Source organism: Hordeum vulgare, chromosome 6H, assembly GCF_904849725.1.
Source record: "Hordeum vulgare subsp. vulgare chromosome 6H, MorexV3_pseudomolecules_assembly, whole genome shotgun sequence".
NCBI classification, from domain to species: domain Eukaryota; kingdom Viridiplantae; phylum Streptophyta; class Magnoliopsida; order Poales; family Poaceae; genus Hordeum; species Hordeum vulgare.
Window position 1 is genome coordinate 523,412,454 of NC_058523.1, and position 70,965 is coordinate 523,483,418.

A 70,965-nucleotide genomic window follows, 5' to 3' on the forward strand; every position below is an offset into this window, starting at 1 on the left:
CAAGTAGCTGATGAGTTGGCAAAACTCGGATCCACTTGGAGACCGTTCCCGAGTGACGTCTGCCTCGAGCACCTTCACCTCCCTTCAGTCAAAGAAGATCCTTTTAAAGAAGAACCAGTACAACCAAAGAGTTCAACAGATCCGACTGAAGTCGATGTACCTGCTGTGGTTGATCTGGTCATGGAGATTCTTACTGTCATCCCCGATTGGACTGTGCCGATCATTGCATATATCCTGAGACAGGAACTACCAGAATACGAAGTCCAGGCCAGGCAGATAGTCCGCAGGTCGAAGTCATTCACTGTCATTGATGGCCAATTGTACAAGCAGAGCGTTTCAGGTGTTCTCCAACGATGCATCTTCCCAGAGGAGGGGCAGCTGATCCTAGAAGATATTCACTCGGGGACCTGCGGTCATCACGCCTCTTCGAGAGCAATCGTCGCCAAGGCATTCAGGGCTGGATTTTCTGGTTGCAGGCAAACGAGATGGCTAAAGATATGGTCGACCGATGTGAGGGCTGTCAGTTCTACTCCAACAAGTCCCACAAGCCGATGTCTGCGTTGAAGACGATCCCTCTTGTGTGGCCGTTTGCAGTGTGGGGATTAGATACAGTCGGTCCATTCAAGACAGGCCAAGGTGGATACACACATCTGTTGGTGGCAGTCGACAAGTTCACGAAATGGATCGAAGCCAAGCCCATCAAGAAGCTCGACGCCTCAACAGCCATCAAGTTTGTCAGGGACATCATCTTCAGATTCGGTGTACCTCACAGCATAATCACGGACAACGGGACAAACTTTGATTCGGATAGATTCAAAGGTTTCTGTACAAGCCAAAGTATCCGAGTGGACTTTGCTTCCATGGCGCACCCGCAGTCCAACGGACAAGCAGAGCGGGCGAACGGACTTATTTTGCAAGGTTTGAAGCCCCGACTCCTGCGAGAGATAGGACATGCCGCTGGCGCTTGGGTCGCCGAGCTACCTTCAGTACTTTGGGGTCTCCGCACAACCCCGAATAGATCTACATGGCGATCACCATTCTTCCTCATTTATGGAGCAGAAGCGGTCCTTCCGAGTGACTTGCTTCACAATGCACCACGAGTCGAACTCTTCTCCGAAGCTGAAGCAAAACAAGCAAGGCAAGACGGAGTGGACCTTCTAGAGGAGGAGCACGAGATGGCACTGACTCGCTCAACCATTTATCAACAAGATCTGCGGCATTTTCACGCACGACACGTCAGGAGTCGTACCTTCCAAGCAGGCGACCTGGTGCTCCGAGTGGATCAGCAAAGACCTCACAAGTTGGCTCCTGCCTGGGAAGGACCCTTCATCATCTCAAAGGTGTTGAACAATGGAGCATACAGACTCTACAACGTCGACGGGGAGATAGACGAGCCGCGAGCATGGAACGGAGATCTCCTGAAGCGCTTCTACACGTGACCGTCGACTGAAGCAATGTAAAGAACAAGTATTGGTGAAATAATATAAAGCAGATTGAGTTTTTTTGGCAGGTTCAAAGTTCTTCCGCGGTCGCAGACTCCGGTCTAAAAAAAACTTAGCTGCGATCCTCCGAGTGTGCACTTAACGTCACACTAGGGGACTTAGCTCCGATCCAGAATCGCCTAAGTATGAACTTTCTCCGAGTGTGCACTTAACGTCACACTCGGGGACTTAGCTGCGATCCAGAATCGCCTAAGTATGAACTTTCTCCGAGTGTGCACTCAACGTCACACTCGGGGACTTAGCTGCGATCCAGCATCGCCTAAGTATGAACTTTCTCCGAGTGTGCACTTAACGTCACACTTGGGGCTTAGCTGCGATCCTGAATCGCCTAAGTATGAACTTTCTCCGAGTGTGCACTTAACGTCACACTCGGGGACTTAGCTGCGATCCAGAATCGCCTAAGTATGAACTTTCTCCGAGTGTGCACTTAACGTCACACTCGGGGACTTAGCTGCGATCCAGAATCGCCTAAGTATGAACTTTCTCCGAGTGTGCACTTAACGTCCCACTCGGAGACTTAGCTGCAATCCAGAATCGCCTAAGTATGAACTTTCTCCGAGTGTGCACTTAACGTCACACTCGGGGACTTAGCCGCGATCCAGAATCGCCTAAGTATGAACTTTCTCCGAGTGTGCACTTAACGTCACACTCGGAGACTTAGCTGCGATCCAGAATCGCCTAAGTATGAACTTTCTCCGAGTGTGCACTTAACGTCACACTCGGAGACTTAGCTGCGATCACGAATTGCCTAAGTATTAGCTTTCTTCGAGTGTGCACTTAACACCACACTCGGGGACTTAGATGCGATGCACAATCGCCTAAGCACCCACGTGCCTTCGATTGTATCCTATAGGTACACTCGGGTAAACAACTGACATCTACATGAGTTGCAGACCCTCATTGAGGCTCATATGGATGTCAAAACAATTGACAACTACATGAGTTGCAGACCCTCATTGAGGCTCATGTGGAGGTCAAAACAACTGACATCTACATGAGTTGCAGACCCTCATTGAGGTTCATGTGGATGTCAAAACAACTGACAACTACATCAGTACCAACTCGCCCCGAGTGCGACCTGATAGTCGCACTCGACAACCTAGCGGCGATCCTACCGATCCACTCGGTGACAATACAGATCCAATCGGAAATTCCACGGACCCTCAATAAGGCTCATGCAGATGTCAAGACAACTGACATGTTCCGAATGTTTGCCTTTGGCTTCACCAAGAAACGCCAAACAAAAAACTTGAGTCAAAATTGCAACAGAAGAGCAAAAGATTCGATTCATAGTTCAACCAAAGATAGTGCCTCGGTGTGGATCAAGCTTACCCACACCGAAACAAGAATGTGACGGCCAACAGCAGTGGCCAAAGTTTCTTACAAAGCAACACTCGGCATACCGAGGATAATGTTTTCTTACGCGTCGTTTGGATCGACGCCAGGACTGGAGGGCTCTACGAACGTGTCCAGATCAATACCGTCGGCGATGCGGGTAGCACTCTCAAGGAAAGTTTCCATGAAGTCTTCGAATTGAAGTTTCTTCGTGTTGGCCACCTTCAATGTCTTCAGCTTCTCCTCGCGCACCTCCTTGCAATGGACTCGGACCAGGGACAGAGCAACATCTGCACCATAACGAGCTGCAGATTTCTTCCACGACTGCACTCGGTTCGGAATCTCCTCCAGTCGAGCCATCAGGTTCTCCATCTCCTGCCGCGACTCATCTTCTGGCCAAAGCTCCTTGTCGATTCGGCCAACAACTTCTTTCAGTCGACCGATGAAAGGGCCAACTTTGCCCACGCGGATGTGCGCCCGGAGCAGATCCTGATTGGCGTCCTCGCTGAGTGGCACGTTATCGCGAATCGACCGCTCCACGTCAGCCGCTTCAATTTCAGCATCAATGCAAAAATCTGCAACAGAAGGACAAGCAAACAATAAACGCCGAGTGTGACGCACATAGGACAAGCACTCGGCAAAACACATGACTTACCAGCCAGACGCGTCATCATCTGCCGAGCCCAGTCACTGACGTATTCCTCCTGAGCTATGCATCGTTTGTTCAGCACGTCCATCTGCCCCATCAGAGCACTCCTCTGTTTCCCCATCTTTTCAACTTCCTCGGTCAACACTTTGTTCGCTTCACGAGCTTCCTCCAACGACTTCTCTCGCTCCGACAGAACCACCTTCATACCATCCATTGCAAGCAGTGCCGCATCCCGCTAACCGGCAAACTGAATCTTCTCCGCCCTCAGAGTCTCATATGTTGTCCCCATTTCACAAGTTTTCTGCCAGCCAGCACCAAGAGACAATCAGATAATTCAGCAATAAAAGTCTAAATTCTTCAGACCCCTGCCGACGCAAGCAGTCGACAGCGGTCTCGGGGACTACACCCGGTGGGTTCACTGAGAGTGACCCCACTGGCATGCAACTCAAGCAGGCCCACCCTATTGAGATACATGTTACTACCCACGCCTACGAGGCTAATACTACCCGACCTGAGTATAATTACTCTCGGGGACTCTTACAGTAAGTGCACCCCGACTGCCACAACTGTTTGCAGTCGACCATACTATTTCAAGATCTGACCAAGGCAAAAACAATATGTATAAAGACAACTGCCGGTGCAAGCACTCGACAGAAGTCTCGGGGACTACATGTTGGAATTATGCCATAGAGGCAATAATAAATGTATAGTTATTATTATAATTCCTGTATCAAGATAATGGTTTATTATCCATGCTATAATTGTATTGAATGAAGACTCATTTACATGTGTGGATACATAGACAAAACACCGTCCCTAGCATGCCTCTAGTTGGCTAGCCAGTTGATCGATGATAGTCAGTGTCTTCTGATTATGAACAAGGTGTTGTTGCTTGATAATTGGATCACGTCATTGGGAGAATCACGTGATGGACTAGACCCAAACTAATAGACGTAGCATGTTGATCGTGTCATTTTGTTGCTACTGTTTTCTGCGTGTCAAGTATTTATTCCTATGACCATGAGATCATATAACTCACTGACACCGGAGGAATACTTTGTGTGTGTCAAACGTCGCAACGTAACTGGGTGACTATAAAGATGCTCTACAGGTATCTCCGAAGGTGTTAGTTGAGTTAGTATGGATCAAGACTGGGATTTGTCACTCCGTGTGACGGAAAGGTATCTCGGGGCCCACTCGGTAATACAACATCACACACAAGCCTTGCAAGCAATGTAACTTAGTGTAAGTTGTGGGATCTTGTATTACAGAACGAGTAAAGAGACTTGTCGGTAAACGAGATTGAAATAGGTATGCGGATACTGACGATCGAATCTCGGGAAAGTAACATACCGAAGGACAAAGGGAATGACATACGGGATTATACGAATCCTTGGCACTGAGGTTCAAACGATAAGATCTTCGTAGAATATGTAGGATCCAATATGGGCATCCAGGTCCCGCTATTGGATATTGACCGAGGAGTCTCTCGGGTCATGTCTACATAGTTCTCGAACCCGCAGGGTCTGCACACTTAAGGTTCGACGTTGTTTTATGCGTATTTGAGTTATATGGTTGGTTACCGAATGTTGTTCGGAGTCCCGGATGAGATCACGGACGTCACGAGAGTTTCCGGAATGGTCCGAAACGAAGATTGATATATAGGATGACCTCATTTGATTACCGGAAGGTTTTCGGAGTTACCGGGAATGACGAATGGGTTCCGGGAGTTCACCGGGGGGGGCAACCCACCCCGAGGAAGCCCATAGGCTTTGGGGAGACACACCAGCCCTTAGTGGGCTGGTGGGACAGCCCCAAGGGGACCTATGCGCCAAGAATAAAGAATCAAAGGAAAAGAAAAAAAAGAGGGAGGAAGTGGGAAGGGAGGGGGACTCCTCCCACCAAACAAAGTCCAACTCGGTTTGGGGGGGGGGGGAGTCCTCCCCCCCTTGGCTCGGCCGACCCCTTGAGGGTCCCTTGGACCCCAAGGCAAGGTCCCCCTCCCTCCTCCTATATATATGGAGCAATTAGGGCTGATTTGAGACGACTTTCTCACGGCTGCCCGACCACATACCTCCATAGTTTTTCCTCTAGATCGCGTTTCTGCGGAGCTCGGGCGGAGCCCTGCTGAGACAAGATCATCACCAACCTCCGGAGCGCCGTCACGCTGCCGGAGAACTCTCCTACCTCTCCGTCTCTCTTGCTGGATCAAGAAGGCCGAGATCATCGTCGAGCTGTACGTGTGCTGAACGCGGAGGTGTCGTCCGTTCGGTACTAGATCGTGGGACTGATCGCGGGATTGTTCGCGGGGCGGATCGAGGGACGTGAGGACGTTCCACTACATCAACCGCGTTCTCTAACGCTTCTGCTGTACGATCTACAAGGGTACGTAGATCACTCATCCCCTCTCGTAGATGAACATCACCATGATAGGTCTTCGTGCGCGTAGGAAATTTTTTGTTTCCCATGCGACGTTTCCCAACAGTGGCATCATGAGCTAGGTTCATGCGTAGATGTCTTCTCGAGTAGAACACAAAAGTTTTTGTGGGCGGTGATGTGCGTTTTTCTGCCCTCCTTAGTCTTTTCTTGATTCCGCGGTATTGTTGGATTGAAGCGGCTTGGACCGACATTACTCGTACGCTTAAGAGAGACTGGTTTCATCGTTACGAGTAACCCCCTTTGCTCAAAGATGACTGGCAAGTGACGGTTTCTCCAACTTTAGTTGAATCGGATTTGACCGAGGAGGTCCTTGGATGAGGTTAAATAGCAACTCATATATCTCCGTTGTGGTGTTTGCATAAGTAAGATGCGATCCTACTAGATACCCTTGGTCACCACGTAAAACATGCAACAACAAAATTAGAGGACGTCTAACTTGTTTTTGCAGGGTATGATTGTGATGTGATATGGCCAATGATGTGATGTGATATATTGGATGTATGAGATGATCATGTTGTAATAGAAATATCGACTTGCACGTCGATGGTACGGCAACCGGCAGGAGCCATAGGGTTGTCTTTATACTAACGTTTGTGCTTGCAGATGCGTTTACTATTTTGCTAGGATGTAGCTTTAGTAGTAATAGCATAAGTAGCACGACAACCCCGATGTAAACACGTTGATGGATGATCATGGTGTGGCGCCGGTGACAAGAAGATCGTGCCGGTGCTTTGGTGATGGAGATCAAGAAGCACGTGATGATGGCCATATCATGTCACTTATGAATTGCATGTGATGTTAATCCTTTTATGCACCTTATTTTGCTTAGAACGACGGTAGCATTATGAGGTGATCTCTCACTAAAATTTCAGGACGAAATTGTGTTCTCCCCGACTGTGCACCGTTGCTACAGTTCGTTGTTTCGAGACACCACGTGATGATCGGGTGTGATAGACTCAACGTTCACATACAACGGGTGCAAAACAGTTGCGCACGCGGAACACTCGGGTTAAGCTTGACGAGCCTAGCATGTGCAGACATGGCCTCGGAACACATGAGACCGAAAGGTCGATCATGAATCATATAGTTGATATGATTAGCATAGGGATGCTTACCACTGAAACTATACTCAACTCACGTGATGATCGGACTTGGGATAGTGTAAGTGGATCATGAACCACTCAAATGACTAGAGAGATGTACTTTTTGAGTGGGAATTTAGCATATAATTTGATTAAGTTGAACTCTAATTATCTTGAACATAGTCTAAGTCCACTTTGAATATATTTGTGTTGAAGATCATGGCTCACGCAAGTGTCATCCTGAACTTTAATACGTTCCTAGAGAAAGCTAAGTTGAAAGATGATGGAAGCAACTTTGTAGACTGGGCTCGTAACCTTAAGCTAATCTTACAAGCTGGGAAGAAGGATTATGTCCTTAATGCTGCGCTAGGAGATGAACCACCCGCTACGGCTGATCAGGATGTTAAGAACGCTTGGTTAGCGCGTAAGGAGGACTACTCAATAGTTCAATGTGCAGTCTTGTATGGCTTAGAACCGGGACTTCAACGTCGCTTTGAGCATCATGGAGCATTTGAGATGTTCCAGGAGTTGAAGTTTATCTTTCAGAAGAACGCCCGGATCGAGAGGTATGAGACCTCCAATAAATTCTATGCTTGCAAGATGGAGGAAAACTCGTCTGTCAGTGAACATGTGCTCAAAATGTCTGGGTACTCAAACCGTCTAGCTGAACTGGGGATTGAACTCCCGCAAGAAGCTATCACTGACAGAATCCTCCAATCACTGCCGCCAAGCTATAAAGGCTTTGTGTTGAACTACAACATGCAAGGGATGAACAAGTCTCCCGGCGAGTTGTTTACGATGCTGAAAGTCGCAGAGTCTGAACTCCGTAAAGAGCATCAAGTGTTGATGGTGAGCAAGACCACTAGTTTCAAGAGAAACGGCAAAGGCAAGAAGGGCAATTCGAAGAAGAGCGGCAAGCCTGTTGCCAATCCGCCGAAGAAACCCAAGGCTGGACCTAAGCCTGAAACAGAGTGCTTCTATTGCAAGGGTATGGGTCACTGGAAGCGCAATTGCCCCAAGTATCTGGCAGATAAGAAGGCGGGCAAAGAAAAATCAGGTATATTTGATATACATGTTATTGATGTGTACTTAACCGGCTCTCGTAGTAGTGCCTGGGTATTTGATACCGGTTCTGTTGCTCATATTTGCAACTCAAAACAGGAACTGCGGAATAGACGAAGGCTGGCGAAAGACGAAGTGACGATGCGCGTAGGAAACGGTTCCAAGGTTGATGCAATTGCCGTCGGCACAGTGTCACTTCAGCTACCATCGGGATTAGTGATGAACTTAAATCATTGTTATTTAGTGCCTGCGTTGAGCATGAACATTATATCTGGATCTTGTTTATTGCGAGACGGTTACTCTTTTAAGTCTGAGAATAATGGTTGTTCTATTTCTATGAGTAACATCTTTTATGGTCATGCACCGAATGTGAGAGGATTGTTCATATTGAATCTTGATAGCGATACGCATATACATAACATTGAGACCAAAAGGGTTAGAGTAAACAATGATAGCGCCATATTTTTGTGGCACTGCCGCTTAGGTCATATTGGTGTAAAACGCATGAAGAAACTCCATGCTGATGGACTTTTGGAGTCACTTGACTTTGATTCACTTGACACGTGCGAACCATGCCTCATGGGCAAGATGACTAAGACTCCGTTCTCCGGAACAATGGAGCGTGCTAGTGACTTGTTGGAAATCATACATACCGATGTGTGTGGTCCAATGAGCGTGGAGGCACGCGGCGGATATCGTTATTTTCTCACCTTCACTGACGATTTAAGTAGATATGGTTATGTCTACTTGATGAAGCACAAGTCTGAAACATTTGAAAAGTTCAAGCAATTTTAGAGTGAAGTGGAAAATCATCGTAACAAGAAGATCAAGTTCCTACGGTCTGATCGTGGGGGTGAATATCTGAGTTTCGAGTTTGGTGCTCACTTAAGACAATGTGGAATTATTTCGCAGTTAACACCGCCTGGAACACCACAGCGTAATGGTGTGTCCGAATGTCGTAATCGTACTTTGTTAGAGATGGTGCGATCTATGATGTCTCTTACTGATTTGCCGTTATCCTTTTGGGGTTATGCATTAGAAACAGCTGCATTCACTTTAAATAGGGCACCATCAAAATCCGTTGAGACGACACCATACGAACTGTAGTATGGCAAAAGGCCAAAGTTGTCGTTTCTTAAAGTTTGGGGATGTGATGCTTATGTCAAAAAGCTTCAGCCTGAAAAGCTGGAACCCAAAGCGGAAAAGTGCGTCTTCATAGGTTACCCAAAAGAGACAGTTGGGTACACCTTCTATCTCAAATCCGAGGGCAAAGTGTTTGTTGCTAAAAACGGAGCTTTTCTCGAGACGGAGTTTCTCTCGAGAGAATTGAGTGGGAGGAAGATAGAACTTGACGAGGTTGTCGAACCTCTCATCCCTCTGGATGGTGGCGCAGGGCAAGGGGAAACCTCTGTCATTGCGACGCCGGTTGAGGAGGAAGTTAATGATGATGATCATGAAACTCCAGTTCAAGTTTCTGTTGAACCACGCAGGTCGACGAGATCACGTGCTGCTCCAAAGTGGTACGGTAATCCCGTCTTGTCAATCATGTTGTTAGACAACAATGAACCTGCGAATTATGAAGAAGCAATGGTGGGCCCAGATTCCAACAAATGGCTAGAAGCCATGAAATCTGAGATAGGATCCATGTATGAGAACAAAGTGTGGACTTTGGAGATACTACCTGAGGGCCGCAAGGCTATTCAGAACAAATGGATCTTTAAGAAGAAGACGGACGCTGACGGTAATGTGACCGTTTATAAAGCTCGACTTGTGGCAAAGGGTTTTTCACAAGTTCCAGGGATTGACTACAATGAGACTTTCTCTCCCGTGGCAATGCTTAAGTCCGTCAGAATCATGTTAGCAATAGCTGCATTTTTCGATTATGAAATCTGGCAGATGGATGTCAAAACGGCGTTCCTTAACGGTTTCCTTAAGGAAGAGTTGTATATGATGCGACCCGAAGGTTTTGTCGATCCTAAAAATGCTGACAAGGTGTGCAAACTCCAGCGATCCATTTATGGACTGGTGCAAGCATCTCGGAGTTGGAACAAACGCTTTGATGAGGTGATCAAAGCATTTGGGTTTATACAAGTGGTTGGAGAATCTTGTATTTACAAGAAAGTGAGTGGGAGCTCTGTGGCGTTTCTAATATTATATGTGGATGACATATTACTGATTGGAAACAACGTAGAGCTTTTGGAGAGCATAAAAGGTTACTTGAATAAAAGTTTCTCTATGAAGGACCTAGGAGAAGCTGCTTACATTCTAGGCAGTAAGATCTATAGGGATAGATCAAAACGCCTGATAGGACTTTCACAAATCGCATACCTTGATAAAGTTTTGAAAAGGTTCAAAATGGAACAGTCCAAGAAAGGGTTCTTGCCAGTGTTACAAGGTACGAGATTGAGGAAGACTCAGTGCCCAGCAACTGATGAAGATAGAGAGCATATGCGCTCCGTCCCCTATGCTTCAGCCATAGGTTCTATCATGTATGCGATGCTGTGCACTAGACCGGATGTCAGCCTGGCCATAAGTATGGCAGGTAGGTTCCAGAGTAATCCAGGAGTGGATCACTGGACAGCGGTCAAGAATATCCTGAAGTACCTGAAAAGGACTAAGGAGATGTTTCTCGTGTATGGAGGTGACGAAGAGCTCGCCGTAAAAGGTTACGTCGATGCAAGCTTTGACACAGATCCGGACGACTCTAAGTCGCAAACCGGATACGTATTTATTCTTAATGGGGGTGCAGTAAGCTGGTGCAGTTCCAAGCAAAGCGTCGTAGCAGATTCTACATGTGAAGCGGAGTACATGGCTGCCTCGGAGGCAGCTAAGGAGGGTGTCTGGATGAAGCAGTTCATGACGGATCTTGGAGTGGTGCCAAGTGCACTGGATCCAATAACCTTGTTCTGTGACAACACTGGTGCCATTGCCTTAGCAAAGGAGCCAAGGTTTCACAAGAAGACCAGACACATCAAACGACGCTTCAACCTCATCCGCGACTACGTCGAGGAGGAGGACGTAAATATATGCAAAGTGCACACGGATCTGAATGTAGCAGACCCGCTGACTAAACCTCTTCCACGGCCAAAACATGATCGACACCAGAACTGTATGGATGTTAGATTTATTACAATGTAATTCACATGGTGATGTGAGGGCTAGATTATTGACTCTAGTGCAAGTGGGAGACTGTTGGAATTATGCCCTAGAGGCAATAATAAATGTATAGTTATTATTATAATTCCTGTATCAAGATAATGGTTTATTATCCATGCTATAATTGTATTGAATGAAGACTCATTTACATGTGTGGATACATAGACAAAACACCGTCCCTAGCATGCCTCTAGTTGGCTAGCCAGTTGATCGATGATAGTCAGTGTCTTCTGATTATGAACAAGGTGTTGTTGCTTGATAACTGGATCACGTCATTGAGAGAATCACGTGATGGACTAGACCCAAACTAATAGACGTAGCATGTTGATCGTGTCATTTTGTTGCTACTGTTTTCTGCGTGTCAAGTATTTATTCCTATGACCATGAGATCATATAACTCACTGACACCGGAGGAATACTTTGTGTGTATCAAACGTCGCAACGTAACTGGGTGACTATAAAGATGCTCTACAGGTATCTCCGAAGGTGTTAGTTGAGTTAGTATGGATCAAGACTGGGATTTGTCAATCCGTGTGACGGAAAGGTATCTCGGGGCCCACTCGGTAATACAACATCACACACAAGCCTTGCAAGCAATGTAACTTAGTGTAAGTTGCGGGATCTTGTATTACAGAACGAGTAAAGAGACTTGTCGGTAAACGAGATTGAAATAGGTATGCGGATACTGACGATCGAATCTCGGGCAAGTAACATACCGAAGGACAAAGGGAATGACATACGGGATTATACGAATCCTTGGCACTGAGGTTCAAATGATAAGATCTTCGTAGAATATGTAGGATCCAATATGGGCATCCAGGTCCCGCTACTGGATATTGACCGAGGAGTCTCTCGGGTCATGTCTACATAGTTCTCGAACCCGCAGGGTCTGCACACTTAAGGTTCGACGTTTTTTATGCGTATTTGAGTTATATGGTTGGTTACCGAATGTTGTTCGGAGTCCCGGCTGAGATCACGGACGTCATGAGGGTTTCCGGAATGGTCCGGAAACGAAGATTGATATATAGGATGACCTCATTTGATTACCGGAAGGTTTTCGGAGTTACCGGGAATGTACCGGGAATGACGAATGGGTTCCGGGAGTTCACCGGGGGGGGCAACCCACCCCGGGGAAGCCCATAGGCTTTAGGGAGACACACCAGCCCTTAGTGGGCTGGTGGGACAGCCCCAAGGGGGCCTATGAGCCAAGAATAAAGAATCAAAGGAAAAGAAAAAAAAAGAGGGAGGAAGTGGGAAGGGAGGGGGACTCCTCCCACCAAACCAAGTCCAACTCGGTTTGGGGGGGGGGGAGTCCTCCCCCCCTTGGCTCGGCCGACCCCTTGAGGGTCCCTTGGACCCCAAGGCAAGGTCCCCCTCCCTCCTCCTATATATATGGAGCAATTAGGGCTGATTTGAGATGACTTTCTCACGGCTGCCCGACCACATACCTCCATAGTTTTTCCTCTAGATCGCGTTTCTGCGAAGCTCGTGCGGAGCCCTGCTGAGACAAGATCATCACCAACCTCCGGAGCGCCATCACGCTGCCGGAGAACTCTCCTACCTCTCCGTCTCTCTTGCTGGATCAAGAAGGCCGAGATCATCGTCGAGCTGTACGTGTGCTGAACGCGGAGGTGCCGTCCGTTCGGTACTAGATCGTGGGACTGATCGCGGGATTGTTCGCGGGGCGGATCGAGGGACGTGAGGACGTTCCACTACATCAACCGCGTTCTCTAACGCTTCTGCTGTACGATCTACAAGGGTACGTAGATCACTCATCCCCTCTCGTAGATGGACATCACCATGATAGGTCTTCGTGCGCGTAGGAAAATTTTTGTTTCCCATGCGACGTTTCCCAACACTACACCCACTGGGTTCACTCAGAGTGAACCCATTGCAAACATCATCCAATATCCGAGAACACCCAGTGGGTTACAAGAGTAAAGTAATTACTTACTAGCCCACTTACTCGGATATCTTCCCGCAGCTCCAAACTCCGCTGGTACAAGGATGCGACGGAGTCGTAGGCCCTCTTGGCTTCCCCAGCCATCAGCTCCGCCTGCACCATGGCTCCCTTGGCCGATCCCACCTGCTCCTCCGGGAGACGCTGGATGTTGAACTCGACATTTGACGAGCCTGGCATCGTCGGAAGTTCCTGAGGCATCCCAAGGTCCGCTCCAGTCGGCTCTTCAACCACCAGCGCCGGTTCAGTCGGCGGCAGCGCCTCAGTCGGCAGCACGTCGGTGACGAGAGCAGCAACAGGCGGAGCAGCCTCAACAACAGGCTCCGCACCTTGTTCAGCTCTCCCCTGATCACCCTCGTCCACGCAAATCGCCCCTGATAGACCGAACGGCGCGAGATCTCAGAAAAAGAAAGAGGCAGAACCTATGATAGAATTCGAGACGCGATAGTATAAAACACTCGGAGTCACTATAACGCACCTGGCTGGGACGAGACGACGTTGTCCGTGTCCATGGGGTCATCCTCCTGGCGCGCCGGAGAGGTGGCAGAAGTAGCGACTCTGTCGAGTGAAATCCATTCGACCAATAAACAGGAGTTCACTCAGATATCAGAAGAAATTAGAAGATCGATACACTTACGTGGAGGTGACGGGGACAGCCACCCTCATCCACGGCAGAGCCTTCCGAGGTTTGAGCCCACTCGGTTTGGCCGCCTTGGAAGACTGACCCGCAGGCTCAGCAGCAGCATCCCTGGCCCTCTTGGTGCTCCGAGCACTCGAGACCGCTGGGGCAGTGGGCGGAGCACTCGAAGATGCCGGAGGGACCGAGGGAGCGGCAGGCTCGTGTCGGCGCTTGGTCCGATGCTCTAATTGAGGAGGCGGCGAGTCCTGCTCTTCGTCTTCCTCCTCTTCTTTGCTAGTCTCTTCCTCCGACTCCCCGCTGTCGGAGACATACTCAGCGCTCTCCACGCTACCTTCCTGGCTGCCTTCCTCCTCATCCTTGGCCGGGTTCCCGTTCGAGACAGGAGAAAACCAGTTGGTCCACTTTCGCGTGAAATACAGTCGGCGACATCAAGCGACAAGTAGAGATTCAAGAAAGCGATGAAACTAAAACAGATACGTGCACTCGACACGTGGTACTCACCTGATTCGGAGGAGGATTGTCCGCGCTGAAAGCCCTCACTCGCCGAGACCCTCTGGGGTTCTCGCATGCGCCTGTGATCTGGAGCACCCACGACGCCACCTTCTCCTCGGTCACGCTCAAGACGTTAGTCCGAGTGGAGTCCTCGGTCCCCGAGTAGTGCCACATGGCGTGGTCGCGAGCCTGCAGTGGTTGTATGCGCCGACCAAGGAAAGTCTCCAGCAAATCCATGCCGGTGACTCCCCTCCTGACGACGTCTACGAGTGCGTCGACCAAGGGCTGGATGTCGAGCTTCTCCGCCTTCATGAGCGCGAGCTGCTTAGGTGGAGCGGGACGATCAAGGCTAAAAGAGGGCAACCCTGAAGAGGCGTTCGGATAGGCAACGTCTTGGCAGTAGAACCACGTCGACTGCCAGTTCCTGACCGACTCGCTCAGCTGAAGAGCAGGATAACTACTGCGACTCTTTTTCTGGAAACCTAAGCCCCCGCAGAGCTGGAGAAGATGTGTCTTATCATCCAACTGGCTGAGTCGTTTGATGGTTTGGGATCTAGCAGAAAATATGTGCTTGAACAACCCCCAATGGGGGGGCAGCCGATGAAACACTCGCACATAAGGATGAAAGCAGAGAGATGGGCAATAGCATTCGGAGGAAAGTGGTGAAGTTGTGCCCCGAAGTGGTTCATGATGCCCTTAAAGAAAGGATGCGGGGGCAGGGAGAAACCTCGGTAGACATGGCTGAGCAGCAAGACGCGCTCCCCCTCCCGGGGTGCCGGCTCGACCTCGTTCTCAGCCGGCAGCCTCCAAGACTTGTGGACGATCATCCCGTCCTCCACCAGCTGCAGCAGATCCCCCTCCGTCACCGTGGAGGGGAGGAAGTCGCCTTGAATCCACCCTGCCGGCAACGGCCGCTGCCGCCGCTGAGCAGGAGCCGCCGCCTTCCCCTTCTTCTTCCTCGCCTCCATCTTGCTGGTTTGACCCTTGGTCATGGTGGAAGTTGCGAGTTCGCGGAGAGAGAGGAGGAGTGGGGAGGTTAGGTGCGCTGAAGGAGGCGAGGAGGACGAAGCAATGGCAAAAGATCCGGCGGGCGTAACGAAAAACCCTTGCCGCCGGGATTTAAGTAAGGTTCCGACTGGGTCGCTGGCAGGTGGCCCCGAAACCTTATCCCCCGACCGGCCGCAGCGATATCGGTGGAGGAGTTGAAGGCACGAGAATCGAGGCGTCAGGCGCTAATCAAGCGCGCTGGCGTCATCCCCGCTGAGCATGCAGAAACCAAAATTGGAAGATCCCGGAAAATCCGCTGCTGTCAGTTGACGGGTCGCATCAAGAGATACCCTGAATACACTCGGTTTCCGACAGTTTGTTCCACGGAGATTTCCACTCGGATCATTGGTCAGAAAAGATAAAATGGATCGAGGCAAGCAATGCCCAAGCCAAGTCCGTTCCAGTCGGATCCAAACTTCAAGCATCGCTTCGTCATTCCAACCCCAATCCATTCGAGGACTAATGATGGGGTTATAGTCCTAGGGTAGGGTCATAGGCCTGCCCTGTAGGTCCTACCCAAGGACTACCCCTCGCAAAGGACAAGGCCCTTAGTCAGCTCCGACTGAATTAAGGAGTCCCCATCATCCAGTCGGTAACAGGTCCTCGATCATCCAGTCGGAGACTAGCATTCGGAGGATATCAAGCTAACCGACTGGATACCACTCAGTACATCGTAACCCCCCTGGAGGGAAACGGTCGTACGTTTCCAGGTGCACTTATTAGCATTTAGGGCATACGTTACCTGTAACGTACGCATTCAATCGCCACTACTCCACCCCTGTACCGGAACCGTTGTAGAGGGCAGCGCACTCTATATAAGCCACCCTCCCCCGCTGGTAGAGGGGTTAGCAACTCACTGTATTCCATATTTCCACTCGACAACAAGCTCCCTGAGCACTGAGACGTAGGGCTATTACCTCCACCGCAGAGGGGCCTGAACTCATACAACCTCACCGTAGCTAAGGCTCTATCCATCCTTTTCATACCCTACACATCTACCGTCAGGCTTATACCCACGACATGCCCCAAGTATCTGGCTGATAAGAAGGCGGCCAAAGAAAAATCAGGTATATTTGATATACATGTTATTTATGTGTACTTAACCGGCTCTTGTAGTAGTGCCTGGGTATTCGATACCGGTTCTGTTGCTCATATTTGCAACGCGAAACAGGAACTGCGGAATAGACGAAGGCTCGCGAAAGATGAAGTGACGATGCGCGTAGGAAATGGTTCCAAGGTTGATGCAATCGCCGTCGGCACAGTTTCACTTCAGTTACCATCAGGATTAGTTATGAACTTGAATCATTGTTATTTAGTGCCTGCGTTGAGCATGAACATTATATCTGGATCTTGTTTATTGCGAGACGGTTACTCTTTTAAGTCAGAGAATAATGGTTGTTCTATTTCTATGAGTAACATCTTTTATGGTCATGCACCCAATGTGAGAGGATTGTTCATATTGAATCTTGATAGTGATACACACATACATAACACTGAGACCAAAAGAGTTAGAGTTAACAATGATAGCGCCATATTTTTATGGCACTGCCGCTTAGGTCATATTGGTGTAAAGCGCATGAAGAAACTCCATGCCGATGGACTTTTGGAGTCACTTGACTTTGATTCACTTGACACGTGCGAACCATGCCTCATGTGCAAGATGACTAAAACTCCGTTCTCCGGAACAATGGAGCGTGCAAGTGACTTGTTGGAAATCATACATACCGATGTGTGTGGTCCGATGAGCGTAGAGGCACGCGGCGGATATCGTTATTTTCTCACCTTCATTGACGATTTGAGTAGATATGGTTATGTCTACTTAATGAAGCACAAGTCTGAAACATTTGAAAAGTTCAAGCAATTTCAGAGTGAAGTTGAAAATCATCGTAACAAGAAGATCAAGTTCCTACGGTCTGATCGTGGGGGCGAATATCTGAGTTTCGAGTTTGGTGCTCACTTAAGACAATGTGGAATTGTTTCACAGTTGACACCGCCTGGAACACCACAGCATAATGGTGTGTCCGAACGTCGTAATCGTACTTTATTAGAGATGGTGCGATCTATGATGTCTCTTACCGATTTGCCGTTATCGTTTTGGGGTTATGCATTAGAAACAGCTGCATTCACTTTAAATAGGGCACCATCAAAATCCGTTGAGACGACACCATACAAACTGTGGTATGGCAAAAGGCCAAAGTTGTCGTTTCTTAAAGTTTGGGGATGTGATGCTTATGTCATAAAGCTTCAGCCTGAAAAGCTGGAACCCAAAGCGGAAAATTGCATCTTCATAGGTTACCCAAAAGAGACAGTTGAGTACACCTTCTATCTCAAATCCGAGGGCAAAGTGTTTGTTGCTAAAAATGGAGCTTTTCTCAAGAAGGAGTTTCTCTCGAGAGAATTGAGTGGGAGGAAGATAGAACTTGATGAGGTTGTCGAACCTCTCATCCCTCTAGATGGTGGCGCAGGGCAAGGGGAAACCTCTGTCATTGCGATGCCGGTTGAGGAGGAAGTTAATGATGATGATCATGAAACTCCGGTTCAAGTTCCTGTCGAACCACGCAGGTCGACGAGACCACGTGCTGCTCCAGAGTGGTACGGTAATCCCGTTTTGTCAATCATGTTGTTAGACAACAATGAACCTGCAAGTTATGAAGAAGCAATGGTGGGCCCAGATTCCAACAAATGGCTATAAGCCATGAAGTCCGAGATAGGATCCATGTATGAGAACAAAGTGTGGACTTTGGAAGTACTGCCTGAGGGCCGCAAGGCTATTCATAACAAATGGATCTTTAAGAGGAAGACGGACGCTGACGGCAATGTGACCGTTTATAAAGCTCGACTTGTGGCAAAGGGTTTTTCACAAGTTCAAGGATTTGACTACGATGAGACATTCTCACCCGTAGCGATGCTTAAGTCCGTCAGAATCATGTTAGCAATAGCTGCATTTTCCGATTATGAAATCTGGCAGATGGATGTCAAAACGGCGTTCCTTAACGGTTTCCTTAAGGAAGAGTTGTATATGATGCAACCCGAAGGTTTTGTCGATCCTAAGAATGCTAACAAGGTGTGCAAGCTCCAGCGATCCATTTATGGACTGGTGCAAGCATCTCGGAGTTGGAACAAACGCTTTGATGAGGTGATCAAAGCATTTGGGTTTATACAAGTGGTTGGAGAATATTGTATTTACAAGAAAGTGAGTGGGAGCTCTGTTGCGTTTCTAATATTATATGTGGATGACATATTGCTGATTGGAAACAACGTAGAGTTTTTGGAGAGCATAAAGGATTACTTGAATAAAAGTTTCTCCACGAAGGACCTAGGAGAAGCTACTTACATTCTAGGCATTAAGATCTACAGGGATAGATCAAAACACCTGATAGGACTTTCACAAAGCACATACCTTGATAAAGTTTTGAAGAGGTTCAAAATGGAACAGTCCAAGAAAGGGTTCTTGCCAGTTTTACAAGGTACGAGATTGAGTAAGACTCAGTGCCCAGCAACTGATGAGGATAGAGAGCATATGAGCACCGTCCCCTATGCTTCAGCCATAGGTTCTATCATGTATGCAATGCTGTGCACTAGACCGGACGTTAGCCTGGCCATAAGTATGGCAGGTAGGTTCCAGAGTAATCCACGAGTGGATCACTGGACGGCGGTCAAGAATATCCTGAAGTACCTGAAAAGGACTAAGTTGATGTTTCTCGTGTATGGAGGTGACGAAGAGCTCGCCGTAAAGGGTTACGTCGATGCAAGCTTTGACACAGATCCGGACGACTCTAAGTCGCAGACCGGATACGTATTTATTCTTAATGGCGGTGCAGTAAGCTGGTGCAGTTCCAAGCAAAGCGTCGTAGCAGATTCTACATGTGAAGCGGAGTACATGGCTGCCTCGGAGGCGGCTAAGGAGGGTGTCTGGATGAAGCAGTTCATGACGGATCTTGGAATGGTGCCAAGCGCACTGAATCCAATAACCTTGTTCTGTGACAACACGGGTGCCATTGCCCTAGCAAAGGAACCACGGTTTCACAAGAAGTCCAGACACATCAAACGACGCTTCAACCTCATCCGCGACTACGTCGAAGGGGAGGACGTAAATATATGCAAAGTGCACACGGATCTGAATGTAGCAGACCCGCTGACTAAACCTCTTCCACGGACAAAGCATGATCAACACCAGAACTGTATGGGTGTTAGATTTATTACAATGTAATTCGCATGATGATGTGAGGGCTAGATTATTGACTCTAGTGCAAGTGGGAGACTGTTGGAATTATGCCCAAGAGGCAATAATAAATATAGTTATTATTATAATTCCTGTATCAAGATAATCGTTTATTATCCATGCTATAATTGTATTGAATGAAGACTTATATACATGTGTGGATACATAGACAAAACACTGTCCCTAGCAAGCCTCTAGTTGGCTAGCCAGTTGATCAAAGATAGTCAGGGTCTTCTGATTATGAACAAGGTGTTGTTGCTTGATAACTGGATCACGTCATTAGGAGAATCACGTGATGGACTAGACCCAAACTAATAGACGTGGCATATTGATCGTGTCATTTTGTTGCTACTGTTTTCTGCGTGTCAAGTATTTGTTCCTATGACCATGAGATCATATAACTCACTGACACCGGAGGAATGCTTTGTGTGTATCAAACGTCGCAACGTAACTGGGTGACTATAAAGATGCTCTACAGGTATCTCCGAAGGTGTTCGTTGAGTTAGTATGGATCGAGACTGGGATTTGTCACTCCGTGTGACGGAGAGGTATCTCGGGGCCCACTCGGTAATACAACATCACACACAAGCCTTGCAAGCAATGTGACGTAGTGTAAGTTGCGGGATCTTGTATTACGGAACGAGTAAAGAGACTTGCCGGTAAAGGAGATTGAAATAGGTATGCGGATACTGACGATCGAATCTCGGGCAAGTAACATACCGAAGGACAAAGGGAATGACATACGGGATTATATGAATCCTTGGCACTGAGGTTCAAACGATAAGATCTTCATAGAATATGTAGGATCCAATATGGGCATCCAGGTCCCGCTATTGGATATTGACCGAGGAGTCTCTCGGGTCATGTCTACATAGTTCTCGAACCCGCAGGGTCTGCACACTTAAGGTTCGACGTTGTTTTATGCGTATTTGAGTTATATGGTTGGTTACTGAATGTTGTTCGGAGTCCCGGATGAGATCACGGACGTCACGAGGGTTTCCAGAATGGTCCGGAAACGAAGATTGATATATAGGATGACCTCATTTGATTACCGGAAGGTTTTCGGAGTTACCGGGAATGTATCGGGAATGACGAATGGGTTCCGGGTGTTCACCGGGGGGGGGGGGCAACCCACCCCAGGGAAGCCCATAGGCCTTGGGGGTGGCGCACCAGCCCTTAGTGGGCTGGTGGGACAGCCCAAGAAGGCCCTATGCGCCATAGGAAGAAAATCAAAGAGAAAAAAAAGAGGAGGTGGGAAAAGGGGGAAGGACTCCTCCTTCCAAACCTAGTTGGACTCGGTTTGGAAGGGGAGGGTTGCCCCCCTTGGCTCGGCCGAACCCCTTGGGGGTCCTTGGACCCCAAGGCAAGGCTCCCCCTCTTCCCCCTATATATACGGAGGTTTTAGGGCTGATTTGAGACAACTTTGCCACGGCAGCCCGACCACATATCTCCACGGTTTTACCTCTAGATCGCGTTTCTGCGGAGCTCGGGCGGAGCCCTGCTGAGATAAGATCATCACCAACCTCCGGAGCACCATCACGCTGCCAGAGAACTCATCTACCTCTCCGTCTCTCTTGCTGGATCAAGAAGGCCGAGATCATCGTCGAGCTGTACGTGTGCTGAACGCGGAGGTGCCGTCCGTTCGGCACTAGATCGTGGGACTGATCGCGGGACGATTCGCGGGGCGGATCGAGGGACGTGAAGATGTTCCACTACATCAACCGCGTTTCTTAACGCTTCTGCTGTGCGGTCTACAAGGGTACGTAGATCGAATATCCCCTCTCGTAGATGGACATCACCATGATAGGTCTTCGTGCGCGTAGGAATTTTTTTTGTTTCCCATGCGACGTTCACCAACAGAGAGCACCGAAGAGGATCTCGTGACCCATGCTCAAATCTCCACTGGATGACATGATGAAAAGATGTAGTCGCAAACTCGCCGGAAGTCGCTTAGACGCCTGCCCCAAGGTGGGCGCCAACTGTCGTGGGTATAAGCCTGACAATAGATGTGTAGGGTACGAAAGGATGGGCAGAGTCTTAGCTACGACGAGGTTGTATGAGTTCAGGCCCCTCTACGGTGGAGGTAATAGCCCTACGTCTCAGTGCTCTTGGAGCTTGTTGTCGAGTGGAATATGGATTACAGTGAATTGCTAAACCTTGCACCAGTGGGGAAGGGTGGCTTATATAGAGTGTGCTACCCTTCACAACGGTTCGGTGCACAGGGGTGGAGTAATGGCGAATAAATGCCTACGTTACAGGTAACGTATGTCTTAAATGCTAATAAAGGCACAGGGAAACGTATGACCGTTTCCCTCCAGGGGGTTACGATGCACAGAGTGGAATCCAGTCGGTTAGTTTGATATACTCCGAATGCTCATCTCCGACTGGATGGTGGAGGATTCGTTACCGACTGAATGATGGGAAGTCCTTAATTCAGTCGGAACTGACTAAGGGCCTTATCCCTTATGAAGGGTAGTCCTTGGATAGGACTTATAGGGCAGGCCTATGACCCTACCCTAGGACTATAACCCCATCAGGAGTACTATACAGTCGAATGAAAAGGTGTAATCGATGGGCGATGACAAATCTTAGCCAAAGTGAGCAGCACGCTTAGGCCTTGTATAGTGTTGGATGCTTATGCACTCGTGCTTGAAGAGAGAGCATATTACTATTATTTTTGCGGGGTTGAGAGAGAATATTATCACATTTCAAAATAAATTTTCAGAGTTCTTCATAAGTTCACATTGATGCTTAAGGCCTTGTACAATTGGGCTGTTTTTAAAAATATATCTATTTTTTAGCACCGGTGTTTGTTTATAACGGATAGTTGCTTAATTAGGCACCCATTGTTATAAAGATAAACACCATTTCTTGAGAAAAATATCAATTTATTTTACTAAGCACTTGTCCTAAACACCTTGCATTTTACAAGTCTAATAATGACTGATTGTAGCACCCGTGAAATTAGGATAACAATTATCTTTTGTAAGTGCGGGTTAGCATCGAAAGCCAAAGTTTGCTTACCCCTTCGTAAGCACCTGTTAACGGTGCCCTGAAATAGGGGTGCTAGTTATGTCGGCCTGTCAATCATTGGTCGAACCCCACACAATTGAAGATGACATATTTATCATGGTGCCAGCCATACTCAAGATGAATACCTTTGACCCCGGCCCCTAATAAGCCGAAGGGTTTAGTATGTAGGGTTAGATTAGATTCGTACACATACGATTTCGAGGTAGGTCATCTTATACTTTATATTCCAACGCAATTTATACAATAAAAGCAGGATGTAGAGTTTTACCTCTTTGAGAGGGCCCGAACCTAAGTAAACATTGTGTCTCTAGTTCGTCATGTTACCATTAAGCTATAATCACTAGCTCGGGACCCCTTACCGGAGACCTAGCAGATTTAGCTCTGTCGCCCGTGTAAACCAAGATGTTTGAATATCGGATTGTTTGGTGTTATTTATATGTTGTGTACGGAAACATTAATTATTTGGTCCTATTTTATATGTTGTGCCCTGGTTTTGATTTTTGGAATAGACATTTAGATTCAAAGTTTGCTCAGGCTTCACAGAAGTTCTGACTCCGACACTATTATGAAGATATGTGTGTATAATCTATAAAGTTTCAAATACGTATTTAAATCCACATGGACAAACAATAAAAAGAAGACAAATCTAGCATGAATTGGGTATGTGAATAATATCTTCATGATCAAATAGTATGTTTGTTTCCAACAAAACTTGGGGTTGTCATCCCAGCAAAGTAATTACGGCAGCTTTGACTGCCGCTGCAGCAAAAGCTTGAGTCATATGTGATGGATGAACAACACATTTAAGAAAAATAGCAACCAAAAAACTGAAAAAAAAATTGTACAACAAACATGTCCGAGTGTTATACCTACGTGCAAAAAAAATTCGATAAAATGATATTCATGGTACTCTGGGAAAAAATGGTGTTCCAAAAAACTTAACAAATAACCCTTTCGGAGCACATGTTTCCTTTTCTTACATAGCACCATGGATGTCATTTTTCACCAAATATAATAAGAATGCATGACAATCAAGTTTTTTTTGCAAAAAAAACCGAATTTCCAGTGTTTTATTATTTTAGAAAAATTATTGTTTACTCTTTTTTAGGGCAATTTATTGTTGTTTACTCATGATGAGCTTGGGAGCTAAAAGCCTAAAACTCCCTGTCCCCGGGCCCACTTGCCCATCACAAGTTGCTCAAAAAACAAATCAGCCCATTACACAACAACTAGACAACTTCACCTGCACCCCTCAGGAGAAGTAAACAATTCCGGAGACGCCCCTAGCTTATCACCGTAGGCCGTAGCACGGCCGCCAGGAGCCTCCCACCCGTCAAGTCATCGCCCACCCCACGCGGCTGCAGCTCCCTCCCCAAAGCCCCGAGCCCGACACCGCGCGGCGGAGATTCCCAGATCGGCGGCGATGCCCGCGCCGGCGGCGCGGGCCCTCGCGGCGGCCGTGCTGCTCGCCGTCGCGTCCATCTGCGCGGAGGCCGTGTGGCTCGACATGCCGCAGACGGGGACCAAGTGCGTGTCGGAGGAGATCCAGGCCAACGTGGTGGTGCTCGCCGACTATGCCCTCATGTACGAGTCCCACCCCTCCTCGCACCCGACCCTCGCCGTCAAGGTAAAGCCCGTCCCTGCCTGCCCCTCCCGTGCTCCATACAGATAGATTCCACCGTGCGATGGATTGTTTGCGTTCATCCTGGATCGATAATCTGGACGAATCGAGTCGGTCACGCGGTAGATTTGCGCGTCGGAGGGAGCCGCGGCACGCAGATTTATGGTTAATAATTGGAACTGGAGTGAGTGTGAATGATGTCGCCGTACGGTTGCGGTGCTCCTACAGTTCAGTATATTCAGATATGTGTTGCATTGTGCGATATGACGGCAGTAGAATATCTGGTTGTTTCTTTAAACTACTAGATTAGATTTGCTTGACTCACGTTGATGACGCAGGGTTGCTTGGTGAGATCACTAGATTTATATCGGGTTAACTGAACCAAGCTGATTCGGTGGTTCCTTCTGTCTAAAGTCATGGTGGTTTCCTTCCAGGACATCACTCGCCACGGCATATAAACTGGGTGATTCGGCTCACAGGATTCCAAATCTGCTTTTCTGCCGACTTGTTTATTTATAACATCCTGTGGGTGCGAGGCGTAAAAGGTGATTTAATAAGAATGCATCGTTGCAAAAGGAATGACAAAGCAATTTAAATAAAGGGCAGACTTAATGTGCAAGCTTGCAAACAAGTAGACATTTGATGCTACTTTATATGGACATATATGTTTCTTCTAACTTTAATTATGTGAAGAGAGGTGTTTATTTCGTGATCAGATATATTGCATCCATGGTCCATTGTTTGTAACTATAACTGAAAACTACCTAAAAGCATAATCAAATATTTTTATTGTGACTCGAAAATTAACTTTGATTTGTGCTGCATGTTCAATTTGTACTTTCTTAGTTCTGCAGCGGATGAATGAATTGTCAGCTTTTTATCACTAACTTGGCCAGATTTTGATTATCATTTTTTGCTTGTTAAGATCATTTGCAGTGCAATAGTGGAGGAAATAGTGCTAGTCCAACCGCGTTGAATTTGCTTGTTCATAATGTTGCATTCTCCTTTGCTACAGCTCTGTAATTGCTTCTGCTTTCTGCAGGTTACTTCACCATATGGGTACACCTTACATGAGAGTGGAAATGCTACAGTTGGTCAATTTGCATTCACAACCTCAGAAGCTGGAAACTTCCTTGCCTGCTTCTGGATAGATAGTGCAGAGAAAGGATCGGGAATATCTGTAAATCTTGATTGGAAAACTGGGATTGCAACAAAGGACTGGGATGCTGTTGCCAAGAAGGAAAAAATAGAGGTGGGGCTATGAGTTGCCAAGCCACTGACCAGTCCAAGTCTCATTCAGCTCCTGTTTCATGTGTTGCTTCATGTCACTAATTGTGTGCAATCTAAATATTTTCGGTGCAGGGTGTAGAACTAGAACTTAGGAAGCTTGAAGTGGCTGTAGAGTCGATTCATCAGAACATGGTGTACCTCAAAACAAGGCAAGTCTTCCACATTTTACATAAGTCAGGCAATATCATTTATTGCTTGAACTGGGGCTTTTAAATTTCTAAAGCTTTTGGCACATAATTGGCGCCCGCTAAAAAATGGTTAACACTTGTCCTGAAAACGCGCCTGTGACATGAAAAATGTCTCGACACTTGTGTTGAACGCGCCTGTGACATGAAAAATGTCTCAACACTTGTGCTGAACGCGCCTGTGACATGAAAAATGTCTCAACACTTGTGCTGAACGCGCCTGTGACATGAAAAATGTCTCAACACTCGTGCTGAACGCGCCTGTGACATGAAAAATGTCTTAACACTTGTCCTGAACACGCCTGTGACATGAAAAATGTCTCAACACTTATCCTGAAAGCACCTATGACATGAAAAATGTCTTAACGCTTGCCCTGCAAAACTTCTTAAATTGGCGGTCGCTTGTCCTGCGAAACTTTTTAAATTGGCGGTCGCTTGTCCTGCGAAACTTTTTAAATTGGCGGTACAGGCCAGTGACTGCTTTGATTTATCCATGCAGGGAAGCGGAGATGAGGGAGGTGAGCGAGAAAACAAACGCCAGGGTTGCTTGGTTCAGCATCTTGTCGCTGGGCGTCTGCATGGTGGTTTCGGTTTTGCAGTTGTGGCACCTTCAAGGCTACTTCAGGAAAAAGAAGCTCATCTAGATTAAACTCATGTGATGTTGCGCCGTAGCCCCGTTTGTTGTTCACCCTCGGGGGGAAAAGAGATGGTCTCGTCACGTTTAGTTTGAACATTTAGATAACCCACGACTTGTACTGTATGTGCTGTAACCATGATCTATTCCCGCTGTGTTGCACTAGGTTGGAGAGTGGAGACAAGCCTGAACCCTGAAGTATACCTTGGCTGGAACTGTTCTTGCTATCTTCACTCTTGTCTTGTTCATCTTTTGTATCACTGATTGATGCTTCCTTCCTATCGATAATGACGAGTCGGGGACGGACGGATCGTAATGTAAACCGTGGTGTTAGTCCTGTGCCGTATCTCTTTATAAAAGAACAGTTGGTGGTTGCGAAAAAGAAATCAGATTGCTGCCTTTGTAACCACCGGTAATCATTTTAGTAGCATGCCATTGTTCACATGACGCGTCCTTGTACGCTTATGGTAGCAACCCTTGCTAACTGGCCTTGCTTTCGGACTCCACTGGCACAAAACTACACGCCCGAGCAGATATGAACGCGAACAAAATGAAGCTAACAAGCAAAAAAAAAACGTCGAGATCCAAGGGGAGGGGCGATATTAACATATGGCAAAAACAAACGATGATGATTTCAGATGCCAACAAGAACACTTCTGGCAAGAAAACAAACCAAATTATAGAACAAGTTGCAAGCACGAGCAAAAGTCAAAACAGCCGGCCTATGCTGTGTCACCCTTCCCAACTCCCATCCGCCGTCCCCAACACCCACTCACCGGTGTTCACAAGGCCTGATTTTCGGTTTTACTACTGCCCTCCAGCTTTGATTTTCTACTGGTCTACTGCCCCGTTCACGTCACCGGTGCGGCCACGGCGAGCACCCACCGCCGGCCTTCCGGTTGATCCCGGACGCAACGCAGCCTCAGCAGTCCCCCTCCCGGTCTGATGGTCTCTACCTGCACTGAGTAGTAGCCTCGGAGCCAGAGAGACCTGTGGCTGTGGCAGATGCGCTCGCCATGGGCAAGAAAGCCGGTGACCCTGAGCAGGCTGGACACCTCCCGGATACGTCAACCAGCAGCAACGGCTCCGCGCTTCGCCGATGCGCCGCTCAAGTGGGCGCGGCGCTCAGCGCAAAGTGCGTCGTCGCGTTGGTCCTCGGCGTCGTCGTCTTCCTCTCGGCCTTCTTCATGCTCCTTCATCTCCGATCACCGGGGAACTGCTTGCCTGATGACCCCGGCACACTCATCGGTAATCTTCGGCGCCAGTTTTCAGCTACCTCCAGCCATGCGTGCCTTCCACAGCTCCATGTCTTCGATAGGAAACATGTCATGAATCTAGATAGTGAAAAACGAGAACCTCCTTCAGCAATCAACCATAGCCAACAATCTGCTACAACAGTCAGCAGTTCTTATCTTTTGACGACAAAACATTCACTTCTCCAGATGAAATTCAGGCTGGTTTCATCTTGTTGAGGCCACTCGCGGAACTCGCTCCACATGCCGCCGAGCTGCAACAAGAGATCAACCGTCAAATTGGAGTACCCAACACTAAGGTATGCCACCACTACCAACCCAAATTAATAAAGCCACTCAAGAAGATTTACTGAATACTGACCGGGGCAATTCTGCAGGTTTCCGTCTCTATGCAGGCATTATTCATGAGTTGCACCGTGGTAGAATTTGATGTTCTTCCTGACCCAATAAACACCTTTATAAGCACACGATCCATGCACGCATTGAGGAAAAACTTGATCCAGCTTACGCTTCAGCAGCTGAATTTATCGCTGACACCGACGGTTTTCGGAGATCCGTTGTGCGTACAGATGCTTGGGTTCCCAGGAGGGATCACGATAGAACTTGAACCCCTACAACATAATTTCATTCCACAAGTTGCGCGGCCTGTTTTCAATGTCACGCTTGACATGAGCATTCGCCAATTGAGGGGACTGATTGACCAAATGAAGGAGGATCTTGGGCATTTACTGGGTGAGGTACCATATGAGCTTCCCTCTTTTCTATATCTCGTATGTTATTTCCCTTCTTCTGATTAACATCTTTCCTAGAAGATCATGCCATAAAGTGACAACATGCTATCTACATGCAGGACATACACATAGATCTAACAAATAAGAATGGCTCAACGATTGCCCCACCAGTTATAGTTCAAGTTTCCCTGTCCCCAGATGATCGCGGCATTTACGAACAAATAGGGAGGCTGAAACAGCTAGCTGAAATCATCACAGAATCAAGTTCATGGAACCTTGGCCTAGACACATCGGTTTTTGGTAGAATCAAGGATCTCAAGTTGGCTCCGCGTCTGAAAGCCCTCGTTCCATCATTTGCTCCTAGCTCATCTCCAACGCCAATGTCATCCCCTTCCATGCCTCCATATTCACAGCCAAGTACAACCAATCCTTGTGCACATTGTTCATGCCCTGCTTGGATGAAACTAAATGCAACCAATCCACATCGCATGTTAATGCGACTTCCCCCAGTGACAGCCTCTCTTCAATTACCAACACAGCGTCATAGCGGGAATGGGCCTGGGCACAAGCAAAGTGGCAATGCAATGGCAGCACCAACCTCCATTGCGCCATCATCCCAACCATAGTAATAAGGTAAAAATAAAATGCTTTCGGATTCATCGATGCAGTTATTAAATTGTTTGATATATTTATAAGAATAATATGTATCTTGGCAATAATAATATAATATGGAATACACCAATACGTTCATCTCTTAGTTTACCATTGCTAATTATAAAATAAAGAATGCATTCACCTAACCCTTTAAAACATTTTAAAAAAGAGGCTGCATGATATGAACAAAGGAATTTGGACACATTCATGAAGGTATACTGGTCTGATTATTATTTTTATGTTGAATTTTCTCCAGGTACTTGTACAGTCAAGCAAGATTGAAGTTCCAATTGGAATTCTACAAAAGCAGGCCTCTCAGCCTCGAGCAGATTAGAATTTGCATGTTAAAGACTATTTTGCAGCTTATATCACAGTGCAACACTTAGATAACATATCGCGAGTTGCACCAAGGTTGGGAATTTGGGATGTAGCAATTCTATGCTTAAACTAATGTCCTATTTTGTACTCACATGAAAGCCAGATAAATCCCAAGGTCCATGTATAGTAGAATTAGCAGGTTACAGTTACAAAGGTGGCTGGCCAATGTTCCTAAAGATATGTTCTTAGTTGTTTATCTGCTCAGATAACCATTTTTTCCCCAGGCAGCTCATGCATTTGTATACGCCAGACATTGCTCTTATCTCCAAGAGCCCCTTGGACAAATGCTCTCATCTCCAGACGATTCAGATTTACTAGCCTGAATCTTGCTTATGAGTCAGATGTTCCATAAATGCTCCTTGCATAAAAGTCTTTCACTTGTTTACAAGAGAAAACCCCTCCCCCCGACCCCCACCACACACACACACACACACAGAAAAAAAACATTTTATATCTCTCTGAGAACGAAAACAAGTATTTTGGATGTCTCTCTATATGAATTCGATATTAAGAAGCCAAGCGTAAACCAAGCAAAATGTACAACAACAAAAATTAAGCAATTGAAAATCATGGGTTGCGACTTACAACCAAGGAAAATTACACCAACCGTATCACCTATTGGCACTCTTACAGCTCAATCCTAAATGCAAAGCTGACGATTGAACTTTTGAAGTACAATTGTATCCTTACTGATCAAAGACGCTGGATACTTTCTTCTGTATGAGCTCCACAGTTAGCCGGGGAGACAGCCTCGGAAGTATTTCCTGTAATATGAGTAGTCACATTTACATCAGTTGATAATATTCCAAACAATCAATCCTATAGAGTAATAAAACACCGAGGGGGTAACTCTCACAAATAATGTATCATCACAATGATCGAAAGATCTATCAAATACCAATAAGGAATGGTCTTTAGGCGAGCTGGAGTAAGAGAGAATTCCTTGTCTTCACCATCGGATTATCTTTTCAAAGAATGCTGATTTGTCTGGAGTGATCTTATTATAAGCGCGTGCAGGTCAAGGCGCAAATGTGTGGTATACGGTATACCTCTATCAAGTTTGCGCTAGCCAAACATATCGTGATATGTTAATAATTCTTCATCGAACAACGAAGCTATGATTTTATTATCTGTGGCAAGTGTACCAACTACAGTGAACCAGCGAAGCATAACCTCTGCCTGCTTTCGTTCATCGAACTGAGACATTTATACAGCCAGATGGATACTGTATGCTGGTATCATAATTTGGCTATGTGCAAGCTTAAATTGCGTAGCTGAAAACATGGCAAAAGAAAGGGTGAATCGCGAGCGGATCGGTGGATACCTCGGTGCCGTCGGGGAGCACCTTAGCCAGCACCGGGATCTCGTACTGGTACAGCCGCTCCCACTCCGGGTTCGTCGTGATGTCCCTCTCCTGATCGAATTAGTCCAGCACCCCAAAAGTAAGCATCGGCATTGTCAGCGCGAGAAAGAGATTACGGACTGGTTCTGGGTTTGCTCGCCTGGAGCTCGAGGGAGGCGAGGGAGTAGGGGGTGCCGGCGAGCAGGACGGCGGCGTGGAGCTTCTCCTTGAGGCCGTCGCAGAGGCAGCACCCCGGCTTGGTGTAGAGCACCAGCCTCCGGGGCGCCGGGGGCGAGCTCGACGCCTCCCCCGCCGCCGCGGCGCAGAGGAGGCGGGACGCGGCCGCGGCCGCGGCCGGCCGGGCGCGCGGCGCCACGATGCGGACGGCCGCGGCGCGCGGGAGCAGCGCGGATATCGCCGCCGCCGCCGCCATGATGGTCATCGTTGGGCAGGCTCGCTCCGGTGGGTGGGTGCTCGGCGGCTCGGTCCCGTCGCTGACTGACGACGGGGCGCGGATGAGGCGCACGGCGGCATGGGCCGCGGCCGCGGCCGAAGGTGACCGGTGTATAGCCCACGGGCCGAATGAGCGAAGCATTGGGCCAGAAGCCTTTACGAGAACTATCTCTTATGGGCTTATTGTTGTGATGGGCCAGAAGCCTCGCTGCGCCAGACGACGGACGACGCCGTAGCCACTACTTTCCCCCCCTCCGCTCACCGCCGCCGTGGACGGACGCCACCGCTCGCCGCCGCTACGACCGCCCCTGCCCCACCTCCCCTCTCGCGCCGCGTTCATCGGACCTCAGGTGGGTGCTCGGCGGCTCCGTCCACCGGCCCCACCCACACGTCGCTCCCTCAACTGCCTCCCTCTCCATTCTGTTGCGCCACTGGCCGCCGCCGTCCCAGCTTCACGGGCTCGGATTTGGTCGCAGTCTACTTATGTTCGTTTGATCTGGTAAGTTTCTGTTCGCGTTTTCTTGACTTGTACTCATCTTCATACACACATGCATGAAATGGAACTACGAATAGTGTGAGTAAATATTTCATAGCAGCCTCGTTAGACCGTAGATCTCTCTTGGAGGTGGCTCCGATATTGGGCTTTGGCAGCATGCTGATTTAGTCGGTGTGGTGGATGGGATTATGTTCCCTGGTTAGCTTTACTTTATCTCTGTATATGCACGCGAAATTAGGTTGATAGGATGGCGTCGGGACGAGTGCAGAGGAGAGCACGCTGTCTGCATTTCTTTTGGTGGATGGTATACATGTTCTTTGTTTGGATGATAATCAAAATTTCCATCCTGTTCTTTTGTAGTACTCAATAAATTTACAATGCGTTAGTCAGTAACTTGGTAGTATATACAGATTCCAGTAGGAACTGAGGACTGATGTTGTAACTACCTGGCTTGTACTCCCTCCGTTCCGAATTATAAGATGTTGTAACTCTTCTCTGAATCTGATGTATATAGACGCGGTTTAGTGTGCTTATTCACTCATTTCAGTCTGTATGCAGTCCATATTGAAATATCCAAAACATCTTATAATTCGGAACAGAGGTGATAATTCCCGATTACCGTCCTGTTCTTTTATGGTAGAACCCGATAAATATGGAATGCTTTAGTTGTTATATGGAGTTCAAATAGGAACTGAGGGCTTAAAGGTGGTTTGTACGGAGTAGTTCCCAATTTTTCTGTGTTGCTTGTATAGAGTCTGAGATTCATACTTAGCAACCAGCTGGTGTTGCTATCTGGTGTAAGGATAAACTTTCATATTATTTCCACTGAGTAGTCGGAGTTGCAATGGGGGGGGGGGGGGGGCTTGGGTTACTCTCTCATGAAGGCTCTCATAGAGGATATGGTTAACTTTTTGTGGCTAGTAAGTTGTTTGTGATAAATATAAACCTAGAATTCGACCTCAGTGTTACTAGAATTGGACCCTAGCATTGTTGTGGCAAATCTATGGTTGTTCTGTAATTTTGCAGTCTAGTGTTTCTGGAAGGGATATGTTTATATTGAAGGGCATAGTGGTGTATTGTTCAGCCAAAGAAAATGAAGTAGGCTATTGTCTTCAATTGCCAGATAATTTATATTATTGTCCACATAGTTAGAAAACTAGTTATGTCTAAAGTAGACAGCTCAATATTTGCCCCAGTGAACACCGGAGCTCCCAATGTGGTGCCCCACGAGCAACCACTGCTCTGCTGCTGCTTGATTCTTCTCAAGTGTGGGCTTTTTGTTATGGGTTAAAAGGACAGACCCAGTGCATAGAAGCTCCCACACAAGGTGGGGTGTGGGGAGGGATTATAGGAACCTAGTCTTACCCCTGCTACAGTGCAATGCAGAGAGGCTGGTTCGAACCCAGGACCTCTTGGCACAAGTGGGGAGCTTTTTGTTATGGGTTAGTTTAGCAAATTTCTCTAATTCACTCTCCCATGTTTCAAAGGATTTCCAATAGATCAGAACTACCTGAGAAGAACTAGCAGAAAACAAAAGTGAAGTATCACCACCTGGTCGTAAGAGAGCCATGAAAGATACATTGACAGAACGGCCTGACAAGAAGCTTACTCACAGAGTTCGTCAAAAAAGAACAAAAGGTATCATCTGGCTAAAACCACAACGGCACCCAAATAACCAAGCATTGGTTGTACATGATATGAGCTCTTATCTCTTGTATTTTTTGCCTTTGTTGTTTCAGAAGTCAAATATTTACTGCAAAAACCTGATCATGAGATTGATCACATGAAGCTAAGTGTGATGCATCTCATGTTGTTACAAGAGGCTAGAGAGCGTATTAAGGTGAGCTGGGTTGAGACACAGCTGGTGGTTCTGTTTATGAAACATTATTGTGCTGTTGTTTCCTGATTTTGTTTTGGCTTTTCCTAGAGTAAAACAATTCCGTCAGGACCATCATCATCCTCTAATCAAAGGTGTGCTCTCTTTTTTTCACTTCATTTATTCATGCATGGATATTTTCTCTATCTCATGTTTGACTGCTACTCTTCTGTACCTAAATAATTGTAGTTGGGGAGAACTAGAGTATTTCTTATTTTCTATCCAGATATATTTACCTAAAGTGTAGTAAAATAACCATTCATTGACAATAATGCTAGAGACTGATTTGCAAACTATTTTATCATGGAGATACTTTACTGTTTCAAATTGGTCTTTTGAACTTGCATGCTGCTGCAGTTCTTTGCTCTAGCATATAAGTTTGTATTCTTATATTTAATGGGCTGGTGTACTGCTTCAATCACATTTTCTACTGATTTTTCACACGTCCTGTTCTTTGTTGATATCTTTTCACATCAGCTCCCAGTTTGGAGATACCAACAGTTTTGATCCTTTTGGAGAGAACTATGACAATGACAGAACAGAGAACCACGGGCTAGAAAATCCAACCAAGCTGAATTACCATTCCTACATGAACAAACAAACACGTGCCAAATGGTCAAAATCTGACACTGATTTGTTTTACCAGGTATTGAGAAATCAATTACCCAGGCAACATTTTCATGTTTAATATACCTTTTTCATGCTGATGTTTTGGCTTGCCTATGGGAAACTTCAACGTTTTTATCTGTTCTGGTCCAGGGTCTTCAACAGTTCGGTAGTGATTTTGCAATGATACAGCAGCTATTCCCTGATAAGACCCGTGATCAGATGCGGCAGAAGTTTAAAACTGAGGAGAAAAAACATCCAATGCGAGTCCATGACGCTATACTTCATCGCTCAAGAGGTTAGCAATTGCTTTATAAGTGGTCTGGCCAATATTTCTGATATGTGATTTTTTTTTCTCAACTTAATGCTTCTGTTTTACAACTGCATACAGATAATTTGTATTTAAAACAAGTAATCAAGCAGCTCAACATCGAAGATCTGCCGAGGGACATCAACAGTACACATAAACAAGAGGTTGCATCAATTGAAGTAGACACTGGAAATGAGGTTCTTTCCTTTCTGAAACACACACACACACACACAGTGTTTAATACTGAATTCATCTCATTTACATTATTTCTCTATTTTTCTGTTTTAAGCATGTGTTGCAGGATCTCATGGAGGAAGAGGGTGATTCAAATTGGTCAGATAAAGAGCTGGGCACGCACCAATCTGAGGTCAGAGAGGGGGAGCATGTTTCTGGGAATGCTGATGATGACCTGGATCTGGATGTTTTTGATTGGTACTAGGACGATAATCATGATGAAAATTAGCAGAAATGGTGCAGGGTCTCATTATTCTGCCAATGTGCTAAGGACATGTCCTGTCTCAGATACGTTTGCTCACGGGATTAGATGCAAATAGTACAGTTGTTATGATGCCGAATACAAGCTTATTCTACTTTTGCATTTACAATTCACTGAACAGAACGTCGGTGTTGCATAGCAACGCCGTATTCATTCTGTAATAGCCACAGGAGCAGGCTGGTAACCATATTTTGCGGTCTGAAGGTACTGAATTTGGAATCTGTTGGTAGCACATCAGACATCAAATATGTGAGGTTTTGCCAAACACATATCTACGCGATGCATATGCAGATACTTTACTTATCCGCAGCATGTCTCATGCAGTCTGGGAGTTGTGCTGCTAACGAGGTCACAAGGTGTAGCCTTCTGCTGGCGCATCAAAATTTGCATCTGATAACAAAATGCACGGAAAAGGGTTATTGCAGGATGTCATGTAGTTAAAGTATAATCAAGCTGTCAACTCCACGTGTTTACGGTACTTGAGTACCACTATATATGTGTCAACATCTTGTATTGTAAGTGTGTTGTACAGTACAGCTGAAAATACACATTTTGTCGCGCGTTCTCTCCTACGTGTCCCTTAACGAAGAACTCTGCGATATACAGGCAAGAGAGTGGTTGCCAGAACAAATGTCATGATCCATTAAACTGAAGAATAAGACATCTGCTTGGTAACAGGGACTGGAGGCAGACCAGGTCGTCCATATTCAGTATGTGTGCTCCATGTCCGGAACACTAAAAATCTTTGATGTAGAAAAGAGAATATTTTGTGCCAAGACGCGTTTTCCGCTGCGAAAAAGATGGATTACTGTGACGGGACGCAACGTAACATCGACGTGTCCCTGTGTTCTCTGTAATGCTTTTTTTCTAATCCTCCGGTGATGCATAATAACAGTCTGTCATGCAATGCAATTGTCTACCGATTCTGAAACACTGGTGGTGAGAAGGACTGATGTTGACTGAGAAATGCGCTTGTCAGCACCACTTTGATGTGTTTGTTGCAAGAAATAAAAGGAAAGGGATCGGCGACGAAAGCTACTGAAAGGCCAATCTGCTACCGTCTGTGGTTGCTGGCTAATGGCCATGGCATGATGGCGTTGTGGGGCTTCTTTGTCTCATGCAGAAAAATCGGCCGATTCTCGACACCAACTTGCCGGTGAAAACCAGCATCGATTTTCTTGTTATATCAGAAATTCAGAAGATGTATCTTGGCCGTTCATGAATCTTGGGATAGAATTGGCGATCCTTCGCCATGTGAATATTGATTTGCGGCAATCGCTGACATTTGATTCCATTCGAAATTTCGGATCAGCGTATGTACGTGTTCCATTGTACAAAAATAAGCGCATATGCGGTCCAGGTGTTCTTTTAGACACTTGTGCTGATTGGGTGCTATGTTCACCTGTAAACCATCGTGGTTTCATAATCTCCAGCATCTTTTCACGGATTACATCGTGTAGATGGTGTGCACTATGGTGCCTGTGCTAGGAATTTTACTATGTATTTTGCTGATTCAGTTGGAGCAAGAGCAACCGATGCAAATCTTACTTTCACTATCTTCCTTTGAGGTTCCAGAATATATGCCTGCGCCTGTCGATCGGCTGTTAAGCACTAGTAACAACTTCTTCCCGTGAGGAAGTGCGACATATGTAGTGGCCCTAGTGCTCGAACAAAGATGCAGGCAATGTGCCAATATTTTTTACTTACAGTGAGCCCCCCTTTTTTACTGGAATCTTTTGGTGCTACACTGAGGTCTCCTAAAGTGTTTGATGTGTGCTGATTTTTTCAACTCTGAAATGAATTCGTGAGAAGATAGTCATCAACCAGTGAGGATATAGTCAAGGGGGATTAGGCATCGGTTAAATCTTCAGTGTGGTAATTCTATGGTCTTTTTTTTTTGTGACAGTTGTAAAGCTGAATCGAACTTTACATGTACGAAAAGGTAATCGTTGGATATTCGAATTGTTGTTTTGGATAGGCTGTAGATATTTTCGTCATGTCAAAAGAGCCGGGTCAGCAACGAAAAAAGTTGCTTTCGCATACGGATTAGTTGCGTTTCCTTGCGAGTTACTACAAGATCACTCAAGCCAGACCGCTCCCATTGAGGTGGCGTCTCGGCAGGCAGGTTAACGTGTCCCCCCCTCCACACCCACACACGCGCGGGTAGAAAATAAAAACGAGATCCTATCACTCAGACGAATAATAAGTAAGTATAGTAGAGTAGAGTAATACTCAGGAGGAAGTAAGGAAGCTTCCCGGGCATGCTCGGTGTCCCCCGCTCCTAATGCACTCCAGCTCCTTGCCTCGAGGCAGGCTGTCGCACGTAAAGATTTCGTCGCCGCTGTCCATCTCCCCCCACCCCGCTGCTGCTGCTCCCTTTGACGATCCTTTGCCCGCCGCTGGCCAGTAGTAAAAGCGATCGACGGCGTCGCGCATTCATTCATGTTTAGAGTATCGGAGGTTTCGTTTTCCTCTTGTGCGAGCTAGGCTGGCCGGCCGCGAAACCGCGTCGCCGTGCGTGGGGGCGCCACGCACACGCAGCTCAGCTTTTTGTTCTGTTCCCTCGTTATTTATTACGATCGTCGTCTTACACGTCTGGTTTGGATCGGCTTGGCTTGGTTTGATGACATCTCAGAGACCGGCTTCTTCTTCGGACGGAGGGACAACTGTGTGTGTGAGGTGGACGGGTGCTGCGTGTAGTGGTAAGAACCGGTGGTGATGTGTGTGTATCGAAGATAAGGTCCGAAAGCAACGTCGTGGTGTATGGTATATAGTGTATACGCTGTGGGGTGGATCAAGTACTCGAGTGTGTGCGTGGACAGCGGGGTCTGATGCAGCATATATACCGGGTTAATCTTTGTTTGAAAAATGGGGGCAGGCTGTCTCTTTGGGCGCCTGCCTGCCTTCGTTCGCTCTTGGTCTCGGTCTCTTTTGACCGTCCTGGATTTCGGGGAAGATTTACTGATGATCGGAGACTGCCTGTCCCCTGCCCCCAGCTGTCTTGCTGGAGTATCTGCGGGTGACGTGTGTGTGCGTTTACCGGCAATTATCTACTCTCTTTTTCTCTATTCCTTTTTCGTGCCTGGATCTTCAACCGGGGTTTCTTAATTAATCATGCTTGGAAAGGTGCTTTGATATGATATGTGTCGAAGGCGTCGGCAGGCGGGCTTTTGCACCAGGAGTGCAGCCTGTCTAGCTGCGAATGGTGCATGCATGCACACCATTTTTCTTGTCATTTCATGCTAGGATAGTAGTAGGAGAATGGCACACCGGACTCTGTACACTTTGACCACCTAGCTATGGCTATAGCTATAGCTAGATCCTGGCCTCCTGCACGTAATAACTAGTGGCCGGCGCCGTCCATGACCAACACAACCCAGCCCCGCCCGGCCCCATAGTTAATCACATACAACAATTACTGAATCACTTGCGGTACCACGAGCATCTCCAACAGGCCTCAACGAAAAACGACGTTCTAGAAACGTGACCGGGCGATTTTTTTTAACGCCGACGATTTAAAAAAGCGTTTGGAAGGATGTTCTGAGGCGCGGCTGGAGATGCTCTAACCGGTCGCTAGTTCACCACACAAGGGTACGTACACTGCACGATCGACCAAACCGCAAGGAAGCTAGTGTATGTTATCTTCTCTTCTGGTCCCAAGCTAGCTAGCTAGGGCGTCTCCAACATTTCTCCAACCGTAGTCGTCATGGACTCATGGGAGAAACCATCCATGTTTCTTCTCCGGCCGGTCCCGGTCTCCTCCTTGGACCAATCACATGACGCTCGCGTGCACACGGAGACTTAGCAGCCTAGCGCCACCCGTCCCATACATATTCCCCACACGAGATTCTGCGTCACGTACGGTACGGTGCGCGGTGCAGCATGCATGCAGCTGCCTGTGCCCACGACCGACCGGGCTGCTCGATCGGGTCCAACACCACTCCACTCCGCTCCGACCGTGCCGAGGACACACACAGTCAAGGTCGATCGGCCCGGCATGCAGCATCTCCTTTACTCACTTTCCATCTCTCTCGAATACGGGCTAGTTCTTTTCATCTTATAATTCCTCATAACCATAATTCTGAAAAACCATCCATTGAATCGTCTGGCCATCGAATTGTGTGTTCAGTTCTTTTCTGTAATTCTAGCATGTAATTGTTGTATGAGTTGTATGTTAAAATTGTGTGAAACGCCCCTATATTGAAATGGAGAAGGGGTGGCGGCCCAACGGCGCAAGAGCAGGGTGGTCGGGCGGAGAGGCGTCGAGATGTGGCGGCCCGGCGGAAAGGGGAGGAAAAGGGGTTGCGGCGGCGCAGGGTGGCAGCATGGCGATGCAGGAGCAGGGTGTGCGGGTGGGGGAGGATTTGAGATGTGGCGACTCGGTGGGACGAAGACGAGGAGAATGGACGGTGGCAACACAGGAGTAGGGTGTCCGGGTGGTGAGGCAGCAAGATGTGGCAGCCCGGTGGCACGGGGAGGTGGCCCGACGGCGTAGGAGCAGGGTGGTCGGGCAAAGAGGCGTCGAGATGTGGCGACCCCACGGTATGGAAAGAAGGAAAACGGGCAACGGCGACGTAGGGTGGTGGTCCGGTTGCACAGGACTAGGGTGGCCTGTCTGAGAAGGCGGCGGCGTGGGGTGGAGGGGATCTCACGGCTCGCGGTGACATTAGGGTGGGGAACAAAACGGAAAGGCTTTGTTTTGGCCCTGTTGCAGCGTGGTCCTAGTGGCAATTTAAACACAATAGCATCATCCAGTAAAGATAGTAGTATAAAATAAAAGATTTTTTTAAAGGGCTGGCTAGAATTTTCCGAACAGTAATTTTTGAAGATTAAGTCAAAAGAACTGAATCTATACACGCGCTTTTTCTCGGATTTTCTCATGAATGAAAACCACCCCTGTGGTGTCGTGTCGTCCGTCGTGCGTGCGCCGTTATAATTGGCCCGATGGGTCGAGAATTCGAGAACCTCGTTCCCCTCGTGCCGGAATTACACTGACAGCCTAGCTAGCACCGTCTCCTTCCACACTTTTTGTGTACCGCCGTGTGAGTGTGAGTTACGTATAGATTTAATTATTTTTGATTTTTAAGGTTGACGATGCACGTACGAACGCCACCGCCCTGGAGTAGTGGATTTCCTGCCTTTTTTTTCTTTTCTGAGAAGCGTCTTTTCACTCGACCGATGTCCGTGAGTGTGCAAGCGTAGATGCACGTGTTGTTAATCTGAGCTTCGCAATCATGTTATGTATACGACCGGGTCGAGCCTTGCGACCTACCTATACCTGCCTTGAGATGTAGTACGTACGCTGGGTCACTGTACGATGCACCTGGCATGCACGATCGAGCCGGCCGCAATGGTATCGTCCTCCATCATGCATGCATGCATGATTAACATTGCGGATCTCGTGCTTGTACGATACGCGCAGCCTTAAGTTAGTCGTACCAACAGTTGTGGTTAGCACGCGTACGCTGGCTGGTCGATCGGGGCGACACACAGCGCATGTACATACTGTACACGCCGAGAATCTGAAGATGTGCCTCCACGTACACGTACACGTACATGCACACCGGTACACGTACGTACACGTAAGGTGGTGGTATGAGGACACAAGGCTCCAGCCAGCTAAACCCGGACATGATACTCTGATCCCAATTAAACAGCGGCCGGGGAGATGGAAATATCCTCGGTCCAACGGACGGATCGGTCCTACACGTACACGTCCTACGCGAAGCTACGTCAGCGTCACCCGTCGCCATCCGGAACCTGCCCCAAGCATCGCACCGGTCGGCATCATCACCGCATCAGCTCAGCTGCTGGCTGCCCCCCCTCCCCTCGACGCGTTTTGGCATGCTGCCGCAGCCGGACGCCAGTGCGGCTCCAGCTAGCAAGCCCGACCCCGATCCCGATCCCATGGCAGCGACGGACGGACGTAACCTACCTACTTACTTAATGATGACCGAATCCATAAGACCGTACGTACGTAGTAGGAGTACCGCCGGACCGGCTGGTTGGCTGTCCGTGCGTCCAGTCCAGCCATTTATGTCGCCGTCGCCGTCGCCGTCGCGTGCCCCCACCGCCGTGCGCCGCGCGGCCCATGGAAGGGAAGGGAAGGGAAGCTGCGCGCGAAGGCGCCTCGCCTCCGAGGGCATAAAGATTTCTTTGCTAGCTGCTGGCTGCTGCTGCTGCTGCCCATGTTAGTAGCCTACGTTGGCTGATGGATCATGGATGGATGGACCGACCGACCCGAGGGCAGGCAGTGCGTGGGTTCTCACTACTGTGCACGGCATGCCATGCCGGTTGGTGCGTGCGTACGCCGGTCCATGTATGCGCGTGGCTGTTTTGGGCGGTTTCGCTTTGCGCCTAGAGTCGCGGCAGCCAGCGCGAGGCATGTACGGCGAGCTCGGGCCTTCGGGGGTTGGGTTGTTGTGGTGCTAGTAGTGCTCATCGGGAGTGTGGTGTCGTGCTGCTGGTCTGCGTGCATGTGCGTCGGCTAGCGTACATGTCGGGCTAGAATGGATTGGGCGGTGTATGTGTATCCGCCCGCGTGTACTCGTCTCTGTGTGTGTGTATACCTCTGTAGTGGGTTCCTGTGTGAGGTCAACCGCTCGGCTGTTCACGGTGAGCGCGTACAGCTGCGTGCACGCACCAGGTTAAGAGCAACTCCAACCGGATGACACGTTTCATACGGTCATTGCCATTTTGGACATCATGGATAAAAATAATGATCCAACGTAAAGTGTCGTTTTTAAATCATGTTCGCTTCGCGAGCGCACGAGGCACGGACGGGTGGCGAGGCGAGCTGCGGGACGGGGTGACGGCGTAGAGGCGAGCTGGTGGGGCATGGGCAGGGAACGGGCCCGACGGGGCGAGTTTCGGGGTGGGGCGGTGGCGCAAAGTCAAGCTGGGGGGGGGGGGGGGGGGAGGGTTCCTCATTCACCAGGTGTTGGACAGAATGCTGACGTGGACATGCACGAAATGCACGTGCCTTCCATGAAGCGTATCGATCGATCCAAACACAAAAGTGGACATGGACAAACAGATAAGCGACCTAAACAGACAAAAAACGAATAAAATGCATGCCTATTTGGGTCGTGCGGTTCAACTTCTTCTAAGTAAGATGTGTGTGTTCAGGATGCACAAGTTGAAGAGCCTTTCTGGCGAAAGAAATTTCATGTGGTAGGAATTCTAAGAGCAACTCCATGACCCATTTCGTCTGTCGCCGTTTCTTTGCATCCACACACACAAATGTGATGGCCCAACGCACGGAACCATTTTCAAAATGCGTCCGCTTCGCGTCCACGTCGATCCATTTTTGACCCAAATTTAAGACTAGAATGCATTGACGCGGACGCGAGCGCGCACTCTCGGTGTCCGCCCCATCCACACTCGCCGGTCGTCCAACTACCCGTGATCAACTTAATTAATGACGGCTACCCTTCATGGATCCACGTGTCAGCGACCGTGGTCGGCCTTTTTTAATCCGAGCGTACGATGGGGTTCGGCCTCATCTGCTTCGAGACCCCCCTTTCCCATCTCGCCACCTCTCCGCTCCCTCGTCGGCGACCAAACCCTAGCCAGCAACCATGGCCGGCTCCTCCCAAGACAAGGGCAAGTACCCCGTCTACCCCTGCGTGATCTTCCCGCCGGCCTCGCGAGCGTGTCAATGTTCCGGTGGCACTGGGAGCACCGCATCACGCTGCCGTACCTGAACGTGACCCTCCCGCACTACTGGCATGTGGATCCGGAGAGGATCCCAGTGTCGGCCGTGCTGTGGTCGGCGCGGATGCATGCGGAGGAGGTGAGTTGCCGGTGGCGACAGCTGACGTCGGAGCAACGGCTTAACCCTGTGTACGCGGCCGACTCTCCCTACTAGGAGGTCCGGCTCGCGGTCGAGCATGAGGAGCAGCGCCGACGCGGCGTGCAGCCAGGCCCTCCGCCGCCCCCGCGAGTCGTTCGCGACGAGGACAAGGAGGCAGAGACCGCCTACTAGGCGACGCTGGCAGCCGCGCTCCGCGAGAGCGAGGAGGAAGACCGGCGCAAGGCCGAGGAGGAGGAGGATGCGGCGTATGAGGCGCAACTCGTGGAGGCCATCGTGCTGTCCGCCACCGGCGACTATGTCGTGCCCCCTCCGCCGAAGAGCGAGCCGCAGTCGGAGGTCTACCAGTGGACCCGTTGCCTCCGCGAGTGGGTCAGTGCGTGATGACCCACAAGTATAGGGGATCAATCGTAGTCCTTTCGATAAGTAAGAGTGTCGAACCCAACTAGGAGCAGAAGGATCTGACAAGTGGTTTTCAGCAAGGTAATATCTGCAGGCACTGAAATTATCGGTAACAAGTAGTTGTGTGGTGAGATGATTCGTAGCAAGTAACAAGTAACAAAAGTAGCAACGGTACAGCAAAGTGTCCCAATCCCTTTTGTAGCAAGGGATAAGCCTGGACAAAGTCTTATAGGAGGAAAAACGCTCCCGAGGACACACGGGAATTTCTGTCATGCTAGTTTTCATCATGTTCATATGATTCGCGTTCGTTACTTTGATAGTTTGATATGTGGGTGGACCGGCGCTTGGGTACTGCCCTTACTTGGACAAGCATCCCACTTATGATTAACCCCTCTCGCAAGCATCCGCAACTACGAAAGAAGAATTAAGACAAAGTCTAACCATAGCATTAAACTAGTGGATCCATATCAGCCCCTTATGAAGCAACGCATAAAATAGGGTTTAAGCTTCTGTAACTCTAGCAACCCATCATCTACTTACTACTTAAGAGTATCAGGCAACTGTTTAAGCTCGAACACAGGATCACCCTTTGGTGGGGGTGGATCCCCAAGCAGTTTAACAGGCAGTTTATTCTTAAGGATATGATATTGTTCTAAGACAACTCTATCTACCTCATCCCTTTCATCCATATGCATATCATTTTGGTCCTCAAGCAAGTATTGCTCTAAGGGATCAGTAGGAGGCACGGCAATAGAAGCTAAGGCAATAGTTTCATCTTTACTGGGCAACTCTTTTTCATGAGGTTGTCTACCAAACTTGGAGAAATTGAACTCATGTGACACACCTTCAAAGCCAACAGTGACAGTTTGCTTCTCACAGTCAATATGATCATTGACGGTATTGAGAAAAGGTCTACCAAATATGCTGGGACAAGAGCTATCTTGTGCGGTAGCAATAACGAGGAAATCAGCATGATACTTTGTTTTACCACACAAGACTTCAACATCCTTAACAATTCCCACAGGGTAGATAGTATCTCTATCGGCAAGCTGAATAGTGACATCAATAGGCTCTATCTCAACAGGTGCAATCTCGTATTTGATTTCATCATATAAGGATTGAGGTATTGCACTAACACTAGCACCCACGTCACATAAACCATGATAACAATGATCCCGTATCTTCACAGAAACAACAGGCGTGCCAACAACAGGCCTATGTTTATATCTAGCGTGAGGTTTAGCAATTCTAGCAGCATCTTCACAGAAGTGAATATTATGTCCCTCAACATTGTCGGAAAGGAGATCTTTGATAATAGCAATGCTAGGTTCAACTCTAATTTGCTCAGGGGGTGTAGGTGTTCTAATGTAGCCTCTACGTATCACTGTTGAAGCTTTAGAATGATCCTTTATCCTAACAGGGAAAGGTGGTTTCTCAATGTAAGCACTGGGAACAATAGGATCATTATAGGCAATGACTTTCTCTTCAACTGGATTGGGTTTAACTACATTGACTTCTAAAGGAGGATGAAATTTAAACCACTTCTCTTTGGGGAGATCAATATGAGCAGCAAATGATTCAAACAATGAAGCTACTATCTCAGAGTCAAGTCCATACTTAGCGCTAAAATCACACAAAAGTATTTGTTTCAACAAAGGATTTAACGCAATCAAACTTGAAATTCATACCTGACTCCTTACCTTATTCAAGCTCCCAATCGTCAGAGATGCGTTTAATTATCTCCAATAAATTCCATTTGAAGTCAATATCTCTCTTCATAAAAGAACCGGTACAAGAAGTGTCAAGCATGGTGCGATCATCTTGAGAAAGCTGAGCATAGAAGTTCTGAATGATAATTTATCTTGAGAGCTCATGGTTGGGGCATGAATAAAACATTGATTTAAGCCTCCCCCAAGCTTGAGTGATGCTTTCTCTGTCACGAGGCCAAAAATTATAAATATAATTCCGATCACGATGTACTAAATGCATAGGATAAAACTTTTGATGAAATTCCAATTTCAACCGATTGTAGTTCCATGATCCAGTATCATCACATAGCCTATACCATGTCAACGCCTTATATTTCAAAGATAAAGGAAAGACCTACTTCTTGACCTCATCCTCGGGCAAACCTGCAAGCTTAAATAAACCACAAACTTCATCTACATAGATTAGATGCAAGTCTGGATGTGATGTTCCATCTCCTGTAAAAGGATTAGCCAGCAGTTTCTCAAGCATACCTGAAGGAAATTCAAAGCAAATATTTTCAGTATGTGCAGCAGGTTGAGGAGCAACTCTTTGTGCTTCCGTTCGAGGTGAAGATACCCCGAACAAGCCCCTCAAACGATTAGTTTCCATAGTGACAAGTGACAATAAATTTCAGCACACTATATGAATGTTTCCTTACCAAGTTCCACTTACCAAAGGCGCTTCACTCCCCGGCAACGACGCCAGAAAAGAGTCTTGATGACCCACAAGTATAGGGGATCAATCATAGTCCTTTCGATAAGTAAGAGTGTCGAACCCAACGAGGAGCGGAAGGATCTGACAAGTGGTTTTCAACAAGGTAATACCTGCACGCACTAAAATTATCGGTAACAAGTAGTTGTGTGGTGAGATGATTCGTAGCAAGCAACAAGTAACAAAAGTAGCAACGGTGCAGCAAAGTGGCCCAATCCCTTTTTTAGCAAGAGATAAGCATGGACAAAGTCTTATAGGAGGATAAACGCTCCCGAGGACACACGGGAATTTCTGTCATGCTAGTTTTCATCATGTTCATATGATTTGCGTTCGTTACTTTGATAGTTTGATATGTGGGTGGACCGGCGCTTGGGTACTGCCCTTACTTGGACAAGCATACCACTTATGATTAACCCCTCTCGCAAGCATCCGCAACTATGAAAGAAGAATTAAGACAAAGTCTAACCATAGCATTAAACTAGTGGATCCAAGTTAGCCCCTTACGAAGCAACACATAAACCAGGGTTTAAGATTCTGTCACTCTAGCAACCCATCATCTACTTACTACTTTCCAATGCCTTCCTCTAGGCCCAAATAACGGTGAAGTTTTATGTAGTCGACGTTCACATAACACCACTAGAGGAAAAACAACATACAATACATCAAAATATCGAACGAATACCAAATTCACATGACTACTATTAGCATTACTTATCCCATGTCCTCACGAACAAAAGTAACTACTCACAAAGCATAATCATATTCATGACCAGAAAGGTAATGAGTAGCATCAAGGATCTGAACATAAACTCTTCCACCAAGTAATCCAACTAGCATCAACTACAAAGAGTAATTAACACTACTAGCAACCTTACAAGTACCAATCGGAGTCGCGAGACGGAGATTGGTTACAAGATATGAACTAGGGTTTGGAGATGAGATGGTGCTGATGAAGATGTTGATGGTGACGAGTCCCCTCCGATAAGAGGAGTGTTGGTGATGACGATGGCGACGATTTCCCCCTCCGGGAGGGAAGTTTCCCCAGCAGGATCGTCCTGCCGGAGCTCTAGATTGGTTCTGCTCAAGTTCCGCCTCGTGGCGGCGGCGAATCCTCGAAAAAGCCTCCTCTTGATTTTTTTTCCGGACGAAACCCTTCATATAGCAGAAGAGGGGGGTAGCGGGCCAGCTGGGTGCCCACAAGCCCCCTAGGCGCGGCCAGGGGAGTGGCCGCGCCTAGCAGGCTTGTGGCCACCTGTTGGCGCCCCTCTGGCACTTCTTCGGCCCAGTATTTTTATAAATCCGTAAAAAAATCCTCGTTGATTTTTACGGCGTTTGGAGTTGCATAGAATAGGTATCTCAACTTTGCTCCTTTTTCAGGCCAGAATTCCTGCTGCCGGCATTCTCCCTCTTCAAGTAAACCTTGCAAAATAAGAGAGAAAAGGCATAAGTATTGTACCGTGAAGTGAAATAAAAACCCAAGAAGCGATAAATATCAACATGAAAGCATGATGCAAAATGGACGTATCAGTGCGCCGCCCATCTCGTTGGGCGCGACACCTTAACAGTAGGCCGCCTACCTCTAGCACTGGAAGGCGCTGCACGTGGCGAAGGAACGCGCTGATGGAGCTGGAGCGGGAGGCGGAGGACGAACGGATGGAGATGGAGAAGGAGCAGCGCCCGTGGTGCGCTGCCATCGCCACCAGCACAGTCCGCACCGGAACGACACACGACAGAGGTGCAGACAACGGTGCTCTGGAACACGGTGTTCCCCTGGTCTGACCGTGCGTCGATGCTGGTTGACCTCACCGGCCCTGATGTCGACGGCGATGTCGCCTAGGGCAGCCTCGTAGTTTATGGTTTTTAATGGTTAATTAATGTAATGGGGACGCGTGACTCTCGCCAACCTTCGTGACCGACTTTAGTGTTTAATTAATGTGTGTTTTCTATTTTCAGAAATGTTTGAAAAAAGATCACGCGCTGTCAAGATAGGTCGGGTCAACATTGGGCGCATGCGTTGACCCAAACGCGGAAACGGACGTTGGTGTCCACCGAGCCGACCCAAACAGACAAAAGAGGACAAAATCGTCGTCCGTTTGGGTCGGCGCCTCGGCGGGTTGGAGTTGCTCTAAGAGCATCTACAACCGGACACCTCAAAAGACCTCTTATACGTCCGTGGACGTGTCTGACCAGTGAGCGGACAAGAGAGAGAACGAAAAAAAGTGACCCAACTGGATCCCTTGTACCATCGGTGTACTTCCAATTATCCGCTAACCCTCATATTGAGGACAAATACAGGTAGGATATGAGGGCTCGCACACACGTCTCAGTGATTACTTTATAAGTGAAAGTACTTTGGTGACGGTAAGAGAAAACCTTATAAATTTATTTTTGCCACTAATATAAAAAGATATTTGAATCTTGCCTCAGTGATGAGCTTGAGGTGAGAGGGGTATATTATCAATTGTTGTCATCTTGCTTAATGCGATGCACTATTTATTTTGAACTTAACTAATACTATGCATTCTTTCTAAACAGTCTTTGGTTGGGGCATTATCATTGGATGAGTCTCGAATTTAGTGGGTCTATAGATTCATGAGATTGGTGACTATATAATATCATCACACCATATCATATAATTGTTGGGGAACGTCGCATGGGAAACAAAATTTTCCTACGCGCACGAAGACCTATCATGGTGATGTCCATCTACGAGAGGAGATTTGGATCTACGTACCCTTGTAGATCGCACAGCAGGAACCGTTAAGAAACGCAGTTGATGTAGTGGAACGTCCTCACATCCCTCAATCCGCCCCGCGAACCGTCCCACGAACCGTCCCGCAATCCATCCCACGATCCGCTCCGATCTAGTGCCGAATGGACGACACCTCCGAGTTCAGCACACGTACAGCTCGATGATGATATCGGCCTTCTTGATCCAGCAAGCAAGACGGAGAAGTAGATGAGTTCTCCGGCAGCGTGACGACGCTCCGGTGGTGGTGAAGGATCTACTCCTGCAGGGCTCGACCCGAGCTCCGCAGAAATACGATCTAGAGGAAAAATCGTGATGCTTTGTGGTCGGGCTGCGGTGGCAAAGTGGTCTCAAATCAGCCCTAGACCTTCACTATATATAGGAGGAGGGGTGGGGAGGCTTGCCTTGGGGTCCAAGACCCCAAGGGTCTGCCGGCCAAGAAGGTGGAGGAGTCCACCTCCAATCCTAGTCTAACTAGGATTGGAAGGTGGAGTCCTTCCCTTCCTTCCCACCTCTTTTTTCTCTTTGATTTTCTCTCTCCTGCGCATAGGCCTTGATGTCAACTGTACTTCCCCTTGCAACGGCGCCAGAAATTGTCGTGTCGACGGCACCAGGAATCCTTCAGCTGCGGCTACGCCTTAAGGGACTTCCTAGGCAAGTATGCAAAGGATTTCCCCCGTGGCCTTGGAGCCTTGCGTTGCTGTTCCCTCTAAGAGGAAAGGGTGATGTAGCACAGAGGCGGTAAGTATTTCCCTCAGTTTGAGAACCAAGGTGTCAATCCGGTGGAGGAGTATGTCACGCCCAAGATGAGACCCTATCCTCAATTTGGCACGGGGGCCTCGTCAGGGATAGAAGCGCATCTCGTCGTGTTGCAAGAATGGATATCGTTACAAGTACATGTACTGAAAAGAAGAGATATATAATAGAATTGGCTTACACTCGCCACAAGCTACATCAGAGTCACATCAGTACATTACATAAACATCAAGAGTAAGAGCAGGGTCCGACTACGGACGAAAACAAACGACAAAAGAAGAACGACGTCCATCCTTGCTATCCCAGGCTGCCGGCCTGGAACCCATCCTAGATCGATGAAGAAGAAGAAGAAGAAGCAACTCCAAATGAACAATCAACGCGCTCACGTCAAGTAACCTTTACATGTACCTGCAACTGGTGTTGTAGTAATCTGTGAGCCACAGGGGACTCAGCAATGTCATTTCCAAAGGTATCAAGACTAGCAAAGCTTAATGGGTGAGGTATGGTTAAGTGGTGAGGTTGCAGCAGCGGCTAAGCATATATTTGGTGGCTAAACTTGCGAGTACAAGAAATAAGAGGGGGGAGATCTACGCATAACGGACGTGAACTACTGATGATCAAATGAATGATCCTGAGCACCTACCTGCGTCAGACATAACCCCACCGTGTCCTCGATCGAAGAAAGAACTCACGAAAGAGACAGTCACGGTTACGCACACAGTTGGCAAGTTTTAATTAAGTTAACTTCAAGTTATCTAGAAACAGTGTTAAACAAAGTTTCCACGTTGCCACATAACCGCGTGCATGGCTTTCCGAAAAGATTTAACCCTGCAGGGGTGCTCCAACTAGTCCATCACAAATTACCACCAGCCGCATAGAAATCCTCAATCACGAAGCTCGCGATCTCGTCGGATTCCCTAGTGGAAAACCTCAACTCTGAGATTATCCAAAGCATCACCGGAATCCCGATGCACAAGATATCTCGTCAAAGGTAAAACTAATCCAGCAAGGCCGCACGACGTGTCGACGATCCCGATAGGAGTCGCGTACCTCGTTCTCAGGACACGACGGATGAGCGATGGTTACCACGCCAAACGCCGAGTTGCCCCGGGTAGCGTTAATAAGCTGCTCTGTTTTGGACCAACACTCATGTGAAGCACTGGCCCGGGGGTTTATTAAATTATCCGTCCGGAAAGTCCCTATGCAATTTTATTAGGTGATTAGGCAAATGTAGTACCAATGTTGGGCCTTGCCAGACCAGCTTTAATCTAAAACGAATTATCAAGGGGGTCCCCATAACAACCCCGATCGTGTTAGGAGCGCTCAATTATGGAACATAACACCGGTAGCCGAAACTAAGGGGGCAAAGGTGGAACAAAACACCAGGCTAGAAAGGCCGAGCCTTCCACCTTTTACCAAGTATATAGGTGCATTAAATTAAATAGCATTTAATAAGGTGATATAACAAGGAACCCATGTTATCACATGGAAGCAACTGAACCTGCAACTAGCAACGCTAACACAGGGTTAAGCAAGCGGTAACATAGCCAATCAGTGGTTTGCTAGGTTGAACAGGTTGAGGGTTTCATGGCATTGTTGAGAGGCTGATATTTAACATGTGGTAGGCAACGAGACATAAGCGAGAGAAGCGATAAAACTAGCATGGCAATGATAGTAATGGTATCTGGGGAAATGGTCATCTTTCCTGAGATCCCGCTTGGAAGAAGAACGACTCCGTGAAGCAGACGAACCGATGTAGTCGAACGGGTCCTCACTTTCCGACACGCTTGCGGAACTCTATCGAGACGAAGGAAACCGGAAACAAGAATCAACACACGATATACACCACACGATGCAAGACACACATGATGCATGAACGGTCTAATGCAAGGCATGACAATCACAACAATCAAACACTACGCATTAAGTAAAGCTCGGTATGCAACGGGTTGCATATCGACGAAACTCCACGTTTAATTATTTAGTTCACTCCCGTTCAGGTACACGGCTATATTAAATGTTGTTAAACATGGCACGAGGGTGAAGCACAAATTAATCTACCTATCTAGGCATTTTAAATGAGACCGGAGACGACATATAGCATCTCCGGAATGACCCCACGTGTTAAATCTTAATTCTGTCCAGATTTGTCCTAATCATATTTTAGGTTTGTTAAATGGAAAAAACAAAGTGGTTCACGTGATTCTACTCGTCGTTCTGGACCATTTACATATATGACTCATCTCCAACGGAGCTACGATTAATTAACCACGACCTAAACCGTTTGTAACACGATGACACGCAAACCGATGCAAACAGCTCACTAAACAACTTTAAATATGCATGAGAGTTGGAAAATATTAATCTACGCAAAATTCTAGCCAAGTTACATAAATAACTTGCTGCGGTCCGACTCACGGATTAAAATCCACGGACGTTTCAAAACAATGCAATTTTCTGAAATATGCATGTGTTAGAAAATGCCCAAAATCTACACAAGGCGGAAAAAATAAAATAAAATAATATAAGGGCAGCTCTCGTCTCAAACTTGAGACCTCCTGCATGATAACTAGCTGGGCTAGCCAACTCGGCAACTAGCGGAGTGTGATAAGCAGAGGTATAAAACTACATGGATAAAAGCTACCGCTAACTGACACAATATAAACAGAAGAGAGATAGCAAAATAAAAGTGGGGAGGCTGGGATTCGAACCCTAGTCCACTTGCTACAAAATTGGCTGCGCTAGCCAACTCAGCTAGCGGCCTTCGTGTTGACAGAACTAGCACACAATCTAAACAACATGTACTTACAGAATGGATCTAGAACAAAAGACTGAATTTTAGATCGGGATGGAGGTTCTTACAGAGGGGAAAACAACAGGCCGACGGCCATGGTTGTACTGTGAACGGTCGAGAGAGATGGGGGCCCTACAGACCCGGTGCCTGGGGACGAGGAGAAGGCAGACGTCGAGCTACGAACGCGAACCAACAGCGACGGGGCGAGCAGCTGGACGCGTTGTTGGCTCTGCTCGTTTCCCTGAAGAACAAAGACACCAGCAGGGGTGCTCCAGGGTGGGCGACGGGGCGACATGGATGGGGCAGGGAGGCGATCTCGAGTCGGATCCATACGTCCTTGGCGTTGCGGTTCCATTCCCGATGGTGGAGACGGCTGTTGTCGCGAGATCGACCGAGGGCGAGCTCCTTGGTACAGTGGTCATGGAGGTTTGCACAGAAGAAAAGAGAGAGAGAGATGAGAGTCAGGGAGAGAACCAGAGAGAGGAATAGAAGGAAGAGAGCAGGGAGGCGGAGAAGGAAGGGTCTTGGGTCTGACCTGCGGAGCTCCGTCTGCCGGCAGCTTGCCGGAACGACGGCTGGTCATGGAGGATGCGAGCACAAGGCAGTTGCCTCGATCCAGAAGGAATCGAGATCTGCGGGAGGAGGAGCTGCGGGACTGGGAGGCCCTGGAACGTTGGATCTCGGATCTGGCGGTCCAGATCGGGTGGGGGTTGACTCCAGGTTGGTGGGATGGAGCTGGCTGGTTGGAGGCTGCAGCTGGGATCCCAAGGGGCACGAGCTGGCGGCGGGGCACGGAAATGGAGGAGTTGGTCTAGCTAGGGTCTAGGGTTTTGAGCAAAATGGGCTAATGGTGGACTATATATCAAGGGAGTTTGGATAAGGCTGATTCGAACCCTCCGATTTGATCGGGCGGTCGAGAAAATATAGGTTAGGGCATCTAATTATAAAACCGATGACGGTTTAGGGTATTACGGGGTTGATCCGGACCCAACGGTCACGACCGCCCGGCTCGGGTCCGGGGAAGTTTTGGGCTAGGCTGCGCGTAGGGTCGGTGCATTGTGCAGAGGGGCTAGGCGGGGATGAGAGGGAAAACGGGCAACCCGGCAACAGAGTTTAAAATATCAAAACGCCCAACAAATAACCAGACTACGGTGCCGCTACGAACGACCGTTCGGGTAGCAGACGGACTCCGATCGCGACGAAATTTGACAGACGGCCTACCTATATTAAAATAAGACCGCACGTCAAATTCCACCCAATCAGAGAAAGTTTTACGCACACTTTTAAAAACAAGGATTTGACAAAGCCGTGGGCGCGTGCGTGTGTGAATGGGCTCAGATCGAACAACGACGAGAACCGGCAACTAACTGTTGGAATTATGCCCTAGAGGCAATAATAAATATATAGTTATTATTATAATTCCTGTATCAAGATAATAGTTTATTATCCATGCTATAATTGTATTGAATGAAGACTCATTTACATGTGTGGATACATAGACAAAACACCGTCCCTAGCATGCCTCTAGTTGGCTAGCCAGTTGATCGATGATAGTCAGTGTCTTCTGATTATGAACAAGGTGTTGTTGCTTGATAACTGGATCACGTCAATGGGAGAATCACGTGATGGACTAGACCCAAACTAATAGACGTAGCATGTTGATCGTGTCATTTTGTTGCTACTGTTTTCTGCGTGTCAAGTATTTATTCCTATGACCATGAGATCATATAACTCACTGACACCGGAGGAATGCTTTGTGTGTATCAAACGTCGCAACGTAACTGGGTGACTATAAAGATGCTCTACAGGTATCTCCAAAGGTGTTAGTTGAGTTAGTATGGATCAAGACTGGGATTTGTCACTCCGTGTGACGGAGAGGTATCTCGGGGCCCACTCGGTAATACAACATCACACACAAGCCTTGCAAGCAATGTAACTTAGTGTAAGTTGCGGGATCTTGTATTACGGAACGAGTAAAGAGACTTGCCGGTAAACGAGATTGAAATAGGTATGCGGATACTGACGATCGAATCTCGGGCAAGTAACATACCGAAGGACAAAGGGAATGACATACGGGATTATACGAATCCTTGGCACTGAGGTTCAAACGATAAGATCTTCGTAGAATATGTAGGATCCAATATGGGCATCCAGGTCCCGCTATTGGATATTGACCGAGGAGTCTCTCGGGTCATGTCTACATAGTTCTCGAACCCGCAGGGTCTGCACACTTAAGGTTCGACGTTGTTTCATGCGTATTTGAGTTATATGGTTGGTTACCGAATGTTGTTCGGAGTCCCGGATGAGATCACGGACGTCACGAGGGTTTCCGGAATGGTCCGGAAACGAAGATTGATATATATGATGACCTCATTTGATTACCGGAAGGTTTTCGGAGTTACCGGGAATGTACCGGGAATGACGAATGGGTTCCGGGAGTTCACCGGGGGGGCAACCCACCCCGGGGAAGCCCATAGGCCTTGGGGGAGACACACCAGCCCTTAGTGGGCTGGTGGGACAGCCCACAAGTGGTCTATGCGCCAAGAGAAGAAAAATCAAGAGAAAAAGAAAAGAAAAAAGGGAGGAGGTGGGAAGGGAGGAGGACTCCCTCCCACCAAACCTAGTCCAACTCGGTTTGGGGGGGAGAGTCCTCCCCCTTGGCTCGGCCGACCCCCTTGAGGGTCCTTGGACCCCAAGGCAAGGCCCCCTCCCTCCCACCTATATATACGGAGGTTTTAGGGCTGATTTGAGACGACTTTTCCACGGCAGCCCGACCACATACCTCCATGGTTTTTCCTCTAGATCGCGTTTCTGCGGAGTTCGGGCGGAGCCCTGCTGAGACAAGGTCATCACCAACCTCCGGAGCGCCGTCACGCTGCCGGAGAACTCTTCTACCTCTCCGTCTCTCTTGCTGGATCAAGAAGGCCGAGATCATCGTCAAGTTGTACGTGTGCTGAACGCGGAGGTGCCGTCCGTTCGGTACTAGATCGTGGGACTGATCGCGGGATTGTTCGCGGGGCGGATCGAGGGACGTGAGGACGTTCCACTACATCAACCGCGTTCTCTAACGCTTCTGCTGTACGGTCTACAAGGGTATGTAGATCACTCATCTCCTCTCGTAGATGGACATCACCATGATAGGTCTTCGTGCGCGTAGGAAAATTTTTGTTTCCCATGCGACGTTCCCCAACACTAACAACGGATGCAAGTTTTGAAAACGGGAGGCAACGGAGATGCCGATGCAATGCTGATGATGCGCATGATGCGATGATGATGCGACAAAAGAAAATACCCACACGACGAAAACGGAATAAAGGGGGAATCTTCTGGAACGTCAGCGTCGGGCTGTCACAGAGTATCACAAGATCGTGCACAAACACAAAAGCTTGCTCCCAACGTTATGAAGGGGTTGTCAATCCTTTATAGATTGGTTGCCAAGTGAGAACTGAAAGCAACAAAGTAACAAAGCAAAGTAAAAGCGGAGATGTAAACGATGGATGTGAATAGACCCGCGGGCCGTAGTGTTTACTAGTGGCTTCTCTCATGAAAGCAAGTAGACGGTGGGTGAACAAATTACTGTCGAGCAATTGATAGAACCGCGCAAAGTCGTGACAATATCTATGCAATGATTATATCTATAGGCATCACGTCCAAAACAAGTAGACCGATACTTTCTGCATCTACTATTATTACTCCACACGTCGACCGCTATCCAGCATGCATCTAGTGTATTAAGTCCATAAGAACAGAGTAACGCCTTAAGCAAGATGACATGATGTAGAGGGATAATCTCAAACCAATGATAAAAACCCCATCTTTTTACCCTTGATGGCAACTACTTGATGTGTGCCTTGCTGCCCCTACTGTCACTGGGAAAGGTCACCACATGGTAGGACCCAAAACCAAGCACTTCTCCCATTGCAAGAATCATAGATCTAGTTGGCCAAACAAAACCCAAGACTCGGAGAGACTTACAAGGATATCAAATCATGCATATAAGAAATCAGCAAAGACTCAAATATATATCATAGATAATCTGATCACAAATCCACAATTCATCGGATCTCGACAAACACACCACCAAAGAAGATTACATCAGATAGATCTCCCTCAAGATCATGGAGAACTTTATATTGAAGATCCAAGAGAGAGAAGAAGCCATCTAGCTACTAACTACGGACCCGTAGGTCTGAAGTGAACTACTCACGAGTCATTGGAGGGGCGATGATGATGATGAAGAAGCCCTCCAACTCCAAAGTCCCCTCCGACAGGGCGCCGGGAAGGGTCTCCAGATGAGATCTCGTGGAAACGGAAGCTTGCGGCGGTGGAAAAGTATTTTCGAGGCTCCCCTGATTTTTTGCTGAATATTTGGGAATATATAGGCCAAGGATCTAGGTCAGGGGGCGGCCAGGGAGGCCACAAGCCCTGACACCGCCGCCTCCCCCTGGTGGCGGGGTGGGAGCTTGTGGGCTCCCTGGAGCCCACCTGGCTTGGCCCAGAGGCCCCGTGATCTTCTTCCGTTCGGGAAAAAATCATTTCGGGGTTTTTATTCAGTTTGGACTCCGTTCCAAAATCAGATGTGAAAAGAGTCAAAAACACAGAAAAACAGGAACTGGCACTTGGCACTGAATTAATAAGTTAGTCCCAAAAAAGATATAAAAGGTACATAAAACATCCAAAGATGACAAGATAACAGCGTGAAACCATAAAAAATTATAGATACGTTTGAGACGTATCAAGCATCCCCAAGCTTAACTCCTGCTCGTCCTCGAGTAGGGAAGTGATAAAGAATGATTTTTTGATGCTTTCATTCTACCTAGCATAGGTGTCCTTTGTAATTCCTCTTATGTGACGTGAATGTTCAGATCCATTAGATTCAAAACAATAGTTTGCTATTGACGTGGAAACAATAATAATTCAAGCAAACTAGCAAGGTAATCATGACCTTTCAAAATAACAAGGCCAAAAGAAAGTTATCCCTACAAAAGCATATAGTCTGGCTGTGCTCTATCATCATTGCACAACGAATTTAAATCATGCACAACCCCGGTATTGGCCAAGTAATTGTTTTACACCTTTACTTTCTCAAACCTTTTCAACTCTCACGCAATACATGAGTGTGAGCCATGGTTATAGCACTATAGATGGTGTGGAATATGGTGGAGGTTGCAAGACAAAAAGGAGAAGATAGTCACATTAACTAGGCATATCAATGAGCTGTGGATATGCTCATCAATAGATATCAATGTGAATGAGTAGGGATTGCCATACAAATGATGCACTAGAGCTATGAGCATGTGAAAGCTCTTAAAGAAAACTAGTGGGTGTGCATCCAACTTGCTTGCTCACGAAGACCTAAGGCAATTTTGAGGAAGCCAATCATTGGAATATACAAGCCAAGTTATATAATGAAAATTTCCCACTATCTATATGATGGTGACAAAACAAGAGACTCTCAATCATGAAGATCATGGTGCTTAATATGCACAAGTGTGGAAAAGGTGGGCTCTTTGGCCTCTTTTTTGGTGGGCTTCTTTGGCCTCTTTTATTTCCTCACATGGGACAATGCTCCATTAATTATGATCATCACACTTTCAACTCAAAACTTAGAGCAACTATGACTCTATATGGAATGCCTTCGGTAGTGTACCGTGGCAATGATCTAGCATGGCATAGACATCAATGGAAACATCATGCTAGCTATCTTACGATCATGCAATGGCAATGTAGACGTGGTGGCACATGTCATGGTGGTAGTTGCATGGCAATATATCTCGAAATGACTTTGAAAAATCCATAGTAGGTAGGTATGGTGGCTGTTTTGAGGGAGGCTAATGGTGGGTTTTGTGCACCGGCGAAAGTTGCACGACACTAAGAAGATAGTGATGGTGGAAGGTGAAAGTGCATCCAAACCATGGACTCAACATTAGTCATGAAAAACTCATATACTTGTTGCAAAAGTTTTATTAGTAATCGAAACAAAGCATTCAACGCATACTCCTAGGGGAAGGGTTGGTAGGTATAAACCATCGCGCGATCCCGACCGCCACGCAAAGGATGACAATCAATATACTAATCATGCTTAGATTTCATCACATAGCGGTTCACCATACATGCATGCTACGGGAATCACTAACTTCAACACAAGTATTTCTAGATCCACAACACCTTAGTAGCATGACTTCAAAATTACCATAACCACAACTCAAAACTAATTGAGATAAATCAAACTTCTCTAACTATTCAATGCACATGAAGGTGGAAGTTTTCGTATCCCTTTGGATAACTTCCCCTTTTGAGACTACTTTCCAAACATAGATCAACTACCAAGCCATGCACCGCTGTGCTCTAAAAGATATAAGTGAAGCACATAGAGCAAAAGTATCTAGCTCAAAAGATATAAGTGAAGCACATGTGAGCTGAATTGTCTACCAAAAGATATAAGTGAAGCTCGACAAAATCATGGTGAGTGCATGTCTCTCTCTATAGGTGTGCAGCAAGGATGATTGTGACACAACAAAAATAAAAGACTCCAACGATACAAGACGCTCCAAGCAAAAACACATAACATGTGGTGAATAAAAATATAGCCTCAAGTAACGTTACCGATGGATTGAAGACGAGAAAGGGGATGCCTTCCCGGGGCATCCCCAAGCTTAGGATTTTACGACATCCCTGAATCTCTTGGGGTGCCTTGGGCATCCCCAAGCTTGAGCTCTTGCCACTCTTTATCTCTTTGTCCATAAGAACTTCACCCAAAACTTGAAAACTTCACAAGACGAAACTTAAACAGAAACTCGTGATAACATTAGTACAAGAAAGCAAACCACCACTTCTTTAGGTACTGTAGCAAACTTAAATTCTACTTGTGCTGATGTTGGGTTACTGTATTTTCAATCTTACATGGCTAATACCCCCCGATACTATCCATATTTTCATCAAAATAAGCAACCAACACAACAAAAAACAGAATCTGTTAACAGCAGACCAGTCTGTAGCAATCTGTATATTTCGTATACCTCTCGTACTTCAAAAATTCTGAAAAATTACGACAGTCTGAAGAATTTGCGTAGCAATCAGAAGCAGAATGAATCAACTCAAAATATCTTACAGACAAAAAATGAAAATTCTTTTTGTGAGCAGAAAGTTTCTGTCTTTTCCAGCATGACCAAACGATCATCTCCAAGACTAATCATAACGGTTTTGCTTGGCACAAACGCAAAAGGAAACACAAAAAACACAATTATAACAGAATTATGAAAGTGTGGAAAACACAAAACAGAAAGAAAAAGGATAGATTCGTTGGGTTGCCTCCCAACAAGCGCTTTTGTTTAACGCCCTTAGCTAGGCGAAAGGTGATGGAATCACGTATAGTCATCTTTGGTGCTCAAACCATAGGTAGCCCTCATCATAGATTCATAAGGCAATCTTATTTTCTTTCCAGGAAAGTGCTCCATGTCCTTCTTTAAAGGAAATTGAAATCTAATATTCCCTTCCTTCATATCGATGATAGCACCAATAGTCCTTAGGAAAGGTCTACCAAGAAAAATGGCACATGAAGGATTGCAATCTATGTCAAGTACAATGAAATCCACGGGTACATAGTTCTTATTTGCAACAATAAGAACATCATCGATCCTTCCCATGGGTTTCTTGACAGTAGAATCCGCAAGATGCAAATTAAGAGAACACTCTTCAATCTCATGAAAACCAAAAATATCACATAAAGACTTTGGAATCGCGGAAACACTAGCACCCAAATCACACAAAGCATTGCACTCATTGTTTTTGATCTTGATTTTGATAGTAGGTTCCCACTCATCATGAAGTTTTCTAGGTATAGACACTTCTAGTTCGAGCTTCACTTCAAGATATTTCATCATAGCATCTACGATATGCGCGGTAAAGGCTTTGCTTTGGCTATAAGCATGTGGAGAGTTTGCAATGGATTGCACCAAAGAAATGCATTCAAACAAGGATCAATTATCATAATTGAATTCCTTGAAATCCAAAGTGGGGGTTTCATTACTACCCAAAATTTTGACTTCTTCTACTCCACTCTCCACACCTTTATCATCAAGATAGGTGGACTTCGAATCATTGGGGCGTTTTTCAACCAAAGTGGATTCATATCCAGCCCCTCCATAAATAGGTTTGACACGCGAAAACAAAGATTCAAGAGGAGACACACCAAGCACTTTAAGATCTTCGTGATTTGCATCACTAGAACGCACCCTTTTAAACCATTCATGCCTAGCGCGAATTTGGGCGGTTCTTTCTTTGCTCTCATTCAAGGAGATACGCATAGCTTTCAAAGTTTCATCCAAGTTGACCTTGGGAGGAGCGCATCTAACTTTCAAAGCATCAATATCACAAGACATCCTATCAACGCTTTTAGCCAAATCGTCTATTTTGAGTAGTTTTTCCTCTATGGACGCATTGAAAATCTTTTGAGAGTTAATGAACTCTTTGATATTACTCTCTAAATCAGAGGGTAATTTGTTGTGATTTCCAGAAGTGTTGCCGTAGGAATTGCCATAATTGTTAGAGGAGTTACTAGGAAAAGGCCTAGGAACATAGTTTCCTCTAAAAGCATTGTTGTTGCCAAAATTGTTCCTACCAACAAAATTCACGTCCAAACTAGCGTTGCTACTCTCAATCAAAGAAGATAGTGGCATGTCATTAGGATCTACGGTAGCATTTATACTAGCAACCAAATTCATCAACTCGTCCATCTTAGCACTAAGCAAGTTAATTTCTTCTATAGCATGCACCTTTTTGCTAGTAGGCGACCTTTCAGTGTGCCACTGAGAGTAGTTGGTCATGATATTGTTTAGGAGTTTTGTAGCATCTCCTAACGTGATTTCCATGAACGTTCCACCTGAGGCGGAGTCCAAGATATTGCGAGAAGTGAAATTCAAGCCAGCGTAAAAGACTTGTATAATCATCCACAAACTCAAGACATGAGCGGGACAATTTCTAATCATAAGCTTCATCCTCTCCCAAGATTGTGCAACGTGTTCATGATAAAGTTGCTTGAAATTCTTGATATCGTTACGTAAGGAGATGATCTTAGCCGGCGGAAAATACTGGGATATGTAAGCATCTTTGCACTTATCCCAAGAATCGATACTATTTTTAGGCAAAGAAGAAAACCAAGTTTTTGCGCGATCTCGCAACGAGAAAGGAAAAAGTTTCAACTTCATCATGCCATTATCCACATCTCTTTTCTTTTGCATATCACAAATCTCAATGAAGGTATTGAGATGGGATGCGACATCTTCACTAGGAAGGCCAGAGAATTGCTCTTTCATAACAAGATTCAGCAAAGCTGCGTTGATTTCATACGATTCCGCACTAGTGGCGGGAGCAATCGGAGTACTAATAAAATAATTATTATTAGTGCTCGAGAAGTCGCAAAGTTTGGTGTTTTCAGCCATGAAGACTTCAACAAACAAACAAGCACACAAGCAAGCAAGAGAACCGGCAAAGGAAAACGGCAAAGGCAAAAGAAAACGGCAAAGGAGAAGGGCAAATGAAAATGACAAATGTTAAGTGGGGGAGAGGAAAACGAGAGGCAACTGGCAACAAAAGTAAATGCAAGAGAAGAGTTTGTGAGACTTACTTGGATAGATCTTGATTTCTCCTCCCCGGCAACGGCGCCAGAAACGCTTCTGATGTCAGTTGTACTTCCCCTTGCAACGGCGCCAGAAATTGTCGTGTCGACGGCACCAGGAATCCTTCAGCTGCGGCTACGCCTTAAGGGACTTCCTAGGCAAGTATGCAAAGGATTTCCCCCGTGGCCATGGAGCCTTGCGTTGGTGTTCCCTCGAAGCGGAAAGGGTGATGTAGCACAACGGCGGTAAGTATTTCCCTCGGTTTGAGAACGAAGGTGTCAATCCGGTGGAGGAGTATCACAAGATCCTGCACAAACACAAAAGCTTTCTCCCAACGCTATGAAGGGGTTGTCAATCCCTTATAGATTGGTTGCCAAGTGAGAACTGAAAGCAACAAAGTAACAAAGCAAAGTAAAAGCGAAGATGTAAACGATGGATGTGAATAGACCCGGGGGCCGTAGTGTTTACTAGTGGCTTCTCTCATGAAAGCAAGTAGACGGTGGGTGAAAAAATTTACTGTCGAGCAATTGATAGAACCGCGCAAAGTCGTGACGATATCTATGCAATGATTATATCTATAGGCATCACGTCCAAAACAAGTAGACCGATACTTTCTGCATCTACTACTATTACTCCACACGTCGACCGCTATCTAGCATGCATCTAGTGTATTAAGTCCATAAGAACAGAGTAACGCCTTAAGCAAGATGACGCGATGTAGAGGGATAATCTCAAACCAATGATAAAAACCCCACCTTTTTACCCTTGATGGCAACTACTTGATGTGTGCCTTTCTGCCCCTACTGTCACTAGGAAAGGTCACCACATGGTAGAACCCAAAACCGAGCACTTCTCCCATTGCAAGAATCATAGATCTAGTTAGCCAAACAAAACCCAAGACTCGGAGAGACTTACAAGGATATCAAATCATGCATATAAGAAATCAGCAAAGACTCAAATATATATCATAGATAATCTGATCTCAAATCCACAATTCATCGGTTCTCGACAAACACACCGCGAAAGAAGATTACATCGGATAGATCTCCATGAAGATCATGGAGAACTTTGTATTGAAGATCCAAGAGAGAGAAGAAGCCATCTAGCTACTAACTACGGACCCGTAGGTCTGAAGTGAACTACTCACGAGTCATTGGAGGGGCGATGATGATGATGATGAAGCCCTCCAACTCCAAAGTCCCCTCCGGCAGGGCGCCGGGAAGGGTCTCCCGATGAGATCTCGCGGAAACGGAAGCTTGCGGCGGCGGAAAAGTATTTTCGAGGCTCCCCTGATTTTTTGCTGAATATTTGGGAATATATAGGCCAAGGATCTAGGTCAGGGGGCGGCCAGGGAGGCCACAAGCCCTGACAACGCCGCCTCCCCCTGGTGGCGGGGTGGGGCCTTGTGTGCTCCCTCGATCTCACCTGGCTTGGCCCAGAGGCCCCCTGATCTTCTTCTGGTCGGGAAAAATCATTTCGGGGTTTTTATTCCATTTGGACTCCGTTCCAAAATCAGATCTGAAAAGAGTCAGAAACACAGAAAAAACAGGAACTGGCACTTGGCACTGAATTAATAAGTTAGTCCCAAAAAAGATATAAAAGGTACATAAAACATCCAAAGATGACAAGATAACAGCGTGAAACCATCAAAAATTATAGATACGTTTGAGACGTATCAGGCCCTTTTGGGCTGTCCCACCAACCCACTAAGGGCTCGTGCGACACCCCTAATGCCTATGGGCTTCCCCGGGTGGGCCGGCCCCTCCCGGTGAACATCTGGAACCCATTCGTCACTCCCGGTACATTCCCGGTAATGCCCGAAAACTTTCTGGTAACCAAATGAGGTCATCCTATATATTAATCTTCGTCTCCGAACCATTCCAGAAACCCTCGTGAAGTGTGTGATCTCATCCGGGACTCCAAACAACATTCGGTAACCACACATATAACTCAACTATACTAAAACATCGCCGAACCTTAAGTGTGCAGACCCTGCGGGTTCGAGAACTATGCAGACATGCCCCGAGGTACTCCTCGGTCAATATCCAATAGCGGGACCTGGATGCCCATATTGGATCCTACATATTCTCCGAATAACTTATCGGTTGAACCTCAGTGTCAAGGATTCACGCAATCCCGTATGTCATTCCCTTTGTCCTTCGGTATGTTACTTGCCCGAGATTCGATCGTCGGTATCCGCATACCTATTTCAATCTCATTAGTGGCAAGTCTCTTTTCTCGTTTCGTAATACAATATCCCGTGACTTACACTTAGTCACATTGCTTGCAAGGCTTGTGTGTGATGTTGTATTACCGAGTGGGCCCCGAGATACCTCTCCGTCATACGGAGTGACAAATCCCAGTCTTGATCCATACTAACCCAATGGACACCTTCAGAGATACCTGTAGAGCACCTTTATAGTCACCCAGTTACGTTGTGACGTTTGATGCACACAAGGCATCCCTCCGGTGCTAGTGGATTATATGATCTCATGGTCATAGGAACAAATACTTGACACGCAGAAAACAATAGCAATAAAATGACACGATCAATATGCTATGTTCATAGTTTGGGTCTAGTCCATCACATGATTCCCCTAATGATGTGATCGAGTTATCAAGCAACAATACTTTGCACATAGTTAGAAAACCTTGACTATCCTTGATCAACTGGCTAGCCAACTAGAGGCTTGCTAGGGACATTGTTATGTCTATTTATCCACACATCTATCTATGTTTTCATTCAATACAATTATAGCATGGATAATAAACGATTATCTTTAAACACGAAATATAATAATAACTATTTATCATTGCCTCTAGGGCATATTTCCAACAGTCTACCACTTGCACTAGAGTCAATAATCTAGTCCTCACATCGCCATGCGATTTACATTATGATAAATCGAACACCCATACAATACTGGTGTTGATCATGTTTTGCCCGTGGAAGAGGTTTAGTCAGCGGGTCTGCTACATTCAGATCCGTGTGCACTTTGCAAATATTCACGTCCTCTCCTTTGACGTAGTCGCAGATGAGGTTGAAGCGTCGTTTGATGTGTGTGGTCTTCTTGTGAAACCTTCATTCCTTTGCTAAGGCAATGGCACGAGTGTTGTCACATAAAAGAGTCAACGGATCGAGTGCACTTGGCACAACTCCAAGATCTGTCATGAACTGCTTCATCCAAACACCCTCTTTTGCTGCCTCCGAGGCAACCATGTACTCTGCTTCACATGTAGAATCTGCTATGACGCTCTGCTTGGAACTACACTAGCTTACCGCACCCCCATTAAGAATAAATAAGTATCCGGTTTGAGACTTAGAGTCATCCGGATCGGTGTCAAAACTTGCATCGACGTAACCTTTTACGACGAGCTCCTTGTCACCTCCATACACGAGAAACATTTCCTTAGTCCTTTTGAGGTACTTAAGAATATTCTTGACCGCCATCCAGTGATCCACTCCTGGATTACTCTGAAACCTGCCTACCATACTTATGGCCAAGCTGACGTCTGGTCTAGTGCACAGCATTGCATACATGATAGAACCTACGGTTGAAGCGTAGGGGACAGAACTCATTGTCTTTCTATCTTCCTCAGTTGCTGGGCACCGAGTCATACTCAATTTTATACCTTGTAATACTGGCAAGAACCCTTTCTTGGACTGATCCATTTTGAACTTCTTCAAAACTTTATCAAGGTATGTGCTTTGTGAAAGTCCTATCAGGCGTTTCGATCTATCCCTATAGATCTTAATGCCTAGAATGTAAGCAGCTTCTCCTAGGTCCTTCATAGAGAAACTTTTATTCAAGTAACCTTTTATGCTCTCCAAAAGCTCCACGTTGTTTCCAATCAGCAATATGTCGTCCACATATAATATTAGAAACGCCACAGAGCTCCCACTCACTTTCTTGTAAATACAAGATTCTCCAACCACTTGTATAAACCCAAATGCTTTGATCACCTCATCAAAGCGCTTATTCCAACTCCGAGATGCTTGCACCAGTCCAATAAATGGATCGCTAGAGCTTGCATACTTTGTTAGCATTCTTAGGATCGACAAAACCTTCGGGTTGCATCATATACAACTCTTCCTTAAGAAAACCGTTAAGGAACGCCATTTTGACATCCATCTGCCAGGTTTCATAATCGTAAAAGGCAACTATTGCTAACATGATTCGGATAGACTTAAGCATCGCCACCGGTGAGAAAGTCTCATCATAGTCAATTCCTTGAACTTGTGAAAAACCCTTTGCCACAAGTCGAGCTTTATAAACGGTCACATTACCGTCTGCGTCTGTCTTCTTCTTATAGATCCATTTGTTCTGAATAGCCTTGCGACCTTATGGTAGTACTTCTAAAGTCCACACTTTGTTCTCGTACATGGATCCTATCTCGGACTTCATGGCCTCCAGCCATTTGTTCGAATCCGGGCCAACCATTGCTTCTTCATAATTCACAGGTTCATTTTTGTCCAACAACATAATCAATAAGACAGGATTACCGTACCACTCAGGAGTAGTATGTGATCGTGTCGACCTGCGAGGTCTGACAGTAACTTGATACGAAGTTTCATGATCACTATCATTAACTTGTTCCTCAACCGGTGCCGCAGCAACATGGGTTTCCCCTTGCCCTGCGCCACCATCAAGAGGAATTAGAGGTTCGACAACCTCATCAAGTTCTATCTTCCTCCCACTCAATTCTTTCGAGAGAAACTCCTTCTCAAGAAAAGCTTCGTTTTTAGCAACAAACACTTTGCTCTCGGATTTGAGATAGAAGGTATACCCAACCGTCTCCTTTGGGTAATCTATGAAGACGCACTTTTCCGCTTTGGGTTCTAGCTTTTCCGGCTGAAGCTTTTTGACATAAGCATCACATCCCCAAACTTTAAGAAACGACAACTTTGGTCTTTTGCCATACCACAGTTCGTACGGTGTCGTCTTAACGGATTTTGATGGTGCCCTATTTAAAGTGAATGCAGTTGTTTCTAATGCATAACCCCAAAATGATAACGGCAAATCGGTAAATGATGACCCACAAGTATAGGGGATCAATCGTAGTCCTTTCGATAAGTAAGAGTGTCGAACCCAACGAGGAGCAGAAGGCTCTGATAAACGGTTTTCAGCAAGGTAATAACTGCAAGCACTGAAAGTAGCGGTAACAAGTGATGGTGTAGTGAGGTGAAACGTAGGAGGTGAAAAGTAACAAGTAACAAGTAATAGCAACAGTGCAGCAAAGTGGCCCAATCCCTTTTGTAGCAAGGGACAAGCCTGAACAAAGTCTTATAGGAAGTAAAGCGCTCCCGAGGACACATGGGAAATCTGTCAAGCTAATTGTTACCATGTTCACATGGTTCGCGTTCGTTTCTTTGATACTTTGATATGTGGGTGGACCGGCGCTTGGGTACTGCCCTTACTTGGACAAGCATCCCACTTATGATTAACCCCTCTCGCAAGCATCCGCAACTACAAAAGAAGAATTAAGACAACGTCTAACCATAGCATTAAACTAGTGGATCCAAATCAGCCCCTTACAAAAGCAACGCATAGACTAGGGTTTAAGCTTCTGTCACTCTAGCAACCCATCATCTACTTACTACTCCCCAATGCCTTCCTCTAGGCCCAAATATGGTGAAGTGTTATGTAGTCGACGTTCACATAACACCACTAGAGGAAAAGACAACATACAACATATCAAAATACCGAACGAATATCAAATTCACATGACTATTAATAGCAAGACTTATCCCATGTCCTCAGGAACAAAAGTAACTACTAACAAAGCATGGATATATTCATGACCAGAGAAGTAATGAATATCATAATGGATCTGAAAATATAATCTTCCACCAAGTAAACCAACTAGCATCAACTACAAAGAGTAATCAACACTACTAGCAACCTTGCGGGTACCAATCGGCGTCGTGAGACGGCGATTGGTTACAAGAGATAGACTAGGGTTTGGATAGGAGATGGTGCTGATGAAGATGTTGATGGAGATGACTCCCCTCCGACGAGAGGAGTGTTGGTGATGACAATGGCGACTGTCGTGGTATAAGTCTGACAGTAGATGTGTAGGGTACGAAAGGATGGGCAGAGCCTTAGCTACGGCGAGGTCGTATGAGATCAGGCCCCTCTGCGGTGGAGGTAAAAGCCCTACGTCTCAGTGCTCTTGGGAGCTTTAGTGTCGAGTGGAATATAGGATTACAGTAAATGCCAACCCCTGCACCAGTGGGGAAGGGCGGCTTATATAGAGTGCGCTGCCCTTCACAATGGTCCGGTGGACAGGGGTGGAGTAGTGGCGAATAAATGCATACGTTACAGGTAACGTATGTCTTAAATGCTAATAATGGTGTATGAAAACGTACGACCGTTGCCCTCCCGGGAGGTTACGATGTACAGAGTGGAATTCAGTCGGTACGATAAATACGCTCCAAATGCTCGTCACCGACTGGATGATGGGGGGTCCTTAGTTCAGTCAGAACTGTCTAAGGGTCTTGCCCTCTGTGAAGGGTAGTCCTTGGGTAGGACCTATAGGGCAGGCCTATGACCCTACCCTGGGACTATAACCCCATCATTAGTCCCCGAATGGATCGGGGTTGGAGCGAAGAAGTGGTACCTGGAGTACGGATCCAACTGGTATGGATGTGACTTTGGCGTTGTTAGCCTCGGTCCATTTTATCCTTTCGACCAGTGATCCGAGTGAATATACCAGTGAAACAAACCGTCAGGGACCGAGTGCTTCCGCAGAATCTTTTGATGTGACCGGTCAAACTGACAGCGGCGGATTTTCTGGGATCTTCAAATTTCGGTTGCCGTGCGCTCAGCAGGGATGTCGACATCGTCATCGAGTAGTTTCTGCCGCCTCGATTACCACGCCTTTATCTTCTCCACTAATATCGCAGCAGCCGGTCGGGGGATAAGATTTCGGGGCCACCTGTTAGTGACCCGGTCAGAACCTTATTTAAGCCTCTCCGGCGGGGGTTTCTTGTTGCGCTGCCCTTGTTACTCGCACTTGCCCCGCTTCTCCCGTAGCTCACTGTACGTTCCAAGCCTCCTCCTTCCTCTCCTCCTCTGCGGATCTGCTGCCTTCACCATGACGAAGGGGCAGACGAGCAAGCTTGAGTTGCAGAAGAAGAAGAAGAAGGCGGCGGCTCCTGCTCAGCGGCGACAGCGAGCACTACCGGCGGGTTGGATCCAGGGGGATTTCCTCCCCTCCACGGTGACGACGAACGACCTGCTGGAGCTGGTGGAGCAAGGCATGATTGCCAACAAGTCGTGGAGGTTGCCGACGGAGGGCGAGACGGAGCCGACGCCGCAGGAGGGAGAGCGCGTCTTGCTGCTCAGCCACGTGTACACGGGCTTCTCCCTGCCTCCCCACCCCTTTTTAGAGGTATTATGAATCACTTCGGGGCGCAGCTCCACCATTTTCCTCCCAACGCGATAGCTCATCTCGCCGCATTCGTCACTCTATGTGAGTGCTTTATTGGATGTCCCCCCCATTGGGGGCTCTTTAAGTATATCTTCTCCGCTAGGTCTCAGACTGTCAAAAAGCTTAGCCAGTCGGACGATAAAACCCATCTCCTCCAGCTCTGCGGGGGCTTAGGCTTCCAAAAGAAAACGAAGAGTAGCTACCCCCCTCTCCAGTTGTCCGAGTGAGTTAGGAACTGGCGGTCGACCTGGTTCTACTGCCAGGACATAGCTTGTCCGAATGCTGCGACTGGGTTGCCGCCCTTTAGCCTAGACCGTCCGGCTCCTCCCAGACAACTTGCGCTCTCCAAGTTGGAAAAGATTCAGATCCAGCCTCTGGTCGACGCGCTGATAACCGTCGTCCGCAAGGGAGTCACTGGCACGGACTTGCTGGAGACCTTTCTGGGTCGGCGCATCCAGCCGCTGCAAGCCTGACACCACGACATGTGGCACTATGTGGGGCCTGAGGATTCCACTCGGACTCACCCACAGTGCGTGACCGGGGAGACGGTGACAGCGTGGGTCCGCGGCATCACAGGCGCATGCGACAACCCCCAAGGAGCCCAGCGAGTGAGGCCCTTCCGCGCCGACAACCCTCCTCCGAATGAGGTGAGCGCATCTTGTCGAGTGCTTTCAATCTTCTTAGATTTATCGCTTTTCTTGTGTCGTCGCTTGGTGTCTGACGTTGTCGACTGTATTTTGTGCAGGAGTGGACCAACTGGTATTCTCCCGTCTCGAACGGGAATCCGTTGAGGAAGAGGAGGGCAGCCAGGAGGGCAGCGTGGATAGCGCGGAGTACGGCTCCGACAGTGGGGAGACAGAGGAGGAGTCTGAAGAGGAGGAGGGGGAGGCTGGGGAGCAGAGCTCACCACCTCCACCATCAGAGCCTCGAACTAAGCGCCGTCACGAACACGCGGCTCCGCCGGCTCCTCCAGCACCTCCGAGTGCTCCGCCTGCTTCTCCTGTGGCTCCGAGTGCTGCGCCAGCTCCTCCCGTGGCTCTGAGTGCTCGGAGCGTGAAGAGGACCAGGGACGCTGCTGCCGAGCCTACGGACCAACCGTCCAAGGTGGCCAAACCGAGTGGGCCCAAGCCTCAGAAAGCTTTGCCTCGGATGAGGATCGCTGTTCTAGTTGCCTCAACGTAAGTGTCTTGTTCTCCCATCTTCATTCGATATTTGACTGAACTCATGCTTATCGGACGAGTGGATTTTACTCGACAGAGTTGCCACCTCTGCCACCTCTCTGCCGCGCCAGGACGATGATCCCATGGATGCGGATAACGTTGCCACATCTGAGCAAGGTGCGTTGTGACGACTCCGAGAGTTTGCATTATTGTTTCACGAGTGTTGTCTTTAATCTTGCCCTTTTTCTGCAACCTCATGTTGTTCGGTCGAGCTTCCTTCGGAGGTGATTCATCTGGAGGAGGACGACCAAAGGAGATCAGGGCCAACTTTGGCGCATGTCCTTGAGGTTGTTCCATCTGCTGCTGCTCCCACCGTGGACGCGCCGCCGACCGAGCCGATGCCGTCGACTGAGGCGGTGTCCCTCGCGGCGGAACCGACTGGAGCGGGACTTGGGATGCCCAAGGAGTCTTCTATTGTGCCAGGCCTGTCGATAGTCCAGTACGACGCCCGACACCTCCCGGAAGACCAAGTGGGAGCCGCCAAGGAGGCCATGGTGCAGGTGGAGTTGATGGTGGGTGATGCCAAGGGAGCGTACGACTCCATCGCGTCTTTGTACAAGAGAAGCTTGGAGCTCCGAGATGATATCCGAGTAAGTGCGCTAGTAAGTTTTTACTTCCCTCTTGTAACCCACGGGGTGTCCAAGTGATATACTCGGATACAGTAGGATTATTTTGCAGTGGGTTCACTCATAGTGAACCCAGTGGGTGTAGTCCCCGAGACTGCTGTTGAGTGCTTGCACCGGCAGTTGTCTTTATATGTAGTTCCCGTTATCTGA

General features: G+C 47.3%; 4 protein-coding genes across 8 annotated transcripts; 3 read left to right on the forward strand and 1 right to left on the reverse strand.

Annotated features, from left to right (window-relative positions):
* Positions 1-23,914: 23,914 nt before the first annotated feature.
* LOC123404072 (transmembrane emp24 domain-containing protein p24delta3-like) lies at positions 23,915-26,582 on the forward strand. The gene is made up of 4 exons (XM_045097999.1): positions 23,915-24,246; positions 25,283-25,492; positions 25,603-25,679; positions 26,215-26,582. Exons 1-4 carry the CDS (start codon positions 24,043-24,045, stop codon positions 26,357-26,359), a joined length of 636 nt encoding a protein of 211 aa, XP_044953934.1. The 5' UTR covers positions 23,915-24,042; the 3' UTR covers positions 26,360-26,582.
* A 143-nt stretch (positions 26,583-26,725) lies between these two features.
* LOC123404069 lies at positions 26,726-29,584 on the forward strand. Of its 3 annotated transcripts, none has more exons than XM_045097993.1 (5): positions 26,726-27,597; positions 27,792-27,901; positions 27,980-28,339; positions 28,453-28,966; positions 29,244-29,584. In XM_045097993.1, the coding sequence occupies exons 1-4, from the start codon at positions 27,366-27,368 to the stop codon at positions 28,957-28,959; spliced, it is 1,209 nt and encodes a 402-aa protein (XP_044953928.1). In that variant the 5' UTR covers positions 26,726-27,365; the 3' UTR covers positions 28,960-28,966; positions 29,244-29,584. The 3 variants fall into 3 exon arrangements, with proteins under 3 accessions (XP_044953928.1, XP_044953929.1, XP_044953930.1); XM_045097994.1 differs by having other exon boundaries at positions 27,803-27,901; XM_045097995.1 differs by lacking the exon at positions 28,453-28,966.
* A 319-nt stretch (positions 29,585-29,903) lies between these two features.
* Positions 29,904-31,317, reverse strand: LOC123404073. The gene is made up of 3 exons (XM_045098000.1): positions 30,868-31,317; positions 30,690-30,779; positions 29,904-30,129 (listed from the first exon to the last, which is right to left on the reverse strand). Exons 1-3 carry the CDS (start codon positions 31,300-31,302, stop codon positions 30,052-30,054), a joined length of 603 nt encoding a protein of 200 aa, XP_044953935.1. The 5' UTR covers positions 31,303-31,317; the 3' UTR covers positions 29,904-30,051.
* An 86-nt stretch (positions 31,318-31,403) lies between these two features.
* LOC123404070 (transcription factor TFIIIB component B''-like) lies at positions 31,404-35,163 on the forward strand. Of its 3 annotated transcripts, none has more exons than XM_045097996.1 (8): positions 31,404-31,659; positions 33,144-33,294; positions 33,396-33,496; positions 33,584-33,627; positions 34,010-34,178; positions 34,292-34,436; positions 34,530-34,645; positions 34,738-35,163. In XM_045097996.1, exons 2-8 carry the CDS (start codon positions 33,225-33,227, stop codon positions 34,885-34,887), a joined length of 795 nt encoding a protein of 264 aa, XP_044953931.1. In that variant the 5' UTR covers positions 31,404-31,659; positions 33,144-33,224; the 3' UTR covers positions 34,888-35,163. The 3 variants fall into 3 exon arrangements, with proteins under 3 accessions (XP_044953931.1, XP_044953932.1, XP_044953933.1); XM_045097997.1 differs by having other exon boundaries at positions 34,750-35,163; XM_045097998.1 differs by having other exon boundaries at positions 34,530-34,612; positions 34,750-35,163.
* The last annotated feature ends 35,802 nt before the right edge of the window (positions 35,164-70,965 follow it).

What these genes read in the sequence shown, in the direction of transcription:
- LOC123404072 (XM_045097999.1), top strand. Translation starts at nt 24,043, where the DNA reads ATGCCCGCGCCGGCGGCGCGGGCCCTCGCGGCGGCCGTGCTGCTCGCC. An exon ending in ACCCGACCCTCGCCGTCAAG is followed by an intron (nt 24,247 to 25,282) that starts GTAAAGCCCGTC and finishes TGCTTTCTGCAG; the next exon opens with GTTACTTCACCATATGGGTA. An exon ending in ATGGTGTACCTCAAAACAAG is followed by an intron (nt 25,680 to 26,214) that starts GCAAGTCTTCCA and finishes TTATCCATGCAG; the next exon opens with GGAAGCGGAGATGAGGGAGG.
- LOC123404069 (XM_045097993.1), top strand. Translation starts at nt 27,366, where the DNA reads ATGGGCAAGAAAGCCGGTGACCCTGAGCAGGCTGGACACCTCCCGGAT. An exon ending in TTGGAGTACCCAACACTAAG is followed by an intron (nt 27,902 to 27,979) that starts GTATGCCACCAC and finishes GCAATTCTGCAG; the next exon opens with GTTTCCGTCTCTATGCAGGC. An exon ending in TTGGGCATTTACTGGGTGAG is followed by an intron (nt 28,340 to 28,452) that starts GTACCATATGAG and finishes ATCTACATGCAG; the next exon opens with GACATACACATAGATCTAAC.
- LOC123404073 (XM_045098000.1), bottom strand. Translation starts at nt 31,302, where the DNA reads ATGCTTCGCTCATTCGGCCCGTGGGCTATACACCGGTCACCTTCGGCC. An exon ending in TCGCCTCCCTCGAGCTCCAG is followed by an intron (nt 30,780 to 30,867) that starts GCGAGCAAACCC and finishes TAATTCGATCAG; the next exon opens with GAGAGGGACATCACGACGAA. An exon ending in TGCTCCCCGACGGCACCGAG is followed by an intron (nt 30,130 to 30,689) that starts GTATCCACCGAT and finishes CTCATATTACAG; the next exon opens with GAAATACTTCCGAGGCTGTC.
- LOC123404070 (XM_045097996.1), top strand. Translation starts at nt 33,225, where the DNA reads ATGAAAGATACATTGACAGAACGGCCTGACAAGAAGCTTACTCACAGA. An exon ending in TCATCATCCTCTAATCAAAG is followed by an intron (nt 33,628 to 34,009) that starts GTGTGCTCTCTT and finishes TTTTCACATCAG; the next exon opens with CTCCCAGTTTGGAGATACCA. An exon ending in ACACTGATTTGTTTTACCAG is followed by an intron (nt 34,179 to 34,291) that starts GTATTGAGAAAT and finishes GTTCTGGTCCAG; the next exon opens with GGTCTTCAACAGTTCGGTAG.